General features: G+C 37.3%; 1 protein-coding gene across 1 annotated transcript; it reads left to right on the top strand.

Moving 5' to 3' along the window:
* Positions 1 to 30,927: 30,927 nt before the first annotated feature.
* ACE (angiotensin I converting enzyme) lies at positions 30,928 to 71,352 on the top strand. The gene is made up of 25 exons (XM_034416162.3): positions 30,928 to 31,379; positions 40,450 to 40,617; positions 42,659 to 42,752; positions 45,884 to 46,027; positions 47,001 to 47,192; positions 49,429 to 49,526; positions 50,297 to 50,469; positions 52,313 to 52,536; positions 53,547 to 53,691; positions 54,193 to 54,291; positions 55,344 to 55,466; positions 56,302 to 56,513; positions 58,184 to 58,320; positions 59,317 to 59,475; positions 60,927 to 61,014; positions 61,777 to 61,920; positions 62,719 to 62,910; positions 64,003 to 64,100; positions 65,526 to 65,698; positions 66,581 to 66,804; positions 67,470 to 67,614; positions 68,219 to 68,317; positions 68,433 to 68,555; positions 69,938 to 70,125; positions 70,421 to 71,352. The coding sequence occupies exons 1-25, from the start codon at positions 31,161 to 31,163 to the stop codon at positions 70,597 to 70,599; spliced, it is 3,840 nt and encodes a 1,279-aa protein (XP_034272053.1). The 5' UTR covers positions 30,928 to 31,160; the 3' UTR covers positions 70,600 to 71,352.
* The last annotated feature ends 737 nt before the right edge of the window (positions 71,353 to 72,089 follow it).

The following is a 72,089-nucleotide window of genomic DNA, read 5'->3' as shown; positions in this document are numbered from 1 at the left end:
GGTAGGGTCTTGAGGGCACAGCGAAAAACCTGGAGGTCAGAGATTGTACGTATTTCCGGGGGCAGTTCATTCCAAAGGGCAGGAGCTCCCACTGAGAAGTCTCTCCTCCTGGGTGTCGCCAGCCAGCATAATTTGGCCGACGGCACCCTGAGAAGTCCCTCTCTGTGGGAGGGAACTGGTCAGTGGGAGGCTATTGGTGGCAGAAGGCGGTCCTGTAAATACCCTGGTCCTATGCCATGGAGCGCTTTAAAGGTGGTAACCAACACCTTGAATTGCACCTGGAAGACCACTGGGAGCCAGTGCAGCTTGCGCAGGAGGGGTGTTACATGGGCGCAACGAGTTGCACCCATAACCACCCGCGCGGCCGCATTCTGGACCAGTTGGAGCCTCCGAGTGCTCTTCAAGGGGAACCCCATGTAGAGAGAATTACAGTAGTCCAGCCGGGAAGTGACAAGGGCGTGAGTGACCATGCGTAGGGCGTCCCGGTCTAGAAAGGGACGCAACCGGTGGATCAGGCGAACCTGATAAAAAGCCCCCCTGCCCATGGCCATCATGTGCTCTTCTAAAAACAGCCATGCATCCAGGAGGACACCCAGATTGCAATCCCTCTCTGTGGGGGGCAAAGATTCATCCCCAATAGTCAGCGATGGCACCAGCTGTCTATACCGGGACGCCGGAAGCCACAGCCACTCGGTCTTGGAAGGGTTGAGTCTGAGCCTGTTTCTCCCCATCCAGACCCGCACAGCCTCCAGGCAGCGGGACATCACATCAAGGGTATCATTGGGGTGGTCTAGGGTGGAGATGTACAACTGAGTGTCATCAGCATACTGGTGGACTCTCACCCCCAAACCACGGATGATCTCACCCAGCGGCTTCACATGAATGTTGAACAAAGGGGTGAGAGGACCGACCCCTGCGGCACCCCTGTGGGCTCCAAAGGCCCTCTGGAACAAAGCTCCGATGTTGCAGGGCTGCAGAAGATGCCCTTTCTTTGAACAGCTATTCAGGGAGGGAGCTCTCCGCTCCAGCTGGCAACAGGTGTCCCGCCTGGGCCCAGGGCAGTGGCAGTGGGGGATGACAGGGTGTTGCGTTGCCCTTGGGAAGGTGCGTCTGGCAGGGAGGAGTGGCCTGGTTTCCAACAGACCTAAAGTTTGTCTGGGCAAGGCAATCAAAAACACCCACTTCCAGAAGTCTCCATTCTAATCACTTTTTCTCTCAGTTGGACGGTTTCAACACAAGCAGGTGATCTTTCCTGTAATTCATGATAATCAGTTGCTAAGCTATTGCATTTTCATTGCCATCTGTGCTAATAAATCTTGCCCCGAAGAATAAAGTCTACGTTTCTATTACCTGTCATAAACTTTTATGCATGAATCAATATTAATAGCCTGGAATTGCAGAGGTAAGGTACATCTTAAAAGAAAATTTCACTGGTACTTTAACCTTTGATGTGTTCTCGCATTGGAGCAATATTGCAAAGTAGGTGACAATGCTAAACTGCCTTTCTTTCATGGGTGGCGTGGGGGGAAGCAGTTGCTAAAACAGTAGGCATTGTTAAGATAAAAATGATGATCAGGTCCAAAAGTTAGCAAATGTGGCTGATGCAAATTGTATATGGGGAGGGGGAAGTGTAGGCCCTTCTCTCGGGATAATAGAAACAGGTTTTTTCTTCTGTCCCAATCAACCTTGAAGTAGCTCACGGAATAGAAAAGAAGCTGGGACATTTTCCATGCCTCTTAAAACAGAGGAAGGTGGTGGAGGGAGATTTTTAATCTAATATGTCAGCTTTAATAAGCATTCCATGTGTCTAGAGAAAAAAGGCAGCAAAGAGAGGGAGTTTCTGAAGAGCCCTTGACTAAACAAAAGGCAAATTTTCTTGCATGTTGCAGGAAAAAAGTTCCTGTCAACCATTAATCATAGGCACAACTAGAACAGCATGGACACAGCAGAGCAAACAAAGTTTAGGGCAATGTTCTTGTGGTCCAGCTTCTCCAACTGCATTATTATAATTATTACTATTGCTGCTGTGATCATTATTAGATTTAAATTTTACCTTTCTGCCCATAATGTACCTTTAATTTCAGGCTGGTGTCATAGCCAGGATTTTATTTATATTTATTTAAAAGATATCTCTATATGTCTATATTAGGAATCACAACCTTTGGTGGTTCATAACATAAAGCAACATAAAAAAAACAAACCCCAAATCCAGCAACCACAAAAACTGTTTTCCAATGTAAATGAATTTTTTTAGGGCACCAAAATGAGGAGAGTGAAGTCAACATACAGTAATCCTTACTGGCCAGAAATTGAGCACTGTTTGGTCAGGAACTCCCTATTCTTCTGGGATTCTGACCGGTCGCAATCTGTGTTGACAGGGGGGCAGCGGTCGACCCCGAGGCGCCTTGTTTGTGGGGTGCCACAAGGGTCGGTCCTCTCACCCCTCCTGTTCAACATTTATGTGAAGCTGCTGGGTGAGATCATCCGTGGTTTTGGGGTGGAGTTCCATCAGTACGTTGATGACACTCAGCTGTACATCTCCACCCCAGACCATCCCAACAATGCCTTGGAAGTGATGTCCCAGTGCCTGGAGGCCGTGCGGGTCTGGATGGGGAGAAACAGGCTTCGACTCAACCCTTCCAAGACCGAGTGGCTGTGGCTGCCGGCGTCCCGGTATAGCCAGCTGGTGCCATCGCTGGTTATTGGGGGTGAATCACTGGCCCCCATGGAAAGGGCCCACAACTTGGGCGTCCTCCTGGATGCACGGCTGTCTTTAGAAGAGCCTACAATGGCCGTGGCCAGGGGGGATTTCTATCAGGTTCGCCTGATACGCCAGTTGCGCCCCTTTCTAGATCGGGACTCCTTATGCACAGTCACTCAAGCACTCGTCACTTCTCGTCTGGACTATTGTAACACTGTCTACATGGGGCTCCCCTTGGGGTGCACCCAGAGGCTCCAACTGGGCAAAATGCGGCCGCACGGGGGGATTATGGGAGTGACGGGGTGCTCCCACATGACACCTCTCCTGCGCGAGCTGCATTGGCTTCCGGTGGACTTCCGGATGCGCTTCAAGGTGTTGGTGACCATCTTTAAAGCGCTCCATGGCTTAGAGCCGGGGTACTTATGGGACCGCCTTCTGCCACCAATTGCCTCCCACCGACCGGTTCGCTCCCACAGAGAGGGCCTCCCTGCAAATTAGTAGGAAGAGAAACTTTATCTCTGAATAGGTCTATCTAAATAGACCTATTCAGGTCTATTTAGACCTAAATATTCAGAGAGTTCAGATTGTCACATTCATGTCCCTAAAACCCTTTTCTTTCTTCCCAATGTAGCTGCAATATTTATGGGTTTTTTTATGTAACATATGTGATTTTACGGTAGTATTTTTAGTGTTTGTTTCTTTTACTGAAAAGAGCTTTTGCTTAGTGCTATTAAACTATGAATAATTTATATAATAATACCAGTTTTGAAGTTGATGCTAATTTCTTAGAAGCAGATTAGTGGATATCATGTGTATTACCTGATCACACCCAATGCAAATTTGATTATTTGCTTCTTTGTGTAATGATATCAAGCAGAACTAAAAGCAATGGATAGGAAACCAGAAAAATAATGACAATGAATCATGCCCTTCATCTTTGCAGTGACATTGACAGACTCTACCTATCAAGGAAAATAGGTGGGGGTGGAATGTTGCAAGTAGATCAGATGTTAAAGAAGAAAAAGGGCATTGGAAGAACGTATACTGAAGTTAGTACATCAGGAAGACTTACTAAATACTGGAGAACCCAAACTGGCCTACAAGAGAGACCAAATTAAGAACAGAATGGAGGTGTGGGAAGACAAAGACCAATACATGTACAATGTACTGTACTGTACAATGTACATGGCCAGTATTTTTAAAAAATAGCATTGGAGATGACCAGGCTGACCAGGGGTTAAATGCATCATCAGTCATGAGTCTCTGCATGCCCACAAGATATCTAAGTACAGGGTCCACCTTGAATGCCTTCTTATCTCCCACTAATTTCCCTTGATTATTAGCAGTTCAGATTCTTGTACAGAGCTGAAGACTACAATAAATCTTTATTCTAATTTGAACTGCCTGATTCTCCTGGTTTCCCTGGCTACCACAAGTGAAAAACCTAACAAAGGAAATACCCTGAAATTTTGGAAAAAACTTGTGGGAAAACAACAAGAAATACAATGGGAATGCAAAGTGGTGGATTAAGCAAGATGAAAGCACTGTGAAAGTAACTAGAATGGAAGATGTTCACATAACAACAGAAATGGTGCAAAAACAAGCAACAGTCAAGAATTGGAGTGCCTTTGTTTTAGATGAGCTGCATGGATTCTAGTTGAAATCACTAACAAGTTTGCATGCAAGATTGGGAAACCAGATGAATCAGGTTCTAAAAACATCAGAAAGTGAAAAATGACTAACAATTGAAAGAACTATTTTGATTCAGAAGGATTCAGAAAAGGGAAATAAATCTGAAAATTACAGGCCTATAACTTGCCTGCCAACAACATAAAAATTACTTACAGGCATTATTGCAAACAAAATTCATGGATATCTGGAAAACAAGGATTTGCTGCCAGTAGAACAGAAAGCATGTTGTAAAAATTCAAGAGGAAACCAAAAACCAACTGGTTTTGAAGAATTCAAAGAAAAGACGAACAAATTTGTTCATGCCCTGGATTGATTATAAGAAATCATTTGATTCTGCTTCCCACAGCTGGATAGAGAAATACTTAGATGTTTTTTGGAATCAACATCCAGAAATTCCTGAAGACTTCCATGAAGCTATGGCAAACTAAACTGATGGCCTGGGGAGAAGAACTTGGTGAAGTAAAAATCAAACTAGGAATCTTCCAAGGCAACTCATTGCCGCCTCAGTTATTTGTACTATTGATGATGTTACTAACAAGAATTTTGAACAAGACAAACTTTAGCTATGAATTGGCAAAAAAAGGTTGAAAATTTCCCATTTGCTCTACATGGATGATTTAAAACTGTTTGGAAAAACAAAAGCTGAATTGAGCTCACTGCTGAAAGGCACTGGGGACTTTAGCAGAAGCATTGAGATCCAATCTGGCATTGAAAAACATGCAACAATTGCTGTTAAGGCAATTAGTTGAAGATGATGGATTCGAACTTGATAATGAAGAGCTGATAAAAACAATAACACCAGAAGAAGGATACAAGTATTTAGGAGTTTTTGAAGCCTTTGATTGATTGTGCTTGCCTAAATCTCAAGGTGGCAGAAGACCCTTACAGGTGAAACAAACTGTAGAAGAGGAAAAACATGACTTAAATGACTACATAAAAGAGCAAAAGATCCTCTGCTGAAGTAGGTGAACAAGAGAAACCTCCTGAAAACAAAGAGATTGAAAGCAGAATATCAAAAGAAAACAATTTAACGTTGGGTTTCTAACAGGAAAAAGAAACCTATGCACAGTCAATACCTGAAGAACATTGAAGGAAAGGTAGATACAAAGCTAACATAGAGATGATTGCAATCAGGGGTGCTGAAAAAAGAAACTGAAGGCTTCATTTTGGCTGCCCAAGAACAAGCTCTGCAGACCAATTCCAGTAACAACAGCAAATGTCACTTATGCAATGAGAAAGATGAAAGTGGATCACGATATCAGTGGGTGCAATAAAATCTTACAAACTGATTATCTATAATATCATAATCACGTTTCCAAAAACATACATTTTGCCAGAAGTTTAGGTTTGAATGCAGCAAAAATTACTGGAAACACCAAATTGACAAAGTTCTTGAAAATGAACAGGTCAGGATCTGGGAGGGCTTAAAAAACCAAACAGACAGACATCTGGCCCACAACATGCCTGACATCACTATTGTGGAAAAGAAAAAAGTCTGATTCATTGATATTGCAATACCAGGTGATGCACGAATTGAAGACAACAATTAGAAAAAATAATGAAATACCACAATCTGCAAATTGAAGTTAAGCAATTGTGGAGGAAGAAATCAATGGTTGTATCAGTGGTGGGTTGCTCCTGGTTCTGTCCTGTTCTTTAGAACTGGTAGTAAAAGCGGCGGAAGGCTCCACCCATCTGACTGAATGTCATAATTGACAATCTGTGCATGCACAGAAGTGCATGCGCTCACTCCCTTTGCGAACTGGTAGTAAAGGTAAGTAGAATCCAACCCTGGGTTGTATCTATAGTAATACCCAAAGGGCTGCCTAGATTCATGGAAATTTTAAACTTATTAGACCTGAATATCCCAACTTTGCAAAAAACCCAGTGGTGGGTTGCTCCCAGTTCAGACTGGTAGTAAAACCAGTGGGAGGCTCTGCCCACTGACCCGGACATCATCATAAGTGATCTGCGCATGCAAAAGAGTGCATGTGCGCAGGCACAATGCGAACCGGTAGTAAAGGTAAGTAGAACCCACCCCTGAAAAAAACAATCTTATTCGGAACTGCCTATATACTCAGACATTACCTTAACAGCTCTTAGGTCCTTGGTTAGGACTTGAATTGTTAAAATTTTTACCAGTCTCAGAGTGTGGATTGAATTGAAGATTAAGAATAAGAAGGAGGAGGAAGAGGAGGAGGAGGAGGTGGTGATGGTGAAGGAGAAGGAGAAGGAGAAGGAGAAGGAGAAGGAGGAGCAGCCACCTTCATCCTTTTTCTCTCACACAAAATATCTGAACTGAGTTGCCTCTGGAATGCACTCCCTTCCTCTTGGGAATCTAGACTACATTCCATCACACCATCATAACTTTGAATGGTTGTTAAAGATCTGATTATAAGTCAAGGACTAGCTATAAAACTATGCTCCTGAAATCCAATGCATCAGTTCAGTATTTTTAAACAACTTTTCTATAACTTTATGTGAACCAGCCACTTTAAGAGCCACAAGGAATTTATGGCTTAAAACTCTTCATTATGGCTTGGAGTCTCATGCCATAATGATAATATCTAATATTATCAGATATTACAATCAGAAGTAATAAGATAAAAAAAAACTCACTGTCATGTTAGCTGCAGCTTCTTTTCACTCCGTTGTTTTATGACCAAATGCTTTTGCTCCAAGATTTGCTCTTTGATTCACTAAAATTTTCCTCCAAATGATATTGTGCACATGGTGCTTCATCTGGCATGATTTTTTTTCAAAGTAATCTTTCTAGCTATCATTTGGGGGATTCATCCCATTCTTGAGAATATCATGGATAGCTAAGAAAACAAACTGATGGATTATCAGAGAAATCAACCTAGAGTTTTCACTTGAGGCACAAAAATTGATATATTATCCGTTTGGATATATCATCCAGTGACCCAACTCTCAGCAGAATGGTCTAATCAGTAGTGGGTTCCATTTACCTTCGCTACCAGTTTGGAACTGTGAGTTTGCATGCAGAGCTTCTGCACATGCACAGAGTATCCGTGATGATGTCTGGGAGGGTGGGCGGAGCCTCCTGATGTATCCACTACCGGTGTTTGTTTTCTTAGCTATTCATGATATTCTCAAGAATGGGATGAATCCCCCAAATGATAGTTAGAAAGAAACCTACCACTAGGTCTAATGCTGGGAAGAGTGTAAGGAAAGAGAAGAAAAAGATGACCACCAGCAAGAGGATGGATTCAGTTACAGTGGGGTTGGAGTATACAGTTGGAGATTTGAAAGAAAAGTTTAGGGATAGATTGTCATGTGATCAGTGGGAGTTGAAAATTATTTGATGGCATATAATTAGTCAATCAAATGAACAAACAATTATATCTCACAAAAGAAAATATGCAATATTTGCCAGTGATAGTTAATTTGCTAATAATTGTTATTCCATTTTTGTCTGTCAGAGTGACATCCTCCTGGAACTTCTTGAATGAAAGCTACGATCTTCAGAAGGTGATTTATGGCCTGCACTAAAGGAAGGAATGCTTATAGAAGCTGCATTAAAATTTGAATCCATCTTTAAGGCTTCTCCAGATGTCTTGGTGTGATGAATCTACAAAATTGTGATAACAACTGGCAACTAGTTTCACTTATCTCAGTTGGAGATCTAATCCCACTGAAAAGGTCATGCAACAAAAGTATTATTTACTTAAACCTTATGTGCTGAATGTACCTTCAGCAGTGCAGGATTGTATCACTGCTACCAACAGAAAGTCTTTGATGCTAAGGTTCTGTAATGAAATGCAGAGAGGAAACTGCAAGAATTGAAGAATGTAGTAGAGATAAGTTTGACAAAAGAGCTTTCATTTTAAGGCTCACCAAAAGACTGAAATAGTGCATGAATCTATTAGAAATATTTATACTCATAGGCTAAATTTTCAAACATTCCGTGGTATTAATATCATAACACTGACAAAAATAATCATGAAATACTTTAAGGATTGAAAAGTATGATAAAATTCTATTCTTTACTGATCAAAACTGGAATATTAATACCTTGACAAGCTGCTTCCCCTGTTTCCAGTTCCAGTCAATTCAGCAGGTGGAGCTTCTGATTCTACACTGTATATCACAAAGGACACAATCACCAACTATTGATTATTTAGAATTATTCATGAAAAATAATGATTATCACTCCATAATGACATATTTGTTCTGGCAAGAATGACAATATGTAATTCAAGCAGAACAATCTTTTAAAAACCCTGAATCTGTAGTCCTGTAATTCGCCAATATGCCTTATGGAAAACGCTGAGGTAGAGAATCCATAGAATCCTTCTATTTTTTATTTATTTTATCCCAAATCCCTCATCGCCCTGAATGGAGATCCTGGAGCAGCCTCTGGAAAGAGCCATAGGTTTGTATCCATAGTGTAATGAGCAAATCATTGAGTAGATGAGCCAGGTAATCTCTCCAACATCAGATGTCATAGTCCCAGAATTCAGAGCAATATTTCTATATTATTCCATGGACAAGAAAAGCCTGAACTGAAGCCTAAGCAAGACAAAACAGTGGCAAGTGGACAGTTTGAACAATATTTGGCCAGTGGTGAAATCCAATTTTTTTTCTACTGGTTCAGTGGGTATGGCTTGGTGGGCGTGGCATGGCATGCATGGCTAGGTGCGCATGGCAGGGGAAGGATACTGCAAAATCCCCATTTCCTTCCCACTCCTGGGGGAAGGATATTGCAAAATCTCCATTCTCACCCCACTCTGGAGCCAAGCAGAGGTGGTATTTGCTGATTCTCCGAACTACTCAAAATTTCCGCTACCGGTTCTCTGAACTGCTCAAAATTTTCACTACCAGTTCTCCAGAACCTGTCAGAACCTGCTGGATTACCCCCCTGTGTTCGGTCATGTCCTCTCCCTAAAGAATCAAATTTGTAATATATGATACAAGCAAATTAGAGTTTTAATTAGTTTTGTGAGACACTTTGAAGTGGATGTGCCAGTTACAATCCTGTTTAGTGGCATCTTCTTTGTTAGGCTGACCTTAAAAATCCTCTACAGACTTAGTAGAAAACTCTACTAGATTACAGATTAAAATGGCATATTATGTTAATATTACACATTATACTAACATTGTTATCTTCTTTGGATCCCAGTTAGCTTTCAAGCTCAATTAAAAATGTTGATAATATTGCAGACTCTTCACAATTTTACATATATTTTCAACCCAGCTTTATTCACTATGTTTTCTCTAAGCCTATTTTATTCTTCATTTTAAGATGACATTTTTCTCATTTGGACAGGCAGTTTAAAACAACTTAATGCATTTTATAAATGATTTAACTCTTGTGTGTAAATATTCAATTTGCCCTCCAAGCAAACCTGACTCAGGTTATTTCTTGGAGATGTTAAATGTTTATTATCTATGAGTTAAAGAAAATATACAGACTATAACAATCTGCTTAGATTTAATAGCTGCTCTCCAAGTTATGTCAGATACAGTTAACCATATGCTCTATTTTTAAGAACTAAATATAATTCATCTTCTGATTGTGATTTTGTGGCAAAATGAGACCAGTTACAGAGGGATTTAACAAGTAGATGGTATTCTTTATCTGTTATATAACAAGCAAGATATAGAGCTGAAAGTTAACAGTGAGAAATTATTATAGAATAATAGAATATATTTTATTATTATAGAAAGAATCCAGACATATTCAGGAAATATGTAGTCCATGTAGTATTCAGTTTACCAATTAATTACATACCTAAAGGAGTCATTGATATTATTTTCAAGTACTGGGTTTTGGTTCAGGATATCCCTAGAAGTTACTAGGGATATCCTGTTGTTACTATACATTAAAACTCAAGGAATGTATTAATTTTACTGGATTCCTTAAGTGCATTTATATATAATTCTATGTAAATAATAACACATTAACAAAGTAAAACCCTTTAGCAAAAAACTGGCTACAATATCAACATATCACACTCTTTAAGCACTCATTTTAATCTTTATAGCTGAAGGCCGTGAATACTTACTCCTACAGAGGCTAACACCTGGGTATTTTCTCTTTTTCATATGATTAATGGGCTGAGTTTTGTATTTTTAATATTGGCAACAGTTTGAGGAGAATCATATGCTTTGAATATCATATCTATTGTAACTGTATGAATTATCTTTCTTTTCTTTTTCTTCTAGTGCAAAAGATATTTGGTTGTTGTTGTTTTTAAGCATTAGCACATCTTGGCATAATTTGTGTAATTGGAAAAAAAATGATATTATTGCCAAACATTTCTATGGAATATACAGCAACACTTTTAATTTTGTTAAACTCCATTCAATTTTTGTGGGCTGTACTCACATGTATTTTTAATTAGGCAATAGATTTTTTCTAAGTTTCGTATAACTAATTATCCTGAGTTTGTCGTAACTCATTTTCAGTTCAAAAATGCTTTTATATATCATTTTTGCCTGCTTTTTGTAACTATCAGTTTGCTTTTACATAACTATATTTTTTCATACTGTGTGTCAATGTGTTCTTTGGGTATTTTATTTGTAGCTTTACTGATGTCTACCTATATAAAAATGTTCTACATTAATGGTCCTCTTAAAAAGAGGTTTTCCATCAAACATTTGAAACATTACAATAAACTTTTCTGTGAAGTATAAGGTTGTGTAAGGGTTTTATTACATTTACTGTTGTAATGCATTTGTTGTTGCTCTTACACAGTTTTCCTAGTGAAGTGGTTATAAATTCATAACTATATAAATAAAACCATGTGTATGGACTTTTTTCATTTTCACAATTTGGTGCATGTACTTTATTTGTCCAAATGTTAGCCTGTAAAGGCCTTCACAGCTTGGATAAAATGCCCTTTCCCATTTATCCATGCTGAGTTCCGTGCAGAAAAACACACAAATTAATTGGAATAGGCCTGCAGTCTAAGTAAGGCTGCCTTTGAAAAGCATTTGAACAGAATATAGAATATAGACATTCCTTTTATGGAAACAGCTGAGTTAACTTCCAATCTGTTTTCAAATTCAGTTAGAAGTGCTGGTTTTAACCTTTAATTTTTCACTGGTTTGGGATTACCTTCCTATGTATGAAACTGACTATTCAAATCGCTTGTATCAGGAGGTGAATCCACCTCTTTCTCTTGGCTCTACTTGCATTTTGGACAGCACCTAATAACCATTCCCCATCAAATGGGGATCTCAATAGTTAATACATTTATGAAAACCAACTTGGTGGTGTGGCTAATAGCACCAGGCTTGAAACCTAGAAATGAAAAGAATTCGCCCTGCCTTAGCATAAGCCAGTTGGGTGACTTTGGTTCAATAATTTTCTCTCAGCCCTAGGAAGAAAGCAGTGGCTACCCTCTGAAAAGCTATATGCATTTGTCTGGGCAGTCCCCCACAAGTCAAGGATAATTTAAAGATACACAGAGTAAAAAGAAAAAGTTGAAATTGTATAAATAAATAAATGAATAAACAAACTATTATGGTAAGGCAGTGAACTTGTTAATAGCTACTGTTAGCTACTGTTAATAGTTAAGATAAAATGGGAAGGTTGTATTGGAGAGCAGAAAAGTATTTAGAAGTACAAGGACAATGAAATAGCTTATCAGAAAGTTCACAGTCAAATGTACGAGGTCGTGAGTTATATAAAATGTTTTTCTCAGATTGGATGCAATTTAAAAGGGGAAAACACTGATACTTCTAAGAGAGAGTATAACAGTTAGATCAGCCTGAAACTTGTTTTAGCCTTCAAATGCCAATAAAAAATATTGTGTACTAATTAAGATCTGTACTTTAGACAGGCTGATGAAATTAAATTTCTAGACAAATTCTTTTAATTTATCTTTGGTAGCCCGCAATATGGTGGAACTTGAAATTCCAGAGGACTCACTAATACCATACCTCTTCTCCAAAAGAGATCTATTTACTCTTATATTTGTTAAATCGTGGGCGATTGAAGGAAGACTCGAAACAATGTAACTGTAACTCTTTTATTTAACTCCAGAAACAGCAATGGCAATTCAAACCCTGGGCAACCCTTATATAGGAAGGGGCTGTCCCCGGCTGCAACCACTGACGTGCCTTCTAATTTCCCGCTCTCAGGACTAATTCCTGATTGGCTCATTTGAACTGTACTTGATATCTAACACTCCTCCCCCCTAGTTCAGTGTCCGCCCGTCCGGGGTCTCTATGCTACGTAGTCGCGTAAGTAGGCGGGTCGCTTGGAGGTTCGACTGGACCTGCGCAGTTCAGTCGTTCTGGTGCCTTCGGGTTGAGAGGTTGAGGTCCGCTGCTCCCTCTGTGTGGGCTCCGGAACTCTCTCGAACTCGGTCTCCGGCGTGGATTCGCCTCCTTCTCCCACTTTACTTGGCTGTCCCCGCCGGCTCCTTTCGGCGCCTGTCGCCTCCTCCGTGGACTCAGGTACGTGCTCGCTGTTATCTTCTTCCGGGCTGGTGTTAGGCGTGTCCAGAACTGGCGTTTGTGTATTGGCCCGCTCTGGTACCGCTTGCGTGTCTTTTCCTTCCCCCTGGTTGTTGTGCTGGGTTTCCCTCTCGACTCTCGTTAATCTTCCCCTTAGCTGGTCGATGTGCCTTTTCCAGTGCTGGCCGTCTGTTGTCTGGACCCGGTAGGACAGGGGCCCCGTCACCTGGGTTATTGTTGCTGGTACCCAGAGTGGGTTTCCGCTCAGGTTTTTTGCGTAGACTCTGTCCCCTGGCTGGAACTCTCGGATTCTGCTCGTGGAGTCGGTTGGCTTCTCTGTGCTGTACTGCGGGTGCAGTCTGTCCAGAGGGGATCTCAGCTTACGGCCCATTAATAATTCTGCTGGGCTTCGGTGGGTCGTGGCGCTTGGTGTAATGTGCTGGATGGCTAATAGTTTATCTAATTTGGCCTGAATGTCCCCTGGGCCTAGTCTCATAAGCGTCTCCTTTGTAGATCCCACCTTCGTCGCCAATGTTAAATCGTGGGCGATTGAAGGAAGACTCGAAACAATGTAACTGTAACTCTTTTATTTAACTCCAGAAACAGCAATGGCAATTCAAACCCCGGGCAACCCTTATATAAGAAGGGGCTGTCCCCGGCTGCAACCACTGACGTGCCTTCTAATTTCCCGCTCTCAGGACTAATTCCTGATTGGCTCATTTGAACTGTACTTGATATCTAACAATATTTAGCAATTATTTGGTCTCAAGAAGAAAATGGTAAATATTTTTCTTCTGCTGAGTTTGAGTCACAGTGTACAGTATTCAACTAATTCAAACTACAGAGAGGTAGTACAACAATATGGGACTCGTGGGATAAAATGTGCAACAGAAAGGAAATAAGATTGTCACCACTATTATTAAGCACCAGCTTGCTTTCCTCTAGTTTTTGTTTAGACAGGCCCAGCAAAATCAATCATACTTGTTTGTGTGCTTAACCAAAGTCCCATTCATTTCAATCAGTTTGCTTTAAGTGTGGAATGAATCTTCATTTCTAGGAAGATTGTGTTTGAAGTTGAAGTTGAAGCTTAATACTGCCTTCTTGGCCCCTAGACCATCCTGACAAATAGGTCAGTGGTCTTGGTCTTTTGCTGCTATTGCTGATTGCAAGTTTGACTTGTCATAAGGTGTCTCTCTTTCCTGATCTTATTGTGACTGAGCAGGTCAATCTGGAATGCATGGCCTAGACCTGGATAGATGCAGAGGAATTATTTCCTTTAAGAGGAAGTCAATGTTATTCCTTTAAGGATAAAGAAAAAGGGAGTACTATATTTTCAAAGAGTTTGCTCTGTATTACAAGACTTGTTGACATATGCTAGAAACATTTCAAGATTTGCATAGCTTTGCTTGGATTTGCCAATAAGAGAAAATTATCAGATAAAATAGATTTTCCCCACATTTTCTGTTTAAATTGTAATTTTTCATCTTATTTCACTCTTGAAAGGAATGCTACATATAATGAAATCATTCTTAGCAAGTGTATTTGGACCAAGGAACATTTTCTGTAATCAGATGTAATGTATTGACTAGAATACATTACATCTGTACATTATATCTACATTGACTAGGACATAAAAATTCATGCCACATCCTGAATGCCATTGGGGCCCCTCTTTCTAAGCAGGTTCCTATCTGAGCAGTGACAGCTGAACCTTTTGCAGGTTCAAATCTTTTTCATGATGAAGGAATGAGCCCACCATGACTTATCATCAGCTACGCACCCAATCTGCATAGGGTTGTGCCCTAAGCAATCTAAATGCTGACAGAAAGATTTTTATCATTTTCTAATTTATGTTTTCTAACTTAAGTCATATTATGACTTTGATTGAGAATATTGAGATGCAATATTAAAAATGGGAGGAAATTTCAGGAGGTAACGGGGAGAAGGCTAAATCAGAAAAATTTAAAGGAAGATTGCTAAACAACAAATGATGAAAAATATAAAATTATATGAAAGGGATCTTCCTTGGGCAAAGCAAAAGGCTCCTGTTAGTTATGTTCAATAATTCATGTCATTTGCTCCTTGTTTAAAGTGATGGAATAAAATTAATTTTAAAACACTATGAAGGGGGCACTTTGCTATGAGTTGCAATCGGAGTTTGCAAAAATCCATATTTTTTTCTATCAGGTGGCAGCAAAGTGTTCTTTATCTTTTTGCTATCATCTAAATGTTACTTGGATTTAGGCCAGATTCAGACTCTTAACCTCTGAGTTAAAAACACATATGGTACAAGATTTACTATGTGGTAGACTATAGAAAACAAGGGAGCGACTTTTTATCAATTGGAATGAGTGAAAAAAGTGGCAATAATTCTGAAGGATAATTGCTGTGACTAGAATATGATCAAAAAAGCAAATCAGGAAACTGGATATAAAAACATAACAAAAATGTGGTGTGTTATGCCAGATAGACAAGAATAAAAAATAAATAAATTGAGGAAACTCCAGCATTGGAAAGACAGCTAGTTCAGCCCTTGAGGAAGTGGAAGAAATAAGTAGAAACATCAGCATTATAACAAAGGAAAACACTGTGTAGCATTACAAACACTCTTTATAAAAAAAATTATGATAACATTTGTCCAGGAAATTGTTTGGATAGTACTTTCTTTTTTCAAATGCAGGGAACAAGACAGTCTCTTCTTTACTATTTGTTCAAACAAAATATTTTAAAACTATTAAGGAAAAATAAAATCGGTGTCTAAATGATTTTGCTATATTATCCATCCCAGCCAAACATTAAATTAAAGGACAACATAGGGATGGAGAATCTCTTGTATTCATTAGAAAATGTTATCCGGCTGGTCCAAAATTACAGAATAAATAAATCTAAAATCCATAGTAGGACAACAGTTTTCTTAGGCCTAATTGAACTGGCACAAGCAAATATGTAAGATTTTCCTAGAAATCTTTATTTGGAAGATAGCATAAAAATAAAAAATAAAGTAAAAAGCTATTCAAATTATGGTTAGAAAGTCTGCATTTCATGCATTATCACTGGTAGTTATTGCAAGCATCTAGATCAAGGATATCCAAACTTGGCAACTTGTGGATGTCAACTCCCAGAATTCCTGAGACAGTCATACCAGTTGGGGAATTCTTGGTGTTAAAAGTTCACCAGACTAAAGTTGCCAAGGTTGGACGCCCCTGATCTACCAAGGATTCTGGGTGGGAAATGAAAAACAGCTTTCTCCTTTTCCCACTGAAGAATAAAGGAATTATTTCCTGACAATTCTCCAGGTCCAATGAAGAGTAAAAAGCAGTAATATCTAGTGAATATTGCATTCATCCGAGAGAACGTTTATAAATGTGAAATAAGATATTAAACTGAAATATTTAGGTAACATTAGAGCTTTCTGAATTTGCTTTCTTCAAATATGTGTTCTTTAAAAATAAAAAACAATATTGTTTTCTTTTAAAACTTAGTTTGATTAATATATTTATTCAGCAATTTTGTTAGTCTTGTAAGACCTTCACAAATCGCAGAAACAGAATTACTATCTAATGTGTTTAATAGAGTATATCTTGCACATATTTAATAATATTTATTGAATTGCACTATTTAATAGGTCAGTTCAATCTATCACTTTTAGATGTTAAGTCCAAATTATATTCATTGTCTTGATAGACAACCTACATTATCAGGAATGGAGAATGCAATTTTCTTGGTTTTGTAAAATCTCTCCACAAATTCGTTTATGCAGAATTAGAACCACAACTCTCATAAATCATAATCTTAATTATTCACTGTTTTTAAAGGATCAAGCTTACTTTTAGTGACCTACTTTGACAGCTGCTTTGATCATTTCAGACAGAAATCAGTGTATAAATGATACATTAACCTAACAGGACTTATTTTAATTAAACAAACTAATTGCTTACTTCAGAAATGAGATAAAATAAAAATTGAAGTTAATATTTGAGATACAACTCTCAGTTCTAACTGGAGGTATGAGTTAATGAGTTAATGGGGTGTGTGTAGGTGCATGTGGGTTCTTACAAAATGTTCCCTAAATCACTCATAGATAATTTACTGGCCATAGAGGCACAAGTGCCAACTTCTCCCTCTTGCTTTTTTCACTCTAAGGGTCACAAGTGGCAGAGAGATGAATAGTGTCCAGTCCTGTGGTTTTTTAATATATATATATGTATATATATACATACATTCTTTTTTTTTTATTGGAAAAGTTTTACAATTACATTTTCTCCCCATTCCCCCCCCAACCCTCCCTAACCTCCCTAACCCTCCCTAACCCCCCCTAACCCACCCCTCCCCCCGGACTTCCACAGAATATAATCCAAATCAAAATCCCCTTTTTATAAAACTTGAACCTCTCCACCCCCTGTATATTTTTCACATCTTCACAAAATTCTAATATTTCTATCTTTATATAATACTTTCAGTTAAATATATATCTTCTATCTTTATATAATACTTTCAGCTATCTGACACTTCCTAGTTTGATATTTATTCTGCACATAATCTATCCACTTTTTCCACTCCCATTCATAAGTCTCTTGTGAGCGATCTTTTAGATATGCTGAAATCTTTGCCATCTCTGCAAAGTTGGCCATCTTCAAAGTCCATTCCTCAATAGTGGGCATAGCTTCATTTTTCCAATATTGACCTATCAGTAATCTCGCTGCTGTTATCATATACAATATCAACTTTGTTTCACCCAATGTAAAACCCTTAACTATACCCAATAAAAACAATTGTGGAGAAAACTGATTTTTTTTCTTCAAAACATTCTGCATAACCCACCAAATTTTTATCCAAAAAACCTTCACTTTCTTACAAGTCCACCACACATGATAATATGTGGCATCTAAGCAATCACATCTCCAGCATTTTGGTTGAACATTAGGGTACATGCACGACAATTTCTTAGGATCTAAATGCCATCTATAAAACATTTTATAAAAATTTTCCCTCAAATTCTGCGACTGTGTAAATTTAGCATTCTGAATCCATATTTTTTCCCATGTTTCCAACATCACTGGTTCTGCAAAATTTTGTGCCCACTTAATCATGCAGTCTTTAACCAATTCAGTTTCTGAATCCCTTTCTAACAAAACATTATAAAGCCTTTTAATATGCATTGGACCTTTCTCTTTTATATGTCTAACCAATTCTTCCTCATGCATCATTATACCAATTTTTTGGTCCTCTTTCCATCTCAATTGAAGTTGATTATACTGTAACCAAGTTAAATTAATCCCTTCTGCCAACAGCGTTTCTAAAGTCTTCAGTTGCCATCTGCCCACACCTGCAAAAAGAACTTCTTTATATAAAAACCCCCCGAGTGACATTATATTTGTATTCCACATGATATGACCAAGATCCAGCCGTAGCGGTATTTTGAAATCCCATTTGAGTCGGTGCTTCTTCCAAACTCTCATCAAGGAGTCTCTAAGTATGTGGCTTTTAAATACTTTATCCACTTTGTTCTCATAAAATAAGTAAGCATGCCAACCAAATTCAAGATCAAAGCTTTCTATATTCAATATTCCAGTCTTTTTCCTTCCAAACCAATCACTTGCTTGAGTCAAAGCTGCTGCTTCATAATATAATTGTAGGTTTGGAAGTTTAAGACCTCCCCTTTCTGGAACATCTTGCATAATTTTCAGTTTCACTCTCAGTTTTTTCTCGTTCCAGACAAACTTATTCAGTCCACTTTGCCATTCTTTCAATTGTTTATCACTTTTAAGCACCGGAATCATTTGAAACAAAAAAAGAAATCTTGGCAAAATGTTCATCTTAACTGCTGCTATTCTTCCAAGTAAAGACAGTTGCAGTTTTTTCCAAGTCTCCATATCTTTCTGTACATCTCGCCACAACACCTCATAATTATTTTGAAACAGTTTCATATTTGATTCTGCAACCTGAACTCCTAGATATTTAACCTTTGGTACTATCTCAAAACCTGCCTTGCTTTCAAGTTCATGTTTTCGATCTTGTGTCATATTTTTAACTATCATCTTAGTTTTTTTCTGGTTCAATCTAAATCCTGATACTGTACCATAGTCTTTTATAATGTCTTTCATCTGGATTATTGATTCCATCGGCTGTGTTAGGGTAACAACCAGATCATCTGCAAATGCCCTTATTCTGTAATCCTCTTGCCTTATCACTATTCCTTTCAAGATACTCGAGTCCCATATTGTATTCAACAAGACTTCTAATGTTAAAATAAATAACAATGGGGATAACGGACAACCTTGTCTTGTTCCTTTTTCAATACTAAAGTCTGTTGTCAAACTTCCATTAATAATAATCTGTGCCTTTTGTTCTTGATAAATTGCTGAAACCGCCTGTATAAATTGATCCCCAAAGCCCATCTTTTTTAAAGTCTTTAATAGAAAGTCTTTAATAGATTTCTATTTCTATTATATACATACATTCTCATTCAGTGGACTCATAAGATTTTGAGTTAGACTTCCAGTGGTGATGTTGGGCCAGTGCGGAGCAAACAAATGGGGCTCTGGTTAGTTTGCCCGAATTTTTGCATTTTTGAGGCCCTCAGGGTGAAGTTGTATCTTGGAGGGAGCAACGGTGAAAGAGGGGTTATCTCCTGCTATAACGAGAGGATGCCCTGAGATCAGATGCAAAAGAAATCGGCCTTCATGGCAGATCCAAAGGCGTGATGACCTGACTGTTTGAATGGAGTAGGAAGAGAAAAGAGGTAAAACAGCATGAAGTATCAGTGAGATGCGACAAAAAGGAGATTGATACTGGAAAGATTCTCAGTGACTTTGAGTAATATGGATTATATTAGCAGATGAGTGAGTCTCCTAGATGGTGAAAAAGCAGCGATTTAGCAGTGGGAGCAGAGACAAAACAGTGAATGACATTGAAATGGACAGATTGCGTGGAAGGTGTATATGAAAAGATTCAAAGGGGCACCCTTTGTACAGTTTAATGATCGATGATAAATTTGGACCAGAATTGTGAAAATGTATGTGGTTTGGAAAGAGAACTCTGGCTAGAGAACTAACAGTGGGTGACTGGGTGAAATAGAAGGGAGACATCTTGGCATTAAAGAGAGAGCTACTTAAAGAGACAGTAATATTGGGAAAATGGAAAAACGGTGTTAATAATGGTGGACATTTACTGTTGTGACTGCATATATCAGGAATCTCAGAAGAGACCTTTACATAAACAAACTATAAATAGAAAACGGACTAACTTTATTAATATAGTAAATATAGAAACAAACATAAGTGAATAGTGGACATATATACCTGATATTTATACTTATATTTATATTTATCTCTATATATTATATATTATCTGATACATATTTTAGATTTTTTTTAATATGATTCCACTTTTATATTTATGTATATAATAGTATATATAGGATTAGATGAGGAACTTGATATATTTATATTTATATATAGGCAATATAAAGAATCAATTTAAGGAAATTCTAAATATATATTTGTTAAACATTTATAACTGAATTGTAATTAACTGATCTAACTGATTGTGCAGAAATATATGAATTTAATTGTTAAATTTCTAATTGTAGAATAATAGATATATTTTAGATATATTTAAATTTCTGACTTTATGTACTTAAAAATTTATAATCCATAATATTTATAGTAAATGTTTGTAGAGTATTTTAAGATTTAAACTATTTCTATTTATCTCAATTTCTACTTATATATTTAGGCTGGTATATTTTTATTATTACAATTGACAGTAAAGGGTAATCGATTTATAACAAAAAGTTAGATTTGTGACAGAGATAAAAAGAGTGGAAAGAAGCTAAATAAGGCTAATTAATATATGGTATTGTGGAAACACTTTTTAAAACTCTAAAAATGATGAGTATGATGACAACAGTCACAAAAATAGGGGAAAAAACAATTTCAGTGATAGCCTCCCCATCAAGACAGCGCCCAGTGGAAAGTATGTTGGGCGGTGAGAAATCAGGCTCCACATTGTATCTTATAGCAGAACAACTAGCGTAAAAGCAAACAGGAAATTTAAAATGATATAGATGAGTCATATAGGATCCATACTAATTATGCACACCACCATAAATTACCCAGGGAAGTCCATGTGCGGTTTACAAGAAAAACAATTCGAGATGAGGTTTATAGCAAGACAAGAGATGATCCGTTGATTTATAAGGGGAAAGAAATTCTAACCTTGAAACATGTACCAAGAAGAGTAAGGGAACAAAGAAGGAATTATCATTTTCTATCCTCACAATTAGTCAAATATAAAGTGCTGTTCAGATGGCTCATCCCTGAAGGGATGTTGATTACTTGGCAAGAAAAGAAATTTTGAATAGATACCTTGGACAAGGCACAAGAATTTTATGACCACTATATAGTCTGAGTTGAAGAACAAGACAGTAGAGACAGTAGAGAGGAGTTAGAAAACAACAGTCAAGATGATCAGACATCAGAAGAAAAAATACTTGAACAAGACATAAGAGAAAGGATGGAAATGGAACACCATGAAAGGGAAGGATCCAGGACAAGAGCACAAAGGGAGACAAGAGCAAAGAAAGGACCAAAACTTACAGACAAATAATAAAATGGAAGAAGAAATTAAGATCCTATCACTTAACATCAATGGTATGAATTCCCTGGCCCAACGGAAACAAACACTGATAAAACTCCAAAGACAAAACATGGATATTATTTGCTTGCAGGAGGTTCATATTAAGAAAAAAAATGGCAGTATCCTAGAATTCCCTAAATTAGGAAAACTTCATCTGGCATTGGCAACAGAAAAGAAAACAGGTATAGCAGTATACATAAAAGAATGGTTAAACCCGAGACAAATGCATGAAGATGAAGAAGGAAGAATTCTGGTAATAGAAATAACAAACCAAAAGTGAATGCTCCTAACAGTAATATATGTTCCAAACATTAACCAGAAGAAATTTTATTGCAAATTGCATCAGAAAATAATAGAGTTAGAATGGGGTAATTTGTGCCTTATAGGTGATTTCAATGCAGTGTGGACAATAAGAGAGACTATATGAGCAAAAAAACAAACAAGAAGAAAAGAAGACAACTACCAAATACTTTATCCGAAATGATAAAAGAGCTAAACCTATGAGACACATGGAGAGAAGTAAATCCAAAGAAGAAACAATATACCTTTTTCTCTAATTCTCACAACTCTTGGTCAAGATTTGATATGGCATGGATGAACCTGGAATTGATTAGTGACCTTGAAGATATAGAGATATTGCTGAAGACATGGGCGACCACAATCCATTAACAGTAAAATGGAAGGGACAAAGGAAAAAAGCGAGATGAACATTAAATCAGAGGATTCTAAAAGAAAAATTATATGTGCAAATAATGGAAAAAGAACTTGGATTTGAAAATTGGAAAGAACAAACAACATTATAAAATCTATGGGATACAACTAAAGTGTATATTCGGGGTTTAACAGTAGCCTATGTGGCGAGGAGAAATAAGGAGAAGAAAAAACAACAAAAGATACTGCAGGAAAAAATTCAAGAATTGGAAGGTGCATTGTAAAAAGAACCACAGAATAATAAAATTAAAGAAGAAAGAGACTTAGTGAAACATAAAATCAACTTAACACTCCAAGAAGAAATGGCACGAAATCTTAAAATAACGAAACAAAACTTTTTTGAAAACACAAATAAACCAGAGAGATGGCTGTCACATAAGCTGAAGAAAGAGAGAAGAAAAAAATTAATACAACAATTACAAGATGAGAATGGAAAGCTGCATTACTGATCAGAGGGAGGGAAAAGTATTATTCATTTCTTTAAAAAAATTCTTTAAAAAATTATATAGGCAAGAGGATATCCCAGAAGAAAGTTTTAAGCAAAATTTAGAAAAGAGGGACCTGCTGAAAATACCGGAGGAAACTAGGAAAATGTTAAATGATAAAATTACCCTAATGGAGATGAAAGAGGCAATCAAGAAACAAAAAAATAACAAAACACTAGGACCAGATGGGATCCCGGTGGAGTTATACAAAAAATTTCAAGTGCCACTGGAGGGAATAATGCTTGAACTGTGCAATGAAGTCTTAGAGTGAGCCAGACTACCAAATTCATGAATTGAGGAATTTATAACATTAATACCCAAAGAAAATACTGATAATAAACAGATTAAAAATTACAGACCAATTTCATTGTTAAATGCCGACTATAAAATATTTGTTATAATTATAGTGGAAAATTTTTAAAAAATATTGAACGAAATTATTCACCCCGACCAAAACGGGTTTCTCCCAAAAAGACAGTTAAGAAACAACACAAGAATGATTATGTACTTATTAGAATATTATTAAGCCCATCCAGAGAAACAGATAGCGTTGATATTGGTATATGCACAAAAAGCTTTCAACAATTTAAATTGGCAGTTTCTCATTTCCCAATTAATTAGTATGAACTTTGGAGAAAAATTTATAAGGATGATTAAGGCAATATACTCCAAAATAATAGTAAATGGAGAATTAACAGAGAAAGTCAATATAAATAAAGGGGTTGGGCAAGGATGTCCACTATCTCCTTTTTTATTTATTTTATCACTAGAAGTGCTGCTAACACAGATTAGACAGAAACAGAAATAAAAGGATTAAAAATTAAAAAAGAAGAATATAAAACACAGGCATTTGATCTGGTCTTTTTTATAGAAGAACCATTAGAAACAGGAACTGTATTATTGCAAGAAATAGAGGATTTTGGTAAAGTAGCAAGACTTAAAATAAACAAGGAGAAAACAAAGATAATAACCAAAAATCTTACATATAATCAGAATGAGAAACTGGAGGAGAAATTGGGAATCCAAATAGTAAAGAAAGTGAAATATCTCGTAATCTGGCTGACAGCAAAATGTTCTTCCATAAAAGAAGATAATTATATCAAATTATTACAACAAATACAAAAGGATTTGGAAAATTGGGCAAAACTACAATTATCATTAATCGGAAGAATTGCGACAATAAAAATGAATATTTTACCTAAAATCTTATTTTTATTTCAAACAGTACCAATAAAACTTGGAGAAAAATACTTCGGAGAACTAAATAAAACAATCTTAAAATTTATTTGGTTAGGGAAGAAAGCACGAATAAAACTTAAACTCTTACAGGATAGTAGAAGTAAGGGAGGATTTGAACTCCCAGATTGGGAACTTTACCATCAAGCGGCAGCCGTAACATGTCTTAAGGATTGGATAACTCCTTTTATTTTTAAAGGGGTACTAACAATAGAAGGCCATGATCTACAAATTGGGTGCCACGCATTCATCTGGGAGGGGAAAAATAAATTTCATACATATTTTCAGAGGCATCAGGTAAGAGATGTCTTGTTAGATGTGTGGGAGGAAATCAAGAGAAATTATTACACAAAAATCCCAAGGTGGCTATCAGCCATGGAAGCAATGATTTACCCCAATGTATTAGACTGGAATAAGGTAGTGACATACAAAGAGTTATTGACATAGACTGTCCCACTAGAGGGAAAAATACCTTGGATCAGGTATATAGTAATATCATGCATGGATAGAGGACTATGCCTTTACCCCACCTGGGACAGTCAGATCATATATCTTTGTTCTTGATCCCATCATATAGACCTCTTGTCAACAGAATCAGACCATTGATTAGAGAAATACAAGTGTGGCCAGTGGGTATATCGGAGCAGCTTCAAGATTGGTTTGGGAGCACTGATTGAGCACTGTTTGAGGAGGACAATACTGATACTTACACTTCAACAGTACTGTTTTATATTAAAAGCTGCATTGATGTTATCACTACCACCAGACAAGTACGGGTGTTCTCTAATAACAAGCCCTGAATAAACAGAAATTTATCTAACTCTTTTATTAAGAGTTAGAAATGCTGCTTTCCATTCTGGTAATGCACTACAGTATAGCGAGGCAAGAGCTAAATTGAAAAGTGGTTTCAGGGACACTAAAGCTACATACAGACGGAGAATTGAACATCTTTTTGAGAACTTGGACTCTGGTCGGGTATGGCAAGGCCTGTGACAAATCACTGGGCAGAGCAATAAAAATACTTTGTCTAGCAGTTGTGACTCTTTGGCTGAGTAACTAAATAAATTTTTCAGTTGTTTTGAGGTGGAAACAAGAATGACCATCATTCCAGCATTCACCACTGATAGTACACCATTAACTTCTACCACCGATAGACAACCACTTCTACGGCAGATCTCTGATGTGAGACGTGCTTTCCAGAATGTTAATATCCGGAAGGCAGCTGGGCCTGATGGAATCATGGGACGAGTTGTTAGGGATTGTGCTGCAGAGCTAGCTGGAGTGTTCACAGATATTTTCAATCTATCCCTGCTACAGTGCTCTATCCCTACCTGCCTGAAGACATCCATTAAGCACTAGCCAGTCCCTAAGGAGACAGTAGTAGTGGTATCTCTTAATGATTATAGACCAGTAGCTTTAACATCTGTTGTCATGAAATGTTTTGCGAGACTGGTGCTGAACTATATTAAGGCTAGTCTTCCATCTACTTTGGACCCATACCAATTTGCATATAGGAATAATAGATCAACTGACGATGCTATGTCTATTGTTGTCCATATTGTATTGAATCATTTGGAACAACAGGGAACATATGTGAGGCTGTTATTTGTGGATTATAGCTCTGCCTTTAACACCATTCTACCCAACAGGTTGTTTCTTAAAATGTCCAATTTGGGTATAAATCAGATGATTTGTTGTGGATAAAGGATTTTCTGACAGGTAGGCCACAGTCAGTACAGATGGGATCTCACCATTCCTCTACTCTGATAATAAGCACAGGAGCCTCCCAGAGTTGCCCTTTCCTTTATTCCTTGTATACACATGACTGCACCCCATTGTGTAACATCAACACAATTATTAAATTTGCGGATGACACAACAGTGGTGGGGCTCATGAATAAAAACAATGAGTCTACTTACAGGAAGGAAGTACAAGGGCTGACATTGTGGTGTAAAGAAAATAATCTTACACTTAACACCAAAAAAACTAAAGAACTTATAATTGACTTCAGGAGGAAGAGAGATGTACATTTACCATTGTAGATAAATGGTGAGGAGGTGGAGAGGGGTCATAGTTTTAAATTTCTGGGCATTTATATCTCGAAGGACCTCTCATGGGCTATGAATGTTAACATGCTTATGAAGAAGGCACAGAAGAGGCTGTACTTCCTGAGAATGCTCAGGAAGATAAATCGATCTCAGCATCTACTTCTGTCCTACTATCGCAGCACCATTGAGAGTGTCCTGACATACAGCATTCTTGCATGGTAGGGGAGCAGCTCTGTAGTGGACAAAAAAGCTCTACAGATAATCATTAAAACTGCACAGAATATCATCAGCCCTTCATCAAATCTTGCTGTTTGAAGAAGTTGCATTACATTCTCAGAGACTCTTCCCATCCTGCTTACAATCTTTTTGGACTGTTGCCTTCTGGCAGAAAATACAGAACAATTAAAACTCGGACCACACATTTCTGAACAGTTTTTATCCCAGAGCTATAATTGCACTCAACAATGAATTAAAGGGCCACCATCAGTGAGCTGCTGGACAGCATTACTTGGTCTGTTGTGTGGATGTTTGGGTGGTTTAGGGGTGCGGAATTTATGGCGGGTGGGAGTGTGCTTGGGGATTGCTGTGTGTTGGACCTGGTCTTTGGGTGTTAAGTGAACTTTGTTGTATTGGTGTAATGTGTATGCATGTACAATGACAATAAAGTTATTATTATTATTGGATGGGCAAGGAAAATTTAAATCTAACCAAGACTTAAAATCTCAAGTAATAGAAATAGATTGGTGACCATAGTTACAAATTCAGACAAAGTACAAAAAAGATTTAGAAAATTTTGGCTTTCAAAGAGAACAACAAGAATTGGACAAAATATTATTAGGGACAGAAGAAAAAATGATAACCAAAACTTACAACTGTTTTTTAAGATTCAAAATGGAGGAGGAAACAGTGAAAGAGACGATGATAATCTGGGCCAAAAATTTTGGATATAATATCGAATTGGAATATTGGGAAAAATTATGGGGAGGAAATTATAAATTAACTATGTCGGCAGTTTATAAGCAAAACATACAAAATGTTTTATCGTTAGCATCTACCTCTTGCAAGGCTGGCAAAAATGTTCCCCAATAAACTGGCAAATTGTTGGAGATGTAACCATGAACAAGGGACATTCTATCACATGTGGTGAACATGCCTGAAAGCTAAGAGGTATTGGATGAAAATTAAAAAATGGTTAGGGTTAGGGTTAGAGTTAGAAGAAATTACAGAACAAAAAATTGAGATGAAACCAGAACTGTTCTTATTGGATATCATAAAAGGAAATATAAGTAAAAAGACTCAATACATCATACTCCACATCATAATAGCAGCCAGAATTACATTTGCCCAGAACTGAAAACAGGAAAACATGCCATCAAATGCAATGATAATAAAAAAGGAGCTCGATTGCACAGAAATGGATAAATTAACTATGGAGTTAAAAGAGGAAACAGAGTATTATAAGATCTGGAACATGTGGTATAAATGGCTAGAAACTAGATGTAAAATTAACGCATAGAATAGACATAGAAATCATGTTAAATGTATATATTTATGAATATGATAAAGGATGTTAAATGTTAAGGGGATTATGTAAGTATATATAAGTATATTTAATATATAAAGAATTTACAAAACATATACTAAAGGTGAACAATTGTACAATATAGCAAAAGGTTTTATGTATTTAGATGTATAAATAAAAAAATTACATAAATGTATAATACAATAGGCTGTAAATGGCAAATATGTAATTAAAACTGATACCAATAACTGAATGCTGTAAAAGTGGAAATGTGATTTTAAAACTAAAAAAGGTTGAATAAAGATTATTTATTTAAAAAAAGATTTTGAGTTGTACTGCTTATGTCAAGGTGTAGAAAGAATGTGCATAGAAAAAGGGGGATATCAGAATGTCTCATTGCCCTCATGAAACAACAATATAAATGTCACAAAGCCAGAATCTGAACAGTTGCATGGTGAAACAGAATGACTCAAAATCAGCAAGGAGTGAGGAAAAAAAACTTATTGATTTTCCCTTTACTTACTTACTTACTACCTACCTACCTACCTACATGCTTGAGAGAAGGTAGATTGGAAGAAGATGAACATGATTTTTAAAATGGAAGAAGAAACATTATCAACCTGCACAAGGCTGATGACACTACCCTGATAGCTGGACATGCAAGTGAATTGAAGCCATAATTGAAGGAGTGCAGTGAAAACTGGAAGCAACACTAAATTAAATTAATTAAATTATGGCCACCTTAATGACAATGGGTACAGCAACCAACTTTGGAACTGACAATGAAGATATGGAAAGCTTTGGCCTTAAGACTGAATATCAGCAATAAAGGAAGCAACAGTCAAGAAATATGTTGCACACTGGAAAGACAGCAAGGAAGACCCTGGAAAAGGTATCCAGGTACCAGGATGTGTCTATACTTACATTGTTCAGAATCATGCAGGCAGTGTTTTTCTCTATAATGCTCTATGGATATGAAAAGAGAAAATGACTCCTGGAAATACCATGGATAGCCAAGAAAATAAACAAATGGATCATTTAACAAATTAAACCATAGTTCTCACCTACCACAAATTATCATATTTTAGAAACATAATTGTGAACTTCTTGAAAAGTTCATCATTTGGGGAAAGTCGAAGGAAAGAGAAAAAGCAGACAATACCAGCAAGATGGATTGATTCAGTTGCATTGACAATGGGTTCACTTTTGAAAGATCTGAAGGATCAGATTGAGGACAGATGATCCTGGAGAAAATTCATCTATGTGAATGCTAAGAGTTGACACCAATTTATCTATATCTGTTATTGATTTAGATGTAGGTAACATATAAAAAATTCCCTTCTTACAGGGGTGAAATGCTCCCAGTTCGGATCATCCGATCCAGTAGCAATAGAAGTGGGTGGTTCGGAGAACCGGTAGCAAAAATCCCTGCCCCCCCCATTGCCCAGCTGAGCCGCACGATCATCAGAGGCTTTTTTTTTATTTTTAAAAGCATTTTTTCTACAACCTCTTTGGCAGAAAAAATGCTTTAAAAAAAAAAGCCTCTGATGATCGCATGGCTCAGCTGGGATCATCAGAGGCTTTTGAAAACATTTTTTCTACAACCTCTTCGGCCAAAGAGGTTATAGAAAAAATGTTTTTAAAAGGAAAAAAAGCCTCTGCCGATCAGGCAAGTCAGCTGGAATCGTCAGAGGCTTTAAAAGCATTTTTTTTACAACCTCTTCAGCCGAAGAGGTTGTAGAAAAATGGTTTTAAAAGAAAAAAAAAAGTTGGCCATGCCCACTCAATCATATTAACCCCCCCCACCAAGCCACGCCCACAGAACCAGTAGTAACAAATTTTACATTTCACCACTGCCTTCTTACCCATATGGGTGGTATGTATCTTCTTCAATGTGGGTCCTCTACCAGAGGCCTGAGAATTTGAGGGTTCCGCGCATGATTTTAGCTGCTCCTAGCAATGCCCTCTTTTGGACAGAGAGCTCTGATGTTGTTCCTGTGATCTGTTGGACCCCATTCACCCAGTTCAGGAATTGCAGCACTAAGTGCGCCTAACACCACTTGTTTGTTTTGTTTTTTGTTTTTATTGGATTTATATACTGCCCTACTCCCGAAGGACTCAGGATGGTGAACAGCCACAGAATAAAACACATAAATACAAAAATTTAAAATAGAATAAAAACGAATTAAATAATTTGGCTGAGACAAATTTAAAATACCCAATAATTTAAAAACAAATTAAAATTTACATTTAAAAGGGGAAAAGATTTAGGCCAGGCCAGCTTGATGAAATAAGAAAGTCTTGAGCGCGCGACGGAAGGTGCGCAGATCCGGGATCCTCCGTATCTCCGGGGGGAGCTCGTTCCAGATCGTAGGTGCCCCCACAGAGAAAGCTCTCCCCCTAGGGGCCGCCAGTCGACATTGTTTGGCCAACGGCACCCGGAGGAGCCCCTCTCTATGGGAGCGTACTGGCCGGTGGGAGACTACTGGTGGTAGCAGGCGGTCCCGTAGATAACCAGGTCCTAAGCCATGGAGTGCTCTAAAGGTGATAACCAAAACCTTGAAGCGCACCCAGAAGACCACCGGGAGCCAGTGCAGCTCACGCAGGAGAGGTGTTACATGGGAACGCTATGTCGCTCCCATAACCACCTGCACTGGGACCACTTTGGCCTTTACTTTTCACATCCTCTCTAGTTCCACCTTCAGGCCCTGATACTTCTCCAGTTCCTCATACTCCTTCCTGATATTGCCATCATTTAGCACTGCTACATCTACATTGGTAAAACACACACACATGACACCAACTTGATGACACTTGTATGTGTATGAGAGCTCATTTGCTTATTCTGCAAAAGATGATATAGAGTTTTGCTGCCCAACCTCCACACATACAACTCTGACCTTCAGGCCAAGGGACCACCCGCAGGAAGCCATCATTTTCAGATAAACGCTTTCTCCTGGTCAATTGGGTAGGATTTTCCAGCTATACACCTTCAAGTTGCCAGAAGCAACCCTTTTTCATACACAGGGCTAACTCAGGACTCTTTGCACCTGGGGCAAAGAACAGGCTGGAACTTCCATCCTTTGTATCCCACTCAATAGGCTACTACCTGACTACTTATTTCAACATTGGCAATGGGACAGTATGAGGCCACCACATGACCCAGGAGGCAGTGAAGAGGATTTAAGGCAAGGCTGGGTATTCACAGGTGAAAGTGAGGGGTCAGGGAATTTTGGAGGAGTAGAAGGCATCCGGTATTTGTTGGCTGAGACACATGCCTCACAGCAGGAGGCTGGCTGTGCCGTCTGTTGTTCTACCCTGAAGTCCTCCCAACTGCCCATTAAGCTTCTGCTGCTTCCCGCCTGACCATAGTCCTTCCTTTTCCCTTTTCCCTGAAAGTGCGAGATGTTGCTTTTTTTCCCCCCTTCACCCCCTCCCGCAGAGGGGACTTGGGCAAGGCAAGGGGCTGTCCTTTCAGCGGGTGATTTGCCGCCGCCGCCGCCGCCGCTGGTATGACGGTTACAGCTTCAGAGTCTCTGCTGAGAGGCGGGCAGGGCAACCGAAAGCCGAGGCAGGCAGCCTCCCAGTTTATCTCCTTCGAGCTGAGCGCGGGGAGGCGCCGTGGGCAGGGTCTGAGGGGAGAGCGGCGTTTATAACCTGGTGCCTGCAGGGACAGTTCTGCGCCTCCTGCCAAGATGCCTCCGGTGGCGGGTTTTTTCCTTGCGATCTGCGTTGGGGTTGGGGCATTCGCCTTGGAATTCGCCCTGATGCCTCCTGATCACAACAAGACCGAGGAAGGGGCCAGACTGTTCGCAGATGATTATAACACTACCGGGGAAATTGTGTTCTTCGAAAGCATGAACGCCAGCTGGAATTACAACACCGACCTGACAGACCACAACGCTCAGCAGCAGGTAAGCAAGCAAGCAGAGGTCGCTCCTGACCTGCCGCTGTCTCCCAGCGAGCTCCTGTTGTCGTATGAAGGGCAGCACAGGACCGGGCTGGATCGGGGACGACAACGGGGAGGGAGAAGCTCTCCGTCGCCTCTCCAATCCGACTTTTCTTCTGATATTCTCAGCCCATTTTCTCACTTGTCGCTTTTGTCATTCAAAAAGGTCGTAAGAGAGATCTGTCCCTCCTCTTATAGACCCTCGGATTTGGTGGCGATGCTAAATGTCTACATGTGCATTTGGTTCCCCCCCCCCCAAATCCTTAGCACTTTACCTATTAGTGCAAAATAGTGGTTGTGTAATAAGAAGTCCTTTCTGGCCTCTAAGCATGTTAGTCTTTCATTTTTAAACTAAGAAAGCAGTTTGCTTAAGGTGACTTAACTTCGCTCATTTACATAATTTATATCCTCCTTCTGTGAAGGGTTCTCAGAGCAGATAGCAAAGTAATAAAAACTATTTGAAAATTAATAAAATAATAAAACATAGAAAAACATACCAGATAAAACAGCAAAATATAAGTGATCTTAACTTTAGCAATTTTATGAGAAATTCAGAATCACCTTATCAATGAACTTAGGTGAGTTAGCTCACCTTCAGACATTAATATCTCTGCCCAGATAACATCTAGCTGCTTCAAAGGAAGCTTTAATGCTTCTTTCTCCCTTCCTTGAGCTCTTTCAGTATCAAAATAGAGCAATGAAGGAATGAAAGTGTTAGAATTATAAAAACCAGTAAATCAGTTAACTGACAGGAACAAAAATGACCCCATATTTAATTTCCAGAACTCACTGCTGTTTTCATGGCCACAGGTTAGATAGTTTCTAAACTTAAGTTTAAACAATAAAACATCTACAAATAGGAGAATCAAAACAGAGGAATAGAGCAACCCTCCTGTAGAAATAGGCATACATATATTGGGATCTTTATAGTTTAGAAAAATATAACAAGATTGCCAGAAAAAGCATGAACTTTGGAACAGGGAAAGTGGATACAAGCTTTTTGTTATCCTCTCACTCTCTCATGCGATAAGCTTAATTTACAAATAAATAAATAAATAAATAAATATAAATATAAATGATTCAGGTCAAGGAAAAGAGTAAAAGGCTCCCCAGCACATCCATTCTCATCATACACCTGACAACCAATACCCAAAGATCAGCACCAGATAAACTCATTTTATCATGAAATAAGTTTTAGTATAAACCATCTAAAATTATTTTTAAAAAACAATTCACCAAATACAAAGGAAATGAGCAAACATCCCTAGCATATCCATTCCCATTATATATCTGCTAACCAATGCCCAAGGACCAGATAAACATCTGATAAATAGGAACAATAAAGAAAGAAACACTATCCCAATTAAGCAGGACAAGCTATTGTACTCCGCATAAAGAATATCCCCATATTACCTATCTTGCCAATGAAATGTTTGCAGATGAAAAAGCAAGATCATAGTCTTAGAAACTGAAGTTATCTAGTGAAATTAGATGGCAAGACATCTAGGGTGGACAAACCGATATGTTTTCTATATATTCACATGGGCCAATTTAGAGAGGTTTAAGAAGGGATAGGTAGAAGGAAGCTATGGCAGTGGAGAAAAAATGTTCCCACTATCTTGTGTGCTTTGTTGTGTGCTAATGGATTTTTTTTATTTACAGATCTCATTCTTCCAAAATAGATAAATGTATCTAGAGAATCTGTTTCACTTCAGTTCTCACAATTTAACATCATAACTTGGTGTTGAATATTGGATGTCAATAGATGAGCTTAAATATTAAGCAGAGCAGTAGATTATTTTACTGCTGGGTGGCAATTAATTTTGGGCATCTAGAGTGTAGTCCAGGAGCCACTAGGAATTACTGACTAACATTTCTCTCTTTTTATGTAAAGTGAAGGAGTTGTTAGTCCAATAATATTTACAAAAAGCAAGTGACTGCTTCTAATGTTAGTTTCACAAAATATTCTGCAGTTTTGATTTAATAGCTCACTATTGAAGATATATTTTAGTAGCAAAGTTAAAAGACTTGCAGATAAAATAAAATAAAATGTGGATTGGATTTTCTGTAGCAGAGATCCCCAACCGTGATCCGTGGACCAGCACCAGCCTGCGGCATGTCAGCAACTGAGCCGTGCAAACCAGCAAAGCCCCATATGCAGGATGCAGGCAGCACACAAAACCACATCCCCTCTGATCCGCAGAAAAACCTTTCTCCACAGAACCAGTCCATTAGGCCTAAAAGGTTGGGGGCCGCTGTTCTATAGGGTGAGATTGCAGCTAGACAAGTAATTTAGGCTGCTTTGCTAAGCAGGCTTTAGAGTTTTATTCTCTCCCCTGCCCTCTTTCCAGACATTACTATGTAAAATTTGTACACGAGTAAAGGATATAATGTTGCAGGAACGCAAAAGAAAAAAATGTCGGTAGTCAAGGATTGATTAGAGGTAGCCCTTCTTCAGTGATGTTGTGGTAGAAATACAGTTGAATTATCACTAGGGTTAACTAATGGATGGGAGGCACAGTGGCTCAGTGTTTTAAAATATGCTGCCAAAGATCTACACTCCAGCGATTTGAGTCCTATCACTGTGTGATGGAGTGAACTCGCATCATTTGCCTCAGCTCTTGCCAACCTAGCAGTTGAAAGCATGTAAATGCAAGTAGATAAATAGATATCACTCTGGTGGGAAGGTAACAGTGTTCTGTATTCCATTGTATGCTTCGCACTGCAGCATCATGTCATCCTGAACACATAAGGAGATGAGCACTGCCCCTAAAAATCAGCTACGGCTAATGGAATAAAATCTGCAGGGACTCCTTTACTTCTTACCTTAACTAATGGAAGGGTTGAATCTTGGACCACAGCAGAAGAGCTGGGTTGTGTAATTTATTTATTATTTTATTTATTTATTTGTCAACAAGGAAACAAGTAATAGTATAGACATAGACATGGACATATGAAAAAAATTGGCACAAATAAAAGGATATAAATAGGCAAAAGATAGCCATAAACACATAGAATGATTACATATAAATGGGGACAGTAGGACAGGGATGGTGGGCATGCTGGTGCGCTTATGCACGCCCCCTTAGGGACCTCTTAAGAAACATGAAAGATCCACGGTAGGCAGTTTAAGGTAAGAGGTATGGCGATTAACGAGACTAATAACAGGATCAGGTAGAGTGTTCCAGACATTTACTACTCTATTGCAGAAGTCATATTTCCTACAATCAAGATTAGAGCGAATTACATTGAGTTTGAATCTATTGATAGCCCTTGTGTTATTATGGTTGAAATTAAAGTACTCATTTACAGGTAGGACTTTTTGGTAAATAATTTTATGAACTAAGCATAGGTTGGAATGTAGACGGCGTAGTTTGAGGCTACCCAGACCTAAAATTTCAAGCCTGATGGTATAGGGAATTTTATTTCGAGCAGAAGATTTGAGTACTCTTCTAGTAAAATATCTCTGCTTTTGGGTAATACAGGGACAAAACTGGTGAATTTTGTACAACTGAGGACGGAAATGGTGGGATTTAAATGCTGGCACTTCTGCTTCTCAAGTATTCATTTAAAAATGACAGTTTTTATCATGTTTCAATTCGACTGACTCTAAATATATAAAAGAGTAACAAGTAGCTTTCTTTTAACCCTTTTTAGCATTAACAACTAAAAAAAAGTGTTCCAGGACATGGTGAAAGACAATCAGCAATGTTTCTAAAATAAGAACTTCAAATTTAGAGACAGTTTTCCTTTAAAATGGCTAGACATTTTATTTTATTCAGTTGTGTGAACTGTGTTATCTATAATCCTCCCAGAGGACAAACATTTTAAATGTATCATTAATTTAATGATTTCTGGGAAGAAATTTAAACAACATGCTTGCCTAATCAGGTAAGCCTAACAATGATTAATTGTGGCTGCAATGTGTTTTAAATGGGAGACATAAATTAGTAATCATAAATATTAATCCACAGCAAAGATCTTGGTATCAAAAACATAGATAATTTTTTCAAAAAGGTTTAAAAACTGAAGCTTGCTATATTTCAACCTCTAGATTATCCATATATTTCCAAATTACAGCTAGGGCTGGTGGGATGCCTAGCCAGAGTGCCTTTCTGATCTGGTGTTCAGAAATGTGGTGTTTCAGCAATAATAAGAAGCAATAAAGAATAAAAGACAACAAAAGCACATTGTCTCCTAGATGAACAAAACAATACTTATTTTGCATGCGGTTTATGTATACTGATTTCATCTGTATACATAAATGCCTTAAAATGATGCTACCTAAAATACAAACAGGTTATCTAGGCTAAAAGAGGTGGGACAGCTGAATAGTTCTGCAAGCAATTTCTTGATTCTTTGACTTGCTTATCCCCTATTCCGTATTACTTCTTTCACCATATGACATAATACCAGGTTATATTTATCCCTACAATTTTTTCCTACTTGAATAGGTTTTGAAAAGTGACACTTGGACTGTCAAGCAAAGAGACACACAATTGCTGTTTCCTGTGTTCTATGTCCTGTTTTGCTTCCTTGCCTCTGTTTTCTGTATTATACATGTACAATCAAAACAGCGCAATCTAATAAACTGTAATGAAATTGAATGCTAAAACAAGATTGAAATACGTTGGGTATAAAATGGATTAGGTATACATTCAGATGGCAGTCCCCCTCAACCTAGCTAAATTAAATGGAACTGAAGCCCAAATGGTTCCATTTAACTCCAGAATATTCTTTCTCTCCATCTCTGATTCTTTTTCTTTTTCTTTTGGTTGGGACTTAATCCAACAGAAAGAGTTAAAAAAATGTTTGAGGTATATCTGGTATATAATAAAATACAGATACCTAGCTTTTATAACCATAATATGACAGTACTCTTGTTTTTCCCCCTATATAAGGCAAAATCAGCAAGCCAATATAAGCAAGTGTGTTTTGTACAATTTAGTTTTTCTTGGCATAGAAACAGGATAGTATTTTAGTCCAAAAGTACAGTCCACATTGAATTCATTGAATGCATCCTTAACTGAGGCCAATAAATGTAATTTTTCCTATTATGCTTGGTTGAAATAAGTGCACATACCTGCACTTCCTTTACTATTTTCCTCTTGTGACATAGATGCAAAAAGAAGGTAAAAAGGCGGCTGTAGTTTTCAACTAATAATGGTTTATTATTGCCTAACCTTGGCAAATTCAGCTTTGTTTACAGTTTGATCAGATAACCTAGGATTCTAATATCTATTGATAGAATTTGCCTTACTCAGGCAGTTTACAAATTGTCCTCTATTTCCATGTTTTTTTTAACAAAAATCAGAATAATTTGGAGGATACTTTGCATATTATTTATGCTTGCATAGCCATAAACAGTTTCACTCTGACCTGGATTTCCAGAAAGATTTTAGAACTAGGAATAATTAATTTGAGAATAACTTTGCAATTCCTCTGATCTGATCTTTTTTCCCATACCTCTTTAAAGATTTTGAATGTGGATAAATTATTTAGCATATACTATACATTTGGTCTTTAAATAGGCATATACTGTACAGAACTAGAGTTCTAATTCAAATGTCAAATGTAAAGAGTATAGAAGTAGCTTCATAGAAGAAATCAGTCAGTGGTTCATTTATTTTTTTCCCCTAGTTAAATGCAACATTTTTGCATTCCTAATTTCTTTTAATAGAATTTAAAAAGGAACATTTTCACTGAAAATGTTCAATTTCAACAAACAAGAGGTTTTGGGGCTCAATTCTGAGATATACTTCATACAGGCAGCATTAGAAAAAGCTAAAAAATAGCAACTGGGAAGAGTTGGGTGGAAGATAATTGCTTATTTTTGAGGATTCATGAGAGAGTCACCTGAGAGTCAGTATCTATAGAGAGGAATTTGATTTAACATTTGCCAACAACTCTGCAAATCAGAACAAAATGTTTAAAAAATTTATTACCTTTTCATGGGTTTCTGGCAGAAAAGATAAAACCGAAGAGAAAATCCAGTAATGAAACCAATAAGAAGGTGGAAGCAATCTGATCCACTGCTCTATGAGCTGAAAAATAGAATCCGATTCCTGATACTGACCTAAGAATAATGATTAGCAATCTGCATTGGTACCCTCCCCTCTCAGATAGCTATCTCAAGTCTGATTTTGGAGCATTAAGAGCATACCCAATGGTAAGAAACATGAGATACTGATGGAAGAGAATATTTGTAACTCAGGATTGAACTGTGGGGTCCTTAATGCTCTCTGAGCTTGGTTGTTTCCATGCAAACATTTCATTACCAAACTAGGTAAAATCATTATTGTAGAAGGGACCAGTCAATCTTAGTGTGGATGATCTTGGTGGTTCCTTGATTAGGCTGCTGCTTGCTTTAGCTTGTTGGTAGCTGTTTGATTAAGGTATTATTCACTTCTTATTGTTGGTCTAATGTTAATTTTAGTGTTAACCCCTGTTTATCTGGGTTTGATTGCTGGTGAGAAGATGTCTGGGCCTTTTGTTTTCTTTTTGGCTTTTTGTCTCTTTTGAATGGTATATAGATGTTTTCCATTTCTATGTACCCGTTGGTGGCTGATTTACCTGAGTGCCAGGCTGAGTATGATGATGATCCCCTAATGCAGGGATGTCAAACTTGCAGCCCATGAGCTGGATGTGTCATGAGCTGGCCACACCCAGTGATAGGATTAATTTAACAACTGGTTCTCTGCCCTAATGATTTCTTCCAACAACCAGTTTTCCAAACCGCTCAGAAAGTTAACAACCGGTTCTCCCGAAGTGGTGCGAACGCTGAATCCCACCACTGGCCACGCCGACCACCATTTTAGCGAAGGAGGGAAAGTCGTGACATGTCACATGACAAAAACATGATGCCGTGAGTTTGACACCCCTGCCCAATAGGAACTAAGGAACTTTACCTAAGGATTCACACTAGAAAGGCAAGAATATTAGAGTAATTTTAAACTTCACCAGAAAAAATTGCTCACTTGGAGCTTTCTCTACAGTTGAAATTCCGATGCTACCTTAATTCTTGTACATCTGCTATGGATGGACCAGAGCAGGGATAAACAATCTGGTACTGTCTAGATGGTTTAAGCTACTATTTTCAGAATCCCTTTCCACTGTCCACACTGGCTGGGATCAATGGAAACTGAAAACCTAAACATTTAGAAGTTACCAAATTTACTAATCTAATTAATCAAATTCGACAATTGGTCGACAACTTCATAGGCACATCCATATGTTTTTATTTCCAGAGAAAATCTGCAATTGCCTTCTTCAGAATGTTTTCACTATTTCCCAATCACTGTGCTAAACTATTAGTTATTATTATGTCATGATGCAATTACTAATTTCATTGGTGTGAGTTTAATGGAGTTTCTACTTGATACTTATTCTTGCTCCAGGTCCTTTGCTTTTTTGGACAATGATTTGGCTATATTAGTCATCTCATAATAGATTAGCAGAAGTAGAAAAGCAGTGGATTACTATAGTTTGTAACTTTCAATGAATGAAATGAATGAGAAAAGTGATCCATGTAGTATTTCTTAAGGGCATTGTGCCCCAAATCCAGCTAGAGCAGGTTGGAAATGTTAAAAAAGAAGAAAACTATTTATTACTTTAGGATTAATTTACATGCTGCAAGAAGACCAATTACTTACATGAGATTATCTATGTAAAATGTCTTTAATTATATATTGGAAATTGCTGGAATCATCCGAAGATATATTTTTATGAATAGCTTGCTGCATTGAGATGGTACATGCAGATGCTATTTGAAGAAATTATATCCCATAAAATGTCTATGTGAGATAAGACTTTAAAATATATATTTGTAGAAATGGCTACAGCAACTAAGGAATTTTTCATCCTCAAAGTATTCCCCCCCCTCTTTTTTTTGTCTAATTTCCTTAGATATAGTTAAGTCTTTGGGAAGTTGTTTTAATGAGAGGAAGAGCTATTAAAAGATCTTTTCTTTTTAAGGAGAAAATAGTATCCCTACCTATACCAAAAAGATCTTGTGTTCCACATACTTTAAGTGACAATATATCCAGAGACAGAATGTTGAGATACACTACTTGCAGAGAAGGGACTTCGTGACTGATTCATTCTTGGGTGTAAAAGGTTCTCTGTGTTCCATCAGATTGGTTGTTAGCCTTAAGGGGCTGTCTTCCACTACAAAAATGTGGCTCTTGGGTCACTTTAATAAATTACCTTGGAGTATTTGCTCCGCTCCAACTGCCTTCGCCATGTTTGCATATCATTATTTAATCATGTGGACATTATATAATGGGTGAGCCAGTTACATAAATTGTGATCACTCAAAATTTCAGCTGGCGATTCTTCCAAATCAGAAAACCCAGTTATCCTTCTTTTTCATTCAGGTCTGACCCAGAATGCTACATTAGGGAACACCTCAGGCTCATCTCATGTTCTTTCAAATTATGGCTTTAATCCAGGACATGACTTACTTTGCTCTGTGGTTTGGCTCAGGCATTACAGACAGTTCACATCGATGGGGGATTTAAACTGCTTCAAGGGAATATATCCAATTTTATGCTACCTACACCTACAAGCCATTGATTTTAATTGATAGATTAATTTAACACCAGCATTCAGTATTCTGATTGCTAGTTAAAATAACGTAATATGGTCTTGTCACATATTAATAGGAAAGTTAGAAATAAAAATGAATCATTTATGAATAAAACTTCAATAAGTTCCAAAATCATCAGTCCCTTAATGTCTTTTAATTAAGCCCATTCTGAGTTATGGTTTGGTTTTTTGCCTTGTCATCCCTATGGCTCTAAAGAGCTAAATGCTCTTTAGTATTTGCTGCCAAATTTTCATAAACCCTTGTGAAAAAGCCTAGATGTTTAAAACACTAAAGTATATTTAAGGCATCCTTTCTTATCAGCAGCATGCATCTTACTCTTTCACAGTCCTAAAAGTGATTCAACAACTTTTCCAAGCATGTACTATGTAAAAAACAAATAAAGTTCAACATATGTACCGAATGACTTTGTCTTCCTCTCCTATTACAGATAGCAGCTTCTTTGAAGGAGCAAGAATTCACAGAACTCTGGGGGAAAAAAGCTAAGGAGAATTATGGTGACATCTGGCAGAACTTTAGTGATCCACAACTTAAGAAAATAATCAGCTCCATTCAGACCTTGGGTCCTTCCAATTTACCAGTGCAGAAACGGGAAGAGGTAAGTATCAGTGTTCTAGAAAGAGTGGGCGAATTCTGAGGTGGCAATGGGAAAAAAAAGATTCTAGGGTAAGGGAGAGATGAACCTTAGATAATTTTAGATAAGTTATCAATTCCAAACAATGATGGAGGGGGAAAAGTTGAGAGGATGAATAAAATGAAGGATTCTGGAAGTGCCTACCGGTAGGTAATATTCACAATTTTTAAATTTTGTGTATTTATGTATTTTATTGTTGGCTGTTCACCGCCCTGAGTCCTTCGGGAGTAGGGCGGTATACAAATCAAATAAACTAAACAATAACATACTCCAGACTTGGCTGTATTGAGTGGTTATGAGGGAAGCATTCTAATATATTTGAAGAGTAATTAACTAAAGAAGTCTGACACATTGTTTTATTTCTGACTCCAGAGTGCATATACAAGAAGGAAGCTGGACTTGTTTTTTTTGTTGTTGTTTATGCTCCATGTTGCAGACATTTCTAAAAACAAACAAACAAAAGAGATGTCAGAATGTCAACTCAGAAAAGTAATAACAAACTACTAAGTTTGCTAAGAAAAATATATATAGTGTTCACGAAGTTGCCAGGAGTCAAGATTGATTAAAAACTGCATACGTACACACAAACTGAATAATATCAATATAGATGAGTTCTGATTTTGCACTGAGGGCACTTAAAAGATTGTGAGAGACCATAAGATAAATAATCCATCTAGCTAAATAATATCATACTACCTCACTTAACTATATTTCTACTTAACTGAAAGACAAAGCTTACAAAAAAGTATACATCTGGTCTCCCACTTTTGGTCTCCCACTGATCAACTAAATTATCCTTCCCACCCCCCCTCAGAGCCCATTTGTGTTCTTTGTGGCCTGTGCAATCACCTCCTTCTGTCATTTAATTGTTTTTATTGCCTCCCTTCTCCTCCTCTTTCAAACCAGTGCTCAACCAGAAATTAGCTTCCCTTCATAATAATTTTCTCCAGTAACTTTCTAGACATTTGCCTTCACCAGAAGCTGACATTCTTTTCCTGGTGCTGCCCTCACTGTAACTTAATTTTTGGTGATCACTCTTCTTGACCCTTCATTGTAATGGCCAAGTTGGTAAGCATCTTCACCTTTTCAGATACTTTCAGTATAAATCTTTGTCTATACATTCCAAGCTACTTATTTCTATTAGGAAAAAGCCATTTTATATTATTTTACTTCCCTGTTACAGCTGCCCCTTACACACTCATTTCAAGCTTTAAAATCTTCCTTTAATTATTCCTTAGTTATTTCAATATTCAAATTACTAAATGTTCTCTAGGGTAATCAAGTGTTGTTAAATAATCCAGAACATTCTTCTTTTGCAGACTGCTTGTTCTTGAGATCTTTAAAGCCTGGTTTTTTTCAGAAAATCTTCTGTCTTTGAAAGATATTTTCCATCTTTCTCTCTCCCTCTCTCTCCCTTCCTCCCTCCCTCCCTCCCTCCTATCTATCTATCTATCTATCTATCTATCTATCTATCTATCTATCTATCTATCTATCTTCCCAGAAAATCCTGGGTGATATATATTTGGTGTCTTCAACTCTCATCTTGACTCCTGGCATGTTGGTCAAGTTTCTGCAGTTTTCTTGGCAAGATTTCAGAATTGACTTGCTGTTGCCATCTTCCTAGGCTGAGAGAGAGACTAGCCTAAAGTCACCCATCCAGCTTTGTGCCTAAGGCAGGACTAGAAATCACTGTCTCCCAGCTTCTTGCCTGATGCCTTAACCAATATGTCAAGGCAGTACACAGTAGTAGATGCTTACAATTTCTATTATATCAGAATGAATAAAACCAATGCTGGAAGCTTGTTTCTTTATCGTGTCACTTTTTAATTACATATTTAAAATAAAAATAATTACCAAAAGTTCAAGAGGAAAAGGTAACGTGGCAGGCTCCTATAGAGATACAGAATCTATGGTAAAACTGATGACTATAGACTATATAGTGTGAATATGCATGTTATAAAATTAGATAATTATTCAAACCTGTATTTTTTAATGCTAATTTCAGTATAATACTATTCTAAGTGAGATGGACAACATCTACTCCGTTTCCAAGGTTTGTCTACCAAACAAGAACTCCTCCTGCTGGGCTTTAGAGCCAGGTATGTACTTCCTTCTTTAGGTTAGCCCAGCTCATTCTTTGCAGGTGTTTTGCATGCTTCCTATTATTTTCTGGACCATGAGAGCATCCTTATACATGGATATGAATGTAAAGTTGATTTATAGTAGATTATGGCTTCTGAGACTGCCAACAGTGAACCTATATGTTTTATATTTTAAATCAAAGTACTCCTTACCAATTGCCTTGTTCGTTGACTTTTTAAATTTACAATGGCACTGAAAAAGTAGATATACAACCTGTTTTCAAACTTGCAGCCATTGCAGTATCCTGAAGTCACATGATCTTGATTTGAGACCTTGGCAATTACTGTGCATTTATAACAGTAACAATGTCATGTGATTACATTTGCAGTCTTTAACAGCTGGCTCCCAACAAGCAATGGGGAAACCAGCAGTAATCTGCAAATCATGGTCATGTGACATTATGCTTAACAATCATGAGTGATTTGCTTAATTATCACAGAGGAACTAATGTAAGTTGGGTAGAATCTCACGGTGTTTCTCTTGAACACCATGATGCTTAATGACAGAGTTGCTGGTCCCACTATCAGTCATGACGGCTATCCACATGCAAAAATGCTTAAAAACAATGTTATTATCATGCTACTTAGCAAAATGCAATTCTGTGATATTATTCTTTAAGAATGAAATAAATGCACGAAACAAAAATTGGAGAATAGAAATTGAGCAGTCTAATTAGTAATCTTATAAACTAGCTCCTCTCTTGAGTTTCAATCATTTATTTTGCCATAAACTGAATCTGTCCTTACAATTACTCAAAAGTAACTATGCTAATGTTTTTGAAGCTAGCATACTATTAGAAAATAGGTTTTTCATTGCCAGCCAATACAGAATTAGTATTTCCTAATTTGGAAACTCTAGTCCAGCATGGCGAACCTTTTCAACACCAAGTGCCCAAAACAGAATGTGCTTGCACGTGTGCATGCTAGAATGCCAGAAGCCCGAAGACCAGCTGGCCGGCGCACATGCCAGCTTTGGGTTTCCAGCATGTGCATGCGTGCCTGCCAACTGGTCTTCACGCACACTGGAAACCCGGAGACCAGCTGGCTGGCGCATGCATGCCTGTTTTTTGGGCCTTTTTCAGGTTGTTTTCCGGTGCTCCCAGCACCTGCAAACAGCTGGCCAGAAACCAGAAGAGCAGCTGGCAATGGTGTGTGTGCCCAGAGAGAGGGCTCTGCATGCCATCTTTGGCACACCTACCATAGGTTCGCCATCACAGCCATAGTTTCTATTTTTGAATCAACTAATATCTACTGTAAAAAAAAAATCAATAACAAATCAAATTAGAGAATAGAATGAGACCCATTTTCTTTTACTATCTATGGAATTTCTCAATCATCTGGATCATTATTTTCCCAAAAGTGCTTTTCCAAATAGGAACAGGTTCTTTCTTGGTTTTTTTCCTTGGGAATGTTTTGCTTCTCATCCAAGAAGCTTCTTCAGCTCTGACTGAATAGTGGGGAATGGAAGGATTTATATTCTTTGCAGTCATCTGGTCATTAGCACTCTGAGGGTTGGTCAATAGTTCTCTGAGACTGTATCAGAGTCATGTGAATCAGATTGTAAACAGGTGTGGAACCTTCATGGGACTGCAACAATTCATGTTGGAGTCAGACACATGAGACCAGTGGTGTCATATCCTCCCCCTCTGGAAAGAAGGCTGTTCAGTTTTAATATACAGATAGTCTGTGACTCACAACCACAGTTGAGCCCAAAATTTATGTTGCTAAGTGAAACATTTGTTAAGTGAGTTTTGCCCCATTTTGTGACCTTTCTTGCCACAGTTGGAGTGAATCACTGCAGTTGTTAACTTAGTAACACAGTTGTTAAGTGGCTTCCCCATTGACTTTGCTTGTCAGAAAGTGGCAAAAACTAATTACATAATCCCAGGACACTGCAACCATCATAAATATGAACCAGTTGCAAAGCATATAAATTTTGATCACAAGACCAAGGGAATGCTGCAATGGTCGTAAGTGTGAAAAACCATCATAACTCACTTTTTACATTGCTGTTGTAGCTTTGAACAGTTACTAAATGAACTGTTGTAAGTCGAAGACTTCCTGTATATGGCCTCTTTAATGCCTCTTTAACCCGTCTTTCAAACCAGCAGTCCTCTCTGTCCAGAATGTGGACTTTGCTGTCTTCAAAAGAGTGGCCTTTGTCTTTCAAATGCACTGCTGAATCTTGTCCTGATGGGTTTATTCTCCTATGTTGTGCCATGTGTTTGTGAAGTGTTTGTTTTGTTTTCCCAATGTACTGATTTGTCTCACTGCATTTTTCTGCATTTTTCTCCCAGCTATTGCCTCATGTCTGAAATATAACCCCAATTGTTTTGAACCAATAACAATCCTTCTTTCTATCTATGTAACTTCTCTAACAATTTTCTGATAGCAACCCTCTAATGTTTAAGGTAGGGAACGAAGCTGCTTACCTGTAATTGTTGTTCTATTAATACATAATCGGTATGCCAGAGCAGATATTGATGGGACTTTCTAAAAAGGCTTGCAAGGTTAGAAGCACTTGATGCATTCCTTGCCTATGTTCAGTAATGTTTCATATTGCTATCCTACTTCTCAGTATATTTTATCAGGATTCCAAACTTCAAGTAGCACTTACTTCGAAACATGTAGAAAGAAAACAGCTAGAGTTAGTGAGATGATATCAATGATGAGAATGTAGACACTAGATTCAAAAAGTAATGATGGCTTTGATCTAATAGCCACAAGAGTATCTGGAATACTAGTCACTTCAACCATGATGTTTAAAAATTTTGCTTCCTGAAGAGGAAGGATCTTCTGAATCCAATTCTTATCAGCTGTGCAATATGGGTTCAGCTCGAAGGCTGTTGGTTTATACCTCTTTAGAAGAATAGTGGATTTCTTCAAATCTTCAAACTCTAGCGTGATGGAATTATTTAATGATCCTAGTAAATTACATTTCTTGCTAAATGGATCTTTTCTTTATGTAGATAGATATGTAGAAAAGTTAGTGCAAATGCTGGTGGCTTTTTGATGTTCCTTGGATTTTGTTCAGTTGTATGATCCTTTAATGGTTTCTTTTATGTCTCTTCTTTTTCCATGTTCCTCAGATATTACAAAAATTATGGCCACTTCTCGTAGTTACAGGAGGTTGCTTTATGCCTGGGAAGGGTGGCATAATTCTGCTGGCAATCCTCTGAGATCCAAGTATGAGAAATTCGTTTTACTGAGCAATGAAGCCTATAAAATGGATGGTGAGATGTTAAAAACATAGACAGGGAATGGGATCAGTGCTACCTGGATTGAAAATCTACCTTCAATCAAACAACTGAAGCACTTTTAATTCAAACTAAGAAACCTCAATGTGATTGAGAAAGAGGCATATTACCGTATAATCCTCCATAAATCTAACACACCTTCATGCACCTTTACTCTTATATTTTTTAAATGAATTGTTGTGTTTTATTTTCCATCCCTGCCATTCTAAAATGAAGCTAGTAGGAATTAACCATTTTTGATCAACATGTCTGTTGTGTTTTTAGTCTCAACACCTTTGCATTCATTTCAAAAGTATTCAAGAATATGACATACATGTGATCAGGTGCTTGACCCAATCACTATAACGAAAGGGATCAAATGTACCATATCAGATTCATATGGGAAACTATCCAAAGTCGGTAAGATTGTTGCCAGCATAAGAAATTATTGATATACTGAGGTTGACTTGTTAACTTGTTCATTCTCAAGAGCCTAATTTCAGATGCAACAGACCAGGTTCACATCTGAAGGCCCAGTTAATTATATAATAATTTTATAATAATAATTATTACATATAATAATCAACTGGATTATTGCTAAAAGTATTGTTTGGAATTAGATAACAATCAATAGCATTTGATTTAGTTCATTGGTAGCTATGTAGGAATTTTAGGCTGTTTCCTCTTTTTACCTCCTCTCTCTCCAGTTTGGCAACTCCTTTTCCTACACCTACTATAAGTACATTTAGAAATATTTGGGGGGGAAAACTGTCTTTGGATTCAGAACTGGACATTTTTTGGCTTCAGAATTGGACTGGTTCAATTATATTATAAATGGTGCAGAAAAGTCTAGGAATGGTTGTTCATAACTACATTCTGTAATTCTAGAATAATTATGGATAATTCAAAGAGCTTGTTTGTATTGTAAGAACTGTATTCATGCTGAATACTCTATTGTTTTTACATTTAGGATTCCAAGATACTGGGGCTTATTGGCGCTCCTGGTACGATTCACCAACATTTAAGGAAGATCTAGAGCAACTTTATCAACAGTTGGAGCCTCTCTATCTAAATCTCCACGCATATGTCAGAAGGAAACTATATGACCAATATGGCTCTAAATACGTAAACCTGAAAGGCCCTATTCCTGCTCACTTATTGGGTAAAAAAAAGTTTGTGTGTGTATAATAGAGTTGGGATCAGATGGGGAAGAATTGGGAAAATCCTTAATATCCCACTGTATTCTACACTTAACGGTGGGCAATTTTTGGAATGGAAGTAGGCTGACTGAGAGACCTCTGGGAGTCTTATTTTTACTTTTAAACTCAAATAACAAAAGCAACCTGAAATCGTTTTTCCAAATTTTGGCAGCAAAATGCTTGGATTTCAGTCACATATTTTGGGGCATTGGAGAGCAATCTTGCTAAATTAGTGTCTTCCTAATGGATTAGACTAAAACTCCTATTATTTATTGGTACGTTGAATGGCGATAATGGAAATCATGATAAGCTTTCTTTAAAGAATACCATGTTTTGATGGGAGGAAAAATACAAATAGAAATGTTAAAATGTAAGAGATGTAAAAGAACCAGTCTGGTCAGTGGTGGGTTGCTCCCAGTTTGGGTGAACCAATAGCGGCATTGGCGGGAGGTTACTCCCACCCACCCAGACATCATCAAAAATCCTCTGTGTATGTGCAGAAGCTTCTGCACATGCGCAGAAGCACCATGTGCTTGGGAAGCGAGCCCATGTGCCCACGCACTACCGATAGCAAATCGGTAGCACTGGGATTTGAAACCTACTACTGAGTCTGGTGTAGCATTGGACTAGAAATTGGGATGCCAGAAGTTCTAATCCTTCTTTAGGCATGAAAAGCTGGCTGACTCACAGTCACCCTCTTTCAGCCCAATTCATTCACAGATTGATTAGTTGATTTATTAGATTTGTATAGCTGCCCATTTTAAATGAATTGGGTGATTCACAATAGGAATAAAATCAGTAATTATAAAACATAACCACAACAAATGAAATAGTAACATGATAAAACAAATTCTCCCCTTAGGATTTCCCGGGTAACCTCCAATTATCCTCATTTCATTCTTTCTATTCTTTTCAATTCTGTCCTATTCCAACATCTCCACAAAAAATCCATTCTTGATGGTTTTATGAAAGGCTACAGGGTGGGGGCCTGCCAAATTATTGGAGAAGGGTCTTCCATAAGATAGGGACAGCTACGGATGAGGCATGCTTCTAAAATCCTGAGTGGCAGAATTTTAGCCAAGGGATTTGAAGCTTGCCTATCCTATCTGATTCAATAGGATCGACAAATGTTCTTAGAGAGAGGCGGTCCCTCAAGTAACCAGGTCCCGTGTCATGTAGGGCTTTTTAAAACAAGCACCTTGAATTGCACATGAAAGGAAACTGATGCCAGTTTTCAGTGCAACTCGTGCAATAGAGGTATAATATGGGTGAATCTAGGAACACTTGTATTGGTGCAGTCCTTGGTGCTCTCTGAGCTTGCCTATCTTCTTGCAGATGTTTCATTACCCAAACTAGATAACATTATCAGCATCTGCAAGAAAACAAGAAGCTCAGAGAGCACAAATGACCCTTCATGTCAACCCTGAGCTCCTTTATTAGTACTTGTATTGGTATATCAGAGAAAACGTGTTGCTGTATTTTGGATCAGTTGTAACTCCTTTGTAGTCTTTCATGTAAACCACACTGCAATAATCCAGACAGGAAATTATTAAGCCATGAGTGACTGTGAACAAGATTGTTGTGTAGATAAAATAAAGGTGGAAGGAAGGAAAGAAGGAAGGAAGGAAGGAAGGAAGATGGAAGGAAGGAAGGAAGGAAGGAAGGAAGGAAGGAAGGAAGGAAGGAAGGAATATTTATGCCACTCTATGAATATTTTAATCTCCTTTCTAGGATTCACAAATTTACTACAGCCAATGGAGAAGATGCATTGGAATAACATGGGGAAAGGCTAGGAGCCTCAATTATATATTTATTCAGCCTCTGTGGAAACTAACACATGTTTTACATGCCAATGTTCCCATGTAAAGAATTTCTAAATAAAGAGATCCTATGAGCTTTGGAATTTCAAAGCTTGACATTGAAACTACAGTAACCAGAGGAAGAGTTTATCTTTTTCCTAGTTGTGCATTTGGTCCAGAGGCTGCTAAGCTTCACTCTGGCTGTTGTTTATATAACCAAACTGTCACATGCATTCATGGAATTAACATAGTGCCTCCTTTGACTCTTATTCTATTGGCTGTTCCCCTCTAGACTCTGTGCCAAATAACACTTTTTCTCTAATTTTATGTATAGCCATTCCTTCCCCCCTTCAAGCTGTTGGTTTTATTCAGCTAAACAGTGCTGCTTTGCCCCCTGCAGGTAACATGTGGGCCCAGCAATGGAACAACATTTACGACATGATGGTGCCTTTTGCAAATAAGCCACATCTAGATGTTACCAATACCATGAAACAGAAAGTAAGGACATTAGTGTTATGGTTTTATTCCATTCCCTTTAGCTGCAGCAGTTAACAGGAATGCCCATATACACAAATATTGCTAGTGATACCTTTTCATCCAGCAGTGAGATGATTATTTGTTCTCTGAGCAAGAACTGGAATAATAAATATATACTAATCTGCTCAACATAACATCAAAAAGTGACAAGCCAGGTAGGCGTGACTAAAGTGCATAAATGAACCACAGGTCTCCATGGAATTCTTCCAGTGCAGCTTTCTGTGCTATAGATATTTTTCAATACTGCTTCTCTACATGATTCTCAGGTGTATTTAGTTCCAGTTTCTTCATTTCAAGGTCTGAATTTCATGTTAAATTTTCAGATTGTCCAAGATTACATACAGGAGTAATGGTGATATTCATATACATTCTTGTCTTTAATAACACATTGAGGGTACAGTCTTTAATTTCATTTCTTGACACAACTATTCAAAAGAGACAAATATAGCAGTATTTATCGTCAAGACCCAAGATATGTGGCAACTCTCATCTCATAGTGCAGAAGACCAATAGGCTGTCTCCTTCGAATTCTTAACTATGCTTCTCCTCTGTCCCACTCTGTAACTCTTTTTTCCTAAACAATAGTTCTCCATGATATTCTAAGGCTCAAGCAACACATGACTGTATAATTTATTCTGAGAATACTTGAGTGACCCGGGATCAATCCCTAAGAACAATTTCCAACACATTTGTGCTATCTAATGCTTCGGATGGATCCTTGCCTTTCCTAGAACTGGAATGTAACGCACATGTTCCGGGTGTCGGAGGAGTTCTTCACGTCGCTTGGCATGTTTGAAATGCCACCTGAATTCTGGAAGAAATCCATGCTGGAGAAACCGACAGATGGGCGGGAGGTGGTGTGCCATGCATCGGCATGGGATTTCTACAATCGCAAAGACTTCAGGTGCGTACTGCATATGATGGGTACTTGCCATGCAAAGGGAACTCTAGATCTTATTGGCATAGAGACATTTTAAGTAGGCCTGGTTTTTTTTAGGGAACAAAGGAAAAATTTCCTATCTTCCCTGTATTTCACAAATTCAGAAATATTTTTAATACATGTATAGTATTAAATAGTATAGTATAGTATAACTATAAAGTCAATACTTAAAATATATGCTTTTTTAAAATATGCAAGGTGTGATGCTGGTAAAACAATTAAGATCCATTTAGGTGAAAGAGTTCCTTGTCCAAATTTTGGAAATGATTAGGATGGTGCAAATTTAATTAGAAGATGTATTAGAGCAGAGGTGTCAAATGTGATTTCATTGAGGGTTGCATCAGGGTTTTGTTTGACCTCAGGGGGATGGGGTGGGCATGGCCGAGTGGGCAGGGCCAGCTCTATGTCATTTGTGTTGGGGGCACCTATGGCCAAGTACTAAGGCAGGACTTCCCTCAGACCCTTCTTCTCCTTCCTTCCTTCCTTCCTTCCTTCCTTCCTTCCTTCCTTCCTTCCTTCCTTCCTTCCTTTTCTACTTTTTCCTTCCCTCTTCATTCTCCTTTCATCTTCCTTCCCCTCTTTCCTTCTTTTTCCTTCCTTGCTCTCTTCTCATCTTCCCTTCTTTTTCTTTGTCTGTCCTTTTTCCCTTTCTCCTTTCCTGTCCCTTCTTGGATGCTCAAATGCAAAAGGGGAAACATTTCTCCTTTTGTTTTGTTTTTAGTTTGTTTTGCTAGCCCCCTTCCAGTGAAAATGGAGTGTGTGTGGGGGGGCTCTGTTTTCACTGGCAGCAGGAGGCCATTGCAGTCAAAAACGGAGCCTGGGAGGGCTGCATGAGGCCCTCTCAAGCTCCATTTTTGCTGGCAGAGACACCACGGGCAGGTCCTTTGCTGTTTCCAGGGTGACCCCATGGGCCAGATCTAAAATCCCACAGGCTGGATCCAGCCTGCAAGCCTTGAGTTTGACATCTTGTATTAGAGTGATTATCACAAAACTCCAAGAACACATATGCTCAAAGGATCCCTACTTTTTAGCAGCTCTTTGAATCCCATCGCAAGAGAACTGTAGAGTAGCCTCTAAATTAGTCTCCTAGCCTAACAGATGCATAGTGTTATTTTGCATTATGCACTTGTAATCATTGCTTTGCCCTTTACCCTGCCCAAAAATACTAAACACAATTCTGATCTATCAAAATATAGGCTATCTCTTCCCTAAACTATAATTTCTGCTCTCTTTAAATGCATGTATACTTTTCCTTCTCTACCCTGCTCCCTGTGTCAATATCTGGAAAAGGTACTTGGCAAAGTGATATTAGGACAATATTACTTTCTCTTATATTAAGAATGCAGGAAAAGGGATTAATTTATTAAAGCTCAGAATATGTGTGAAAGAACACAATTCCTCAGTGCTAATCTGCCACAAACCTATGCTTTCAGAGTCAAAGGTAATCACTGTCAACTCAAAGCCAAAATTATCATCTATCTCTCTCCCTCCCTCCCTCCCTCCCTCCCTCTCTCTCTCTCTCTTTCTATTCATTCAGTGACGTGTTAGACTTGATAAATTTTTAATGAATGGCTGAGGGATGAAATAAGTTAGGTAGATAGTTTCTAAATCTGTTCTAAATTCTCTTTAAATTACATATTTTCTTCAAGGAATGATAGAAATCCTAGTTCTGGCACAAGAAGAATTTATCCTTTCTAGCTGTTCTGAGCCTATCAGCAAATGTTCCAGGTTACAAAAGCAGTTGATGCTTTGTTAGTATATTGTGATACTTTACTAAACACTCCCTTTCCTATTCCCTGTTCTACAGGATAAAACAATGTACAACAGTTACTATGGAGCAACTCTTTACAGTACACCATGAAATGGGGCACGTTCAATACTACTTGCAGTATAAGGACCAGCCAATAAGTTTTCGCAGTGGGGCCAACCCTGGCTTTCATGAGGCCATTGGAGATGTCATGAGTTTGTCTGTTTCCACCCCCATCCATCTCAAGAAAATTGAGCTGCTCACCCATGTCACTGAAGACAGAGGTAAGATGAGCATACAATGGTTGGTGACAAGGCAGAAGAAGAAAACCAATAAAGTTCATGAGAGATATTTTTCATACTGGGTATGATAAATAATTGTTATTAGGGATTGGGAATCAGGTTTACTGCCTCTCTACCTATTAGTTCGAAAGTATGCAAATGGGAGTAGATTAATAGGTACCACTTTGGTGGGAAGGTAACAGTGTTCTGTGCGCCTTTGGCGTGTAGCCATGCTGGCCACATGACCATGGAAATTGCCTTTGGACAACGCTGGCACCTTCAGCCAAGAAATGCAGATGAGCACAATGCCCTAGATTCAGACACGACTGACAGGGAAACTTTTACCTTTTTTGATCTCATCCTAGAAAAACAATGTACTGAATTATAAAATCTGCCCTCTCATCCCTGTTGTTTTAGGTTAGTGAAAGCAAGTGTGCACATAAATTTGCATTTGTGCACATGCGTTCACGTGTGTTCGCACACACGCACGCACACACACACATATGTCCACATAAAAGGAATTGGAATAATTGCAGTGTAGAGCTAAAGACAAGTTCAGGATGTAGCTGGTGCTGCACTGTATGTTGGAGCAAATTGTCTTTCCTAAGGTAAAATATACTGTAGATGTTTCTGCCTTTCCCACAGGCACTTGGATCAGCTCAAGCTATTTGGTTTTCAAGCAACAGCTCTGAGTTTGTGAGAGAAGGAAATCCACTGGTTTGTTCTCAACAGGGAATTCTTATATAGAGATTGCTAATCTAGTCTTACTTCTTTGCCATCTTCTAAGTATATAATGGTTTAAAAGAAACTCTCTTTTAGAGTGTGTCAAATTTTTCAACTTTCAATTTCCAAACATTACGGGTACTCCAAAGTTGTGACATGCTTTGGGGATTGTAAAGATGTTTTGGTTTCTTTAATATAATTTGGATGTGCTTGGTAAGTAACTACATAAATACCATAACTTTTTAACATTTTGTTTGTTTCACATTTTTGTCTTCCTTTATTCCTTGCAGAGAGTGATATCAATTATCTTCTGAAAATGGCCCTGGAAAAGATTGCCTTCCTGCCCTTTGGCTATCTAATTGATCAATGGCGGTGGAATGTCTTCAGTGGACACACTCCTCCAAGTCGCTACAATTTTGATTGGTGGTACCTAAGGTAAAACAGCCTCAGGAGGACAAATAGAAAATTGCCATAATGGGTGACAGGCAAGCAAAGCAGCAGGTTTAACAAATGTAATCCTCCAACCTAGACCCTTCTAAGTATATTGAATTACAACCTCCATCTAGTGGTCGCTGTTTTATGTATGGTTATTTTTTTTAATTTAATGTTGTTTATTTTAACTTTTTGAAACCACCCATCCTCTATAGCCATCCCTCCGACAAACGTCCCTCTGACAAATGTAATTTCTACATCTAAGAATATGACACTATAAGAAGAGGAAAATCTGAAAAGATAGATGAAGTGAAAGTGTTAATTTATTTGAAGGAAATAGGGAGAACTGAATGCAAAATAGCTGTTTCTTGTGATCTTTCAATGATTGCCATTATATCTACATATATCCTTTGCCTGGGAAATGTTGTTGTTGGGAAATGATTGTACTTATTTTGTCCATTCATTTTTTGTCCATTGGTTAAGGTGTTGTTTCCCCCCCCCCAGAACAAAATATCAAGGAATTTGTCCTCCTATTGCAAGAAATGAAACAAACTTTGATCCTGGAGCTAAATATCACATTCCTGGCAACACACCTTATATCAGGTATTGGAAGCTGGAAAACGGAAAGGTGTAAATATGAAATTTTAGGAAGTTTTATTATTACTGGGAAAGATCGATTCATGATTTGATTTTTTATGAGGGAGTTGAGAACATAGTAGAATATAGTAGAGCTGCAGGTTTCAGCAAACAGGTTTAAAAGATCTAACTAGTGTTATCTTTTAAAGTAAAGAAACTCTAGAACTACAGTTAAACTACATCATAAACTGTATCTTTTTCCCCAGTACAGTCATAATAAACTCTTGGCACAACTATTGATCTTTCTAGCTTCTGCTTGAGAATATCTGACTGACTGTTCTTGAAGAATACCCCTGCATGCCCACAATCCTATCATTTTTATGTTATACTTCTTATATCTTATATTCTTATATCTATAAGATATCTTATATCTTCTCATCCTGTTTACAATCTTTTTGGACTGTTGCCTTCTGGCAGAAGATACAGAACAATTAAAACTTGGACCACATATCTTCTGAATAGTTTTTATCCCAGAGCTATAATTGCACTCAACAATGAACTAAAGGGCCACCATCAGTGAGCTATTGGACAGCATTACTTGGTCTGCTATCTGGATGCTTGGGTGGTTTAGGGGTGGGGAAATTTGTGGTGGGTAGGGGTGTGTCTGGGGATTGTCATGTGTGTTGGGCTTGGTCTCTTGGTGTTATGTGAATTTCGTTGTATTGGTATTCTGTGTATATATACGTACAATGACAATAAACTTTATATATATCTGAGAGCACATTGTCAAGATCTCCTAAGCAAAATTACTTTATGCTTAATCTATCCTTCAACAGCATTCAGTACAAGTAAGAGTAATTATACCATTAAGTTAATTAAAGTATAGAAAGAAAGATGAGATTTTCTTACTTCCAAACATTTAAATCTCATCTTTGATAGTTAGAGTATATTATTTGTATTTGTAATTGATATGTCATTTCTATTTTCCAGAATTTGAATATTTTCAGTCTAAAAAGATTATAATATGTGTTTATGTATCGTATATTTCGTAAAAATTATGGATTTTTTGCTTTGGACAGGTATTTTGTCAGCTTTATTCTACAATTCCAATTCCACAAGGCCCTTTGCCAAGCTGCCAACCATACTGGTGATTTTCATACATGTGACATCTATAAATCCAAAGAAGCTGGACAGAAACTCAGGTGAAAGCAAAGGGAGAGGGGCAACTGACAAAAAATAAACTTTATATCTAAAGGATTATAGATCTTCATAGTTTAACTAAGGATGTATCAATATTTTCCATTCCTGCCATTCATTCTAAAATGACAAGAGGGATCATTTTCAAATGCCAAAATTAAGACAAAAAGCTGCTCCATTGAAGATCCAGGATTACCTTATCAACCCCCAAACTAATCTTGTTACAAAGAGTCAGCCCTATGGGATATACAGATCAGGAAAACAATGCAATTTAGGTCTAAAATAACTTTTATTAGAACAGCTGTTGTAACATAATCTTGCAAGTCTAAATGTGCTTCCCTTCCCCTTCCCTTGTGAATTAGGGAGAGGTCTGTTTGAGGCATTTTTCCAAGTTAGGTTCTTGCCTTAAACTAAGGTAATGGAACTTCCAACTGTCCTTCAAGACCATTCTTTATATCCTCTGCATTAATCATTCAAAACTGAACAGAAATTATGCTACTGCAAAATCTTTTCCTTAACAATGATGATCTTTTGGACTTAAAAAGACATGCTGGGGTTTGGCAATTTGATCTCCAGGGGAAGAGTTTCTGTAGATTGTGAGAATTATAAAAGACAATTATATTGTCAAACAGAAACATCTCAATCCTTTAATCAGTTTTATCAGCATAGTGGTTTAGCCATAATCAGGATGTTGTGAAGATAAATTAGCATTGCAAATTCAATACCTATAAAAAAAACCTAAAAACCTCTTTCTGGTATGCCACCTGTGTTATTTTAACAATTTAACTGTGTCAGTTCTAATGGTTCCAACTATTTACTCTTTCTTTATCTTCATTGCAGTGAGGCAATGCAGGCTGGATCTTCCCGGCATTGGCAAGATATTCTCCAACAACTCACTGGTACAAATAAAATGGATGCTTCAGCATTGCTTGAATACTTCAAACCTGTTACTGAATGGCTAAAAGAAAAGAATGAAAAGAACAATGAAACACTAGGCTGGCCAGAATTTGATTGGCGTCCTCCTGTCCCTGAAGGATATCCAGAAGGCCTTGGTAAAGTTTTCCATGCATAAAACCTTAAACAATACCCATTTCAGAGAGAATAGATTGAATGTTGTACTGGGAGTCTTAGTCTTTAGCTGCAACAGTTCTCCCCCCCCCCAAAAAAAGGGGGGGATAGAAGAATCATTACCTCCAGATACCAATTGATAATTGAATCTGATAATCATAATCCCACAGGAATATCTAGGTATCATTCTAGTTATGCAGTGGGATATAGGGAAGAATGAGAGACTATATATGTAAAAGAAGTGTGGAGATGAGACCTAAATTCAGGAACCAATGATTGATGTAACTATAACAGTGGAACTGAAGTAAATATGACTGAAACCAGAGGTAGCTATTTGTTGTGCTGCATAATCATCTTGAGAATGTTGCAAGTGGGACAAAAAATTATTATTATTCAAAACTAATAATATTTTTCCTTCAAATACTTGCTCAGTTGGATTGACAACTGATTAAGAAGCTATAGAAGATGACATTTAATTTGGGGGAAAAGCACAAATGAGCTGTATTAGGATCTCTTCCATTGATTCTCTGTGCAACAAATAGCCTGAAAGACAGCTCTCTGTGTGGTGAATAATGTTTTCTAAAATATAAATTTCCTGTGTATTCATTTTAATCTTCCATTGAGTGAGATCAGCTTCTCAAATTAGTGCTGCCACAGCATACTTCAAGAAGATAGAAATGTCAGAAAATGGAGCTGTCTTACCTCTAATTAAAGTTCCAGAGTTCATTTGTAGAATATGCTTCACATAATCATATTTTGTCCTGGTATGGAACAAAAGGTCTGCTCTGCGACCTTAATAGTTAGTTAGTATATTCTGTGCTACTTTCCGAAACAGATTTTTTTAAAAAAAAAAACAGTTACATGTTGAAGGTTCTAGCACAATCCTGCGACTGAAAAAACAGTCTTTCTGATGCTGGAAAAAGTAATAACATATAGGTCTAAGTCAGGGGTGAAATCCAGTAAGTTCTGACAGGTTCTGGAGAATCAGTAGCGAAAATTTTGAGCAGTTCAGGGAACCAGTAATGGAAATTTTGAGTAGTTTAGAGAACCAGCAAATACCATCTCTGGCTGGCCCAGAGTGGAGTGGGAATGGAGATTTTGCAATATCCTTCCCCCAGGAGTGGGGAGGGAATGGTGATTTTGCATTATTCTTCCCCTGGGGTGGGGTGGGAATGGAGATTTTGCAGTGTCCTTCCCCTGCCATACCCACCAAGCCATGCCCACCAAGCCACACTATGCCACCAAGCCATGCCCACAGAACTGGTAGTAAAAAAATTGGATTTCACCACTGGCCTAAGTCATTTTTTGCTGCAGTTTTTCACTGTAATTTTTGCCATAGTTGCCAAGGAAAGTAATTTGTGTATTCTCCTTTTCCCTCCTTTCCAATTGTGCATGATCTTCTTTGTCGGTTCAGATATCTGGCAGCAGCAGTCTTACTTAGCTGACATGGTGGAGATTATTCTGATTCTATCATAACTAATATAATTTTGATACAATTTGGGATCTTGGTACTTCTCTTTTTACAAATTAGACTCATACTGATAATAATTAAACAAATTCAACTTCTTTTTCCAAGTGATGATGATGTTATTTTTATACCCACGTGTATACTTCTTTATGTGTATACTTACACATTCATCTTTCTATCTTCCAGATAAAAAAACTGATGAAGCTGAAGCTAAAGAATTCTTAGAAAAGTATAACAGCACAGCTGAAGTGGTGTGGAATGCTTACACAGAGGCCCTTTGGACGTACAATGTCAACATTACTGAACAGAACAAACAGATTATGGTATAGTATATAGTCTATATTGTTTAGTAATCCTTGCAGGAAGTCCAAAAGAGAAACAGGCAAAACAGACAACATTCCAGGCTTAAAACAGTGAAATATTTTGCTTATGTTCTATTTATTACAACTGTCAAATATAGAGGCACATCAAGATATATGAATACTATATCGAGCTATGGTGGCACAGTGGTTAGAATGCAGTTCTGCAGACTACTTCTGCTGACTGCTGGCTGTCAGGAGTTCGGCAGTTCGAGTCTCACTGGCTCAAGGTTGACTCAGCCTTCCACACTTCCGAAGTCAGTAAAATGAGGACCCAGATTGTTGGGGGCAATATATTGACACTGTAAAAGAGGGCTGTAAAGCACTGTGAAGTGGTATATGAGTTTAAGTGCTATTTCTATTACTATTAGAATTACCCTTCATTGTACTATAAGCTACAGTGCAACTGGTTTTTCTTATTAAGAGCTATTCATATAAGCACCTTCCCCCCTTAATTTTGCATTTTTCTGATATTATTTTTTGAAGCAATTTTAGTGCTTCAAATTTTAGCACCACCAACTCCTCCTCCTCCTCCCCCCCTCCTTTATTGTATTGTAAATAACTGAAAACTGAATGGTGAAGATTTGGACATAATGTCCAGAGCTAAGACATTCTTGCTACATCTCACTTGATCCCAGTACCCCTCAATTCTGGCTTCTTGTTGTTGGAATTGTACTTCATATATAACTATTCTAGCATAATATTATACCATGCATTCCCTATGATTTGCCAGATTAAATTCTCTTATGCAGGCCTGTTACTAAACAATAATCTGGATTTTCTGAATGAATTGCTAGTTTGTTAATAATTGCAATTGCTAGTAACAGATTTGTGGTGTTAGTAATGTTAATAACCCTGTACGCACCAGATTATAATTTGAATTAACATATTTGTTGCTTTGGAGCAGAGAGCTCCAAAGCAACTGTTATCCTTCTTCATCTTTTCCTGTTCCCTTTGTAGTTGGAGAAGAATTTTGCAATGTCAAACCATACTCTGCAAAATGGATTAAAGGCTCGGCAGTTTGATTCCACTGATTTCAAAGATTTCAGAATAAAACGTATTCTGAAGAAATTAAGTGATATTGAGCAGGCAGCCTTACCTGAAGCGGAGCTGAAGGAGGTGAGATTGAAGGGAGATACTATTTATAGTGCTTTACAAAATTCTTGAATTGCATAATAATGGAAGTTTGTAATATTTTGCTTTTACTTGTAATGGTTTCTTTTGTTCTCATTCTTAATTACTTGGGCCTATTCACTTTAAGTTTGAAAATCTAGATATGTTACATATAAAATATAAATCAGCTCTTTTTAAAAAGTAAAAATTACTTCCCAGTTTTAGTTGAGGATAGTAAATTGAATAAAGAAATTAAATACTTCAACTTTATTTTCTGGAAAAGAGAGAGTGTATTTATAGAGATCAAGAAGCCACTATTAGAATAATTCTTAAAAAAAGAGAAGTTGTTGTATATTAATTATAAGTATTTGGTTGACTTTTGGATCTATTTAAAATAATTTTCATACCTAAGATACATAAATCTGGCTTTCTCACAGAAATAGAAAACGTGTACTGCATCTCTATTCTTTTTCTTTTTTTCTTTTCTTTTTTTGAGTCTCAGAGTGCTTCTAGAGTCTAGACTACCTTCTAGGCTTGGAATAAAAAGCTATGACTTTGCAACTGTTTGATTCCTGCCAGAACAGTTTCATTCTGAAACTGGTAGATTCCAGAATATAATGTTCTCTAGAGATCTCTAGCACAAACTTTGGACATTTACATGAAGTCACTGATAAAAGTGTTTGGAAAACAAAGTCATAAGTATGCATCCCACTTCTTCCTCAAATTCCCCTGATGCATGGAATCCTTGCCAGTGGATTCACATAAACAACTTCAGATTCTAAGATTTTAAGTAATTTATAAAATAATTATAAAGCGATAAAAAACTTTATGTAGTAAGTTTTTTACTTACTACCATTGTACCAATGTAGTTACTACCATTGTACCAATGTAGTAGCTCTTACAGTAAGTAAAATTTAAAATAGTAAGCTGCCAATCTGATGGAAAAGGGACATATCTTCAGTGGCCTGTTATTGCAAAAAGTGAGGCGTTTCTGAGTTTCTGATTGAAGACTATGCTAGAATTCAGTCTAGGTGAACTCATTAGTAGCTGTAGATAATCTCTTGATAATAAAGGAACAAGAAAGTCTGTTATGAATGAGTAATTCTCCAGAAGGACACAGTGAAAGGAATACTATTAGATTCTGCAACACATGAACAAGTTTTTATTCCATTATTTATTCTGTTTGCATCACAAATTCAGTATAATTAATTTCAGCCAATTTGTTGTCACAAATATTATCCTGTATTATTATTATTATTATTATTATTATTATTATTATTATTATTGAAAAAATTGAATGGTTAAGGAGTGCCATTATCATCCATTCTTATCAATTTCATAGTATATAATATGTTTACTGTTAAAATCCTTTATAGAAAGAATTGGTCAACTTCTAAACTAGAGAACACATAAACCAGTTTCTATACCATATGGTAGAATAATCTTATTTCTTTCAGTATAATCAACTGCTCTCAGAAATGGAGACAATTTATAGTGTAGCCAAAGTCTGCAGAAAAGACACAGACTGCAAAGCATTAGATCCTGGTAAGTCCCATCATTGTCACATAATTTTAAGGAATAGTCTCTTATTACTCCCCCTTAATTTTTTGAAACTTTGAATATAAAGTTACAACTTTATGTTCAAAGATCACTTTGAAGGTGCTTCTCATCACCATGAGAAGCAGAATTTAGATTTCATAAAGAAGATAGAGCTTTGAGTACACTGAAAATATACTTTCCCCGCTACAGGACAGCTTTCCATGACCAATAACATGGAATTTTAACTGTCCATCCCTAAAGGGTTCAGATCAGGAATGTTGTTATCACACAACAGATCCCACATATTTTAGACATGAAATAAAGGAGGCTTTCAAGTCATTTTGAGTCAGTGGAACTCTTTGATGGAACAATCTATCTTCAACAGGAAAGCACCCAGATGTTCAATAAGAAATTGATTAGGGAAAATATTAGTAATATTGTACTAATTATTATTTTGATGTTTGTGAGACACATCTTGCTCATGAAAACAGAATTGGATATAGTTGTATTGTTAGCATTCCCTAAAATATGTAGGGAAATATATTTCACTGCACTGGAGTTCTCTTTGAGAAGAACAAAGTGTGTGGAAGAATTCAGCTTTTAAAATGCAGAGAGGCCTCTCCAAGCTTAGTGCCCTCCAAATCTCTTTGTATAATTCCCATTCCTCCCATACAAAATATGCTCAATGAGGGGAATGTAAAAGGTATAGCTGGGAGATAAAGGTCCAATTATAAACATTATTAATATGTGTGCTGATTCCTTGTTCAGACCTTACAGATACTATGGCTACATCAAGAAATTATGATGAGCTTCTTAACATCTGGAAAGATTGGCGGGATGCATCAGGGAAGAAAATCCGAAGATACTATGAGAGATATGTAGAACTGAGCAATGCAGCTGTCAGATTAAATGGTAAAGAAATTTAATAATGTGATCAAGGAAAACATGGTGACTCAAAAGCTATAGAACCAATATAATTAAAAGTAAAACGCAAAAGCTAGAGTTATTGTGAAAATACTGATGGTATAGGAAGAGCCAGTTTGCTCAAGTCGATAAAGCACCAAGGTAGAAATCAGGAAACTGTGAGTTCTAGTTCCACGCTAGTCATGAAAACTAGCTGGGTGATCTTGGGCCAATCAGTCTCTCTTAGCCCAACCCACTAACAGGGTTATTGTGAAGAAAATAAAAAGCAGTATTATGTATATTTGCTGCCTTGAATTATAAAAAATATTAAATATGTAAATATATAAAATAATATATAAATAAAATTAATATTATCCTAGAAGAAAATAATCTGCGCTGACACTTTCAAGCATTTCAATTGTTGCTATAACAGTCTACCTCAGAATAATTACAGAAATGAGATCTAAGATGTCATTTCACAATAATGATTTTATGCAAGTTAATCAGTTTTGTTAGAGACTAGATTCATCTACAGATCCACAGATTGCATATTACTTTGTTTCAGTTGCAAAATGTTAGGCCTGGTCAGGATGAATGATTTTGGGTGTCAGAAGCGGTCCTATAGTGTCCTCATAATCATTACTATTTTCATAGTTTAAATAAAGAGGTCAGAATCAGTATTTTTCTCTTTGCTATATGGGTGTGAGGTATATGAGGAAAAGAGTAAAATATATATTTGCATATATATGCTGTCTCATAATATTAAAAAACTAGGTTCACAACAGATGTATGTGTGTATATGTACAGGGCATGCAGACAAGGGTGCTTACTGGAGATCTCTTTATGAAACACCAACTTTTGAAACTGACCTGGAGAACATCTGGAATCAGCTTCAACCACTATACTTCAATCTGCATGCTTATGTACGTCGGGCTCTATACAAAAAATATGGAGAAAAGCGCATCAACCTCAAAGGCCCAATTCCAGCTCATTTGCTAGGTACGTCTTTCCACCCAGGGCTGCTCTGAGCCATTGGGCAATGGGCATGCTGAGCAAATCCCCAGGAACTTTCTACATTTCTGTAATGTTTGCAGACCTGGTCCATTGGAGACCTATTTCCAATTGTTGGAAGTAATAGCATAACTTAGTAATGAGCTTTTGCTTTTCAGTTTTTCTTAAGATCTTTATAACAAAGGCAGGCAGTGATCCATTAATAAAGTGCTCCACAGAAGATTTGACTCAGGATTTATTTATTTAGTGTATGGCAAATACAGTACATAGACTTATAGTAGTTCGATTTAAAAAAAATCAGACATTGGGCTGGTATAAGCTTTTGATGGACATTCAGACACAATGTGATGGATATTTTGTCAAGGAGTACCACAATCACACTGAGGGGTAGAGACAAGCCCCCACTTGAACAATGATTCAGGATCATGACTCAGGATCATGAGTATTATACACAAGTATAAATGCATCCACAACCTGGACAAATACAATTCCAGGATAAGGCACTCTACATTAAGTATTTTAGAGGGGATAGAGCTTGGGGGAATCAAGTAATACTTGGAACACAGCCAAAACATGTCAACCATGCTGGAGAAAACATGATCCAGCTCCATTTTATCCTTTTCCTTGGAAGCCCAATTTAAGTAGCAATACTACGATAGCCAGTCCACAATCTAGATGGGATATTCACCTTTAAAATTGGTAGCTGGCAGTTTTCAACTGTTTTTTTCTCCGTAATTCCCACCATTTCCCCCCCAAATATAGTAGTCTGAGTGTATTTAGAGAAGTAAAATATAAGTTGCCTCTATTTTTAAAAAAATCAAATTAATTGTTATTTTAAAAATAATGTGTCTATATGAACATTCAAGGGACAAATGCAATTGGACATAAAACTATTTATATGTGACAGCTACAACATACTGCACATACCTATCTGGATATCATAAGCCAAAAATTTCATTAGTTTTAACTCCTCTTCAAACATAGCGATCTTCCCTCACTACCTCATATTGTAATTTGATTTACTTCCCTCCCTATATATTTTCTAGTTACTTATTAATCAACTTCACTTTTTATTTTTAGGTAACATGTGGGCACAATCATGGGCAAACATTTTTGACCTTGTCGTGCCCTTCCCTGATGCTACCAAAGTGGATGCTACTCCAGCAATGAAAAAACAGGTTGAAACACTAAATTTTATTCAATTGTTACTTGCAATGTTTTCTGATAGGAACTGAACATAATTCTTTCCCTCTTTAAAAACTCTCTGGAATAAAACTCTCGTAGTTGTTGGACATTTTTTTTAGTTGCTTATGGTGTAGCTGGGAGCTGTCGCTTTCCAATAATCTTCAATTTTATATATTCAAGCAAATAACGAAGAGCATGTGTCAAATATATGCTTTTGATTCATTCTACATCATGTAGAAATTTTGCCATGTTTTAGTGAATGATCCACAATAGCTGATTTTGCTATATCTGAATCCAGCCACTCATTCTTCCAGCCTTATTGGATACAGGAAGTTGGAAGGGAAGTTTCAGTTGGATCTGAACCTTAGTACTACTAACCATTGTGCTTCCAAAGCTGGTTCCTAAAATATATTTTGAATTCTGTTCTATGAATCTGCTTTGAGCAGTCATATATCTGCATTAATACAAAAGGGAAAAACCCTTTTGGGTTTTTCAGTTGGGCAAATTAATTAAATTTGCCCAACTGCAACTCAAAAACAAGGAAAATAAGAACTTCATTCAGAAGTTGACTGTAAAATTCAAAATATGACAAATCTCCATTGGAAGGACTTCCCACAGTCAAAATTGCCCCCAAGAATGTATCTTGTTGTGTTCTTATGTTAGATGTTGTATGATATTAGATTATGTAATCAAGAATGAACTTATAACTTCATTAGTTATGTTATCAAAATATAGCAGAACTGGGGAACTGGGCCCTCTCTTGGGCCACATTTCTTCAGGGGAAATCTAGAGCAGAATATATACTGTATCAGGCATATGGCTGAAATCAAAAGCAGTGGGGCCATTACTGCTACCCCTATCTATCTTTTGAAGCCAGCTAGAGTGGTAATTTGGTTTCAGTTCCTATGAATAGACACATTTTTGTGAGACTGAACTGGAGTTACAAATCTTAGGAAAGGACACAAGAGAAATCTGGCTTTTGGAGATTATTTCTCCTTCCTCCTTTCAATTCTGCACTGCCAGGAAGCTATCCCTGTCTTGAAATCACTGTCTTAGTTTGCTCTGCACTGCACAGTTAATATTTTATGGTTATCTTCTGGTTTTTATGCGGTATTTAAGATTATCTTCAATTAGAGCAAGAAGAACAAAGCCAGAAAGGGTGATTTGCTACTGTCTTAAAATATACATGTCTTGTTCAGGGGTGGGATTCAAAACCCGTCGCTACCAGTTTACTAGTGGACGTATGACGCTTCTGCAGATGCACAGAAGTGTCCGGGCAGTGGGCGGAGCCTCCCACTGCCATCACTACCGGTTTGCCCGATCCAGGGTGAACCAGTAGCAATCCACCACTGGTCTTGTTCTCAGATTCCCCTTTGCCAGCTTTTTAATTTTTGGCACATTTGCTCTTTTTTCCATAGGGCTGGACCCCAAAGAAGATGTTTGAACAATCTGACAGTTTCTTCAAGTCATTGGGACTTATCCCTATGCCACCTGAGTTCTGGAAAAAGTCTATGCTGGAAAAGCCAACAGATGGGAGAGAAGTGGTTTGTCATGCTTCAGCCTGGGACTTCTACAATCGGAAGGACTTTAGGTGATTGCACACTGAACTAAATGGATAAAACTTCTGAAAATCAGGGAGACTTCATTCCAATGGCTCATTGTAGCTAAAATATGTTTATGGTTTGTTACTTACCAGTATCCCTTACTGCATTTTACTGGGAATTATAATATAAACCGGTATTCCAGGAAGACATGAGTCACATTGGGGATTAATCCTACTGTTTGTACATTTCAAAGTATGTCCCAGAGTGACATACTGTTTTTTACTCTGCAGGTCTCTCTAGAACTGCTTTCATGTTATTTTCATATAACAAACATTCTTGGCCCTGTTTCTACACATTAATCTCATATTCCAATATCACATGTTGAACTCAACTCAGGGGTCTGTAAAGAAATTGCTTCTTAATAAATTTCCTGAAACATTTCTTAAAACAAGAAATCTCTCTGGATTAACTTTAATAAGAGATTTGATGGCCTTTTGAGGTTACAAAGGATCCTTTCAAAGGATACCCTGTAATTACTGATGAAATGTGGGATGTACATACTTGTTCCAAATATTACATGATAACTTGGCACAGATAGATGGCTATATTTGGGCCCTGGAGAAAATGGGTGTGTATTTCTTTGTTGTACTTTGGGGCTCAGTTCACATGCAAAAATCATTACGAGACACTGTTCTGTAAGCATCTTTCTGAGATAAGCTTATAAAGAACAAAGAAGTCTGCAACTGACTGTAATCAATTAATTATAAACACCACTGCAATTAGACCAGGTGCGATAAATTAATATTCTACCTATGGTTCTCTAGGACATGGATTGTGCAGGTTGTTTTATAAACTGCTGAGAAATTACTTGGTTATTCCATTCTTTTCAAGAAATTCTTCACCTCATTTTTATTATTGTCTTGTTTCAGGATAAAACAGTGCACTGTTGTGAATATGGATGATTTAATAACAGTTCACCATGAAATGGGACATGTCCAATACTTTTTACAGTATAAAGATCAGCCCATTTCATTTCGTGATGGAGCCAATCCAGGATTCCATGAAGCCATTGGTGATGTTATGGCTTTATCAGTGTCAACCCCAAAGCATTTGTATAAAATTAAGCTGCTTGAACATTTGGAAGACAATATTGGTAAGCAAATAGGGACACTTTATTACAAGGTAGATCTATCAGCTTCTGTTTTTAAGAAATGTTCAGCATTGATGCATCAGATTCATGGAGGCTTATAACCCATTAAGACTCATTTGTGATTTGGGTAGAGACATTTATCTTTCTGAATCAAATTCATCTTGCATGTTTCAAATACAAAATATTAGTTGATTGTGTTGTTTTTCATCCCATGCTGGTTTTTAATATTAGGGTGAGATATTTTGAATTAAATATTTAATTGCAGACAAATTAGTTTTGGGGGATTGTGTCTGTGTGTGTATGTGTGTGTCTGTGTCTGTGTGCGTGTGTGTGAGAGAGAGAGATACACAGAGAGAAAGAGAGAGACAGAGACACAGAAAGACACAGAGAGTGAGAGAGAGACACACACAGAGAGAGACAAAGAGAGATAGAGAGAGACAGAGAGAGAGAGAGACAGTGACAGATACACAGAGAGAGACAGAGAGACAGAGAGAGACGGAGAAAGAGAGAGAGAGATGCAGCTATTAAAAACATTGCAATATTGTAGAATTTGCCAATTAAGATTAGGGGCTGAAAGGGACATGAATCACAGTAGAGGCAATAGAAGAGATAAAGCAGAAGACTTGCCAGGTACCTTGATCTGTTAAAAACATTTTCTTCTTGGTCAGAGAGTGATATCAACTACCTGATGAGCATTGCACTGGATAAAATTGCTTTCCTGCCCTTTGGCTACCTGATCGACCAATGGAGATGGAAAGTCTTTGATGGGCGTATTCCAAAAAATGAGTATAACCAACAATGGTGGAATCTCAGGTGATTAATTTGCAACTGTCTAGTAAGAAGATTGATATTTTGGTATTGTTCTGTCAGAACTAAATCTTGAGAACTTTCAAGGAAGAGGACCAAGTCTGGCCCAAAATTATAGAAAGTGAAGTCAACACATGGCTAATAGGTGGCTTGTTTGAGAGTGAACATAACCATAACTGAATTATTTCAGACAGAGTTAAAGGTCAAAATATAATAATGTTGCCTTACCCTTAGGGGGCCTCCTAAGATAATACTTGGAAAAGTATTCCCCTTTCAAATCTATCCTGTGCATTATCTTTGCTGAAGGAATTCTAGGGGATTAAAAAAATTCATTCATTCATGCATTTATCTATCTCACTGATAAAAGCAACTCTCGACTGAAAATGCTGTTCTTTTGGGGACAAATCATTTGCATAGTTTTTGCAGCAACATGTGCAAAATAATTCTGAAAGGTCCTGAAGGAAAAAGAAATTCAGAAGGCATTTAAGTTTTTTCCATAGAAAGGAAAAATAATTATTTTTCAATCCGGTGAATGTAGCTCTTGAAACTATTTCATTTTTCAAATTCCTTAATGAACATTATCTTCTCTCTATGTACCTTACCTGTATAGATTGAAATACCAGGGTTTATGTCCTCCTACACCAAGATCAGAAGAAGATTTTGATGCAGGAGCAAAATTCCATATTCCTGCTAATGTCCCATATGTCAGGTAAGGATATATTTTTTGCTGGCTTGTGTATGTCTGTAATTTATGAAATGTTACATCACCATTTTTTCCTAGAATGGCCATGAGCTCCCCTTTTATCTCTCCCATTTCTCTTCAGGTACTTTGTCAGCTTTATAATCCAATTTCAGTTTCACGAAGCTCTGTGCAAAGCTGCTGGCCATACTGGACCTTTATACAAATGTGACATTTACCAGTCTGAAGAAGCTGGGAAAATCTTAGGGTGAGTATGCTGCCCTGAGGTGTGTAAATTTTACATTTTCTCAGGTTTTTTGCAAATATGTCAGATTCATCGAATGAGACTTTTTAAAATTACGCACTAAAATTTATTTCTCTAAACATATGTATTTTTAAGCATATAGTTTCCGTATTTCTCTAATACAATGCATTTTGCATATTATTTTCATAAATATTAAGGTTTGTTCTAGCTTTCCCCTAGTACATGATAAATTGTTCTTGGCAACTGCATTGCAGAATTTCAAACAATTTTGGATTCTATAATGGTTTGAAAATGCATACAAATTAGCTTTAAAATGTAATTTTTAAAAACATTTTTTGCTAAACCCTCAGCATCATCCTTATAAAGAGACTGGTAAAGTTGGCTCAGCAAGGCAGGTGACTGAATAGTTTAAATATTAGAAAAGGACAAAAAAAATATTAGGCATTTAATTGTCTTGAACTGCTATTGAATGATATTGAGGGAATTTTCTGCCTCATTCTAGAATAAATTAGTAAATCTTGGTTAATTACAGGTAGCTCCAAAGACTGGGGAATTGATACTAATCAAATTGAAACAAAACTATCATTTTAAATTTGAAAGTTATGGACAAAGGTCTTGGCCATTTACTAGTGGATAATTTGGTCTTCCAATTTACTTGGATTTCATTCTGATGTTTTAAATCATCAAGCTTAAAACCATTATTTGTCAGATAAAAATGTTTTATTGTCTGTTACAGTGTGATATTTCAACTGACAAGATATACATTGAATTATTGCCATCACACAACTAAACAAATGTCTATTGCTGCAGATAGTTCAAAATATGAACTAGTTCATGCAAGGGACTGAAAGACCATTTAATTTGGCTTCTTTCCCAAAACTTCAGCTGATACCCAACTGAAATAACTCCCAACTCAAATAATACCAACAAATCATATATTCTGTATTTGTGCCATTTCAGTAGTCAGCAATGAGGAGACTAGTCTAATAACAAAAAAGTATCCTCAGGTGGGATATCAGATATAAAAGCAAAACAGATTGTAACAAAAATGCTGAGATATAGCAAGGCAGCAGTTGGGGTGGGGGTGGGGTTGGAACTATGCAAGGCAAAAAAGCTCCCACTAAGAAACTCGCATCTTCATAAACTAAGAAAGAGAAAAATACCAACAATTCTACTACTAGGTGAAAATCTATTATGTAGATTTATAAAATAAAGGATGATACGCAAAGGGCTTTTTGGATTGCCAATAGGGATTTGGCTGGCTTCTGTAAAATACAGAATTCTATATAGATAGGCCTTTAGCTTCATTTAGCAAAATGACGTTATGTTTCCTGAGAAGGGAGGAGTGCACATGTACATCTTCTATAAACAATTTCTTTTTGCAGGGATGCCTTGAAGCTGGGCTTCAGCAGGCCATGGCCTGAAGTCATGCAAAATATTACAGGGCAACCCAACATGTCCGCTGAAGCTTTGCTGACCTATTTCGAACCACTGACAAGGTGGCTTATTGAAAAGAACAGGAAAAATAATGAAACTCTGGGTTGGCCTGAGTACACCTGGCAGGCTTATGCAGGTATTTAAAAGTTTCAACATTGGTATTTTCCAGAAATGAGGACTGGAGGGGGAAGTTTGCACATAGACCCTTTAAGCTTTCTGCTGATTGTGGATAGTGAAATAGCAAGACTACAGTGGGAACAGAGTCAATGCCCTCCTTTTCCTTCTTCCCCCTATACCATGCTTCTGCTCATTTCTACCCTGCTTAGCTTTTCTTTCTTTCTTTTTTTAATGCAGCTTAGTTTGATGCTATGCCTTCTAGGATGAGCTTACTTAAATCCATTCATTGTGTTTTTTTCTTGGTTCTTACTTAGGTGATTCAGAAGTCAGTTTCCTTGGGATGTCACTGAGCAGCAGTGAAATAGAAGCAGGACAGTGGATTTTGCTTGCAATTGGGCTTTTGCTTCTTATTACCACAATAGCCTTGGGTGTCAAATACTTCCTTAAGAGAAGGAAATCCTTCAGATCTAGTTCAGAAATGGAATTGAAATGAATTGAATGTGTTTAGCCTGTTTTCTACTATGCCTCCAAATGGGTGTGAAAAAGAGTTGAAAATTTTTTTGTATGTATATATGTGTGGCTGAATGAGAGAGATATCTGCATTTAGAATAGAAACTAATATTGCTTCTGTGAGTGTGTGTGTATGTGTAAGATAGGTTTGAGTGTTTCTAGAGAGAATGTTGTGTTACATACATGTTCTATCGCTAATATGCAGATATATGGCTGGGGAGAGTATGTGCGTATCCTATTTGCAAGGAATAATTGGAATGTGGATAGCTATGCATTTGTGTTCACTCATCCAACTGAGAACACTCCCATGAGAGGCACCCTTGTATAAACAGGGCAAATGTGCCAACAAAAGTACTTGACTTCTAATAAATTCAACAAACCTTTTGATTATGCAAGAGCCAAAACAAAAACATATATTTATTATAAATAATACCTGAATTTTTGAACAAGGGGAAAAGAAGTAGAAAAAAATGAAGCAATGTGATCAAGTTGGGGTAATGGGTATAGCTGTACTGTTTAAATCACTGTTGACCCAATACCTTTCTTCATATATTCATTTGAAGAGCTGGTAAATTCCATCAGGCTTACTTTAACTCAGGCAGAGAATATATTATCTAACAAGAGCTGTGTCAGATTTCTTCAGAAGTTGAACAGATGTTTTATGTGATCATGCCAGGAAGTTTTTAAAAGACTGTTTTGGTGCATGAATGACAATTAAAATGTATCAGTCTCTGTATATTCACTGTCTCTTTCATTTCTTTGTGAAAGAACAAGGAAGAAATCACAGATGGATTACAAGACAAGTCTTTGAGGAAAGGAAATCACTCTTCCAAATATATGCCCCCTATTAAAATATCCATCTTATAGCTTTTGACTACACCAATGCACCTGATAGATATAACTAGAAAAATGAGTAATTTAGCATAATAATCTTTATAATGATCAATATTAGAACATTAATAAACAAAACAAAACAGGCTTCATTCAGTAAATTCCAAACATTGGTATAAATGGCAGGCTCTGAATCTATCACTAAAATAAAGCTGAATGTCCAGGAGGAGAGCATTTTGTAACCTGTCAGTCAAAATAAAAGAGCCTCTCCCATTTCTTTCCAAAATCTACAACCTTACAGTAGTGAAGAGCAGGGTGAATTAGAATTTACATAGCAGCACCTTGAAGTCAGGCAAAAAATTTATTGACAACTAGGGTAGTTCTTTGAAAAATCAATGTAATATACTGTATATGGTATTCCTTATAATATACAAGTGCAGAATTCTGTATTTTATGCATATCATGTCACCTCGCATAATAGACAGAGTTGTAATCAAGATGAAAAGTTGCCTTACCATAAACTATTAAGGAGGCTGTCACAGAAAAACAACAACAACACCTTTTGCCAAAAGCATATTCAAGCTGCATACTTGTTTATCCGGTTCCTGGGCCTAGAAACTAACCCAAAGATCCTCTTTTTAT

The sequence above is a fragment of the Pantherophis guttatus genome, chromosome 4, assembly GCF_059756535.1.
Source record: "Pantherophis guttatus breed Tessera chromosome 4, ASM5975653v1, whole genome shotgun sequence".
Taxonomy (NCBI): domain Eukaryota; kingdom Metazoa; phylum Chordata; class Lepidosauria; order Squamata; family Colubridae; genus Pantherophis; species Pantherophis guttatus.
The sequence above is the reverse complement of the archived record's forward strand: the minus strand, read 5'-3'. Positions and strand labels throughout refer to the sequence as shown.

What these genes read in the sequence shown, in the direction of transcription:
- ACE (XM_034416162.3), top strand. Translation starts at nt 31,161, where the DNA reads ATGCCTCCGGTGGCGGGTTTTTTCCTTGCGATCTGCGTTGGGGTTGGG. An exon ending in GAAGCTGGACAGAAACTCAG is followed by an intron (nt 55,467 to 56,301) that starts GTGAAAGCAAAG and finishes TCTTCATTGCAG; the next exon opens with TGAGGCAATGCAGGCTGGAT. An exon ending in TACAATCGGAAGGACTTTAG is followed by an intron (nt 65,699 to 66,580) that starts GTGATTGCACAC and finishes GTCTTGTTTCAG; the next exon opens with GATAAAACAGTGCACTGTTG.